This window comes from Ammospiza caudacuta, chromosome 15 (assembly GCF_027887145.1).
Source record: "Ammospiza caudacuta isolate bAmmCau1 chromosome 15, bAmmCau1.pri, whole genome shotgun sequence".
In the NCBI taxonomy this organism is placed as follows: Eukaryota; Metazoa; Chordata; class Aves; order Passeriformes; family Passerellidae; genus Ammospiza; species Ammospiza caudacuta.
In genome coordinates this window covers 14,142,667-14,214,755 of record NC_080607.1, presented here as the reverse complement: position 1 = coordinate 14,214,755, position 72,089 = coordinate 14,142,667, and positions in this window count along the sequence as shown.

The following is a 72,089-nucleotide window of genomic DNA, read 5'->3' as shown; positions in this document are numbered from 1 at the left end:
GAGGCCTCAGATGGGATTAATGGAAATTTTAATTAAGATATGGAAATAAGCTGCTTTCTCCCTGTCTCTCTGAGACTGCAGGGAGTTCACATTATTCTCAACAGCATGTCTCAACCTGCTGGGGGAACCATTTGCAAGATGACTTTGTTTTTAAGTTCACCTTAGACAGGATGTTTAGCTGGGAGTTTGATGTGAATCCCAAGTCCAGGGGCTGCACAGGGCTGCTCTGCCCCCAAGTACACATCCCCCTGCTCTCTTCCACAGTCAGAATCATGAACCCTTTTCCCACTGCAGGGAAAAGCTTTCCTGAAGGAGGGAGAGGGATTCAAATCCTTTTAGATGTTTTCTGACAGGCATCCTGGCCATCAGGCTGATTAGCTGGGCTCCATTCATAAGGGGAAGATAAACAGAAAGGAGAATTGAGGGGGCAGCAGCTGAGCAGATCAGCCCAGGCTGCCATGGGGCTGTGAGAAAGAGCATCCCAGAGGAGCAGGGCTCTGCTCCAGCTCTCTCCAGGCCTGTGCTGCTGCACACAGGACACTGATGGGGCTGATGCAGAAGCAGATTTGAAGCACCAATGATTTTAGGTCTGATTTTAGTCTCTGACTCCATTCACCAGTCACAGTGCAAATGCCCAGCACCACCAGGGTGAGCATCCCCCTCTCAAACACTGCTGCTACTCTTGGGAAAACATTTATTTTATGGATGCTCGCTCTCCTTACACTGCAGCATTGCTAAGAGTGTGGATTGAGCTTTTTTTTTTTTTTTTCCTTGAAGGCAAAGGATTTTAATTTGAGCCTTGGAGCAATTTTGGCCTCTGGTGTTTGAAGATTTCCCTGGAAATCAGGAAGCCATGTAGGCTGAACAGTTAGATTTTTGCCCAGAACAGAAATTTTGTCTTGCATGGAGAGGTTGTCTCAAAATATTGAGGAAAGCTCTCTGCAGGAACTGTCTGGAAGCTTTTCTGCTTCTCTTCCTCCTTTAGTCTCTATAGGTAAACCTCACTTTTCCCAGTCTAAAGATGAGGGAAACTGAAGCACATAGGCACCTATATTTCCCTTAGAGAACTATATTTTTGGATGCTTTGGCTTCCAATGCACTAAATATTTGTATTTCTAGCTGAGCCCAGCATGAGAAGAAGATTTAAGAGAAGGACATTTTAAATCTGTTTCAAAAGGTAATGAAAAATATCTGATAAAAGTATTTCAAGTCATTCATATAATTTTGCACCCCATGGAATCACACTTAGATACCTATTGATATGGATAAAGGTATCTTGTTTATGGGAAACAAATCTCATTCTCAAAGCTGTTAAAGCAATAGAAGCACACCTGAATGTGCTGTGAATAACTTATTTCATGTGAGCATCACAAAACAACTCTTGAGCATTAATTAATCAAATACTGAGACCTAAGTGTGAGTTATCTGAGCATTTCTATACCAAATCCATCTTGCTGACAAGGGGGAACCAAAAGGCATGGAATGACTTGTCCAGTGTCTCCTATGAGTCCACAGCAAGACTAAAACTGAAATCTGGCCATCTTTTTCTCTTTCTTCCAAAGCAAGGACTGTCTTCCTGCTGTGGGAACAAAGGAAAAAGGAAAAAAGGAAAAGAAATAGATGCATTAAGGATGCCCAGATGTTCTGGACACGGAGGGCATAGGTCAAATCTGAGATCCTATTTCAAAATCTAGAGAAAATTACCTTTCCAATGACATGTGGCATGACCTTCAACTCCTAATAGTGTAGGAGCAGTCCATTTCTGAACGTTTGCATCATGCATTTTACATTCCGGATCTCTAAATCATCTCTATCATTTACTTACTTCTCCCTGATAATGAACACTATTTTTCTGCTGTATCTCTTTCTCTCTCTTTTTTTTTTTTTTTTTTCCTATGTGGGCTGCATCCTGCTACACCCTGCTTTTCAAAAGCACATGAAAAATCTCAAAGCACAAAACTGACATTTAATGCAAGGCTGGGGTATAGTTGCTGATTACTGCTTGCGTGTGTGTTTTGTACAAAACAGGCAGACAGACTGCAGAAGGCTGGGAGGCATTAAGCAGAGATGATTTTGAGGGGATCTCAACCAAATTAAACTTTTTTTTTTTCAAGTAAAGCCCAGCAGGGGATAACAAAAATTAGGGTTGGATTTACTAAAAATGAAGTGCTCCGGTGATTAAAAAATGGTTGGCTGCAAAATCCCAAACTGCATTTGATTGTGAAACAGCACCAAGCCAAGATAGGGCAGCTTTAATAAATTGTGTTGCTAATTACAAATATTTCATAGTATCTCCATTTAGACAATAAGGAAGGAACTGTTTAATGACAATTTATTAGCGCATGTGCACAGATATACTGTATTTTAATCTTCTTTTTATTTCTTCTTTTTTTCCAATTGGTTCTTCCAAATAGGAAAAAAAATGATAATCGTTATCTAAGCTCTTGACTTCCCTTGACTTAATTGCAATCTAAGCCCACTTCTAATCTATACAGATCACGGTTGCACAATTTGGAGTTTAATTTGAACCCCCAGTGAATACATGTGCAGAGGCTGGAGGGTTTGTGTGTGCACACATTTGTGTGCTCAGTGCTTTGAACGTGCCCATTTTTCCCCCCACCAAAAAGAAAACCAAGCAGGAAAATGTCTCTCTGTATTTTCACTATTAGCACACGCAGCATCTGCCCACCCGCCAGGACTGCAGCTTTCTGAAGGATCAGGATTTTTTCCCACAACTCTGTATTTCATGATATATATACAATTCAGAGCTTTTGATGTAGGAAACCATAATTTGCTGAGAGTGGGGAAGGCCAGAGCAGCTCTTCAGTGCGTGGTCCACAGAGTGTGTCATGCCCCTGAGCTAGGGAGAAGATGCCTTTGTGCTCCACATCTGATATTGCAAAGCTCTTAAAGAAATGTGGATGCCTAATTCTTATTAGAATACTAAATTGAGGTTTTTCTTACACGTCTTCACCTCGTGTTTGCCTCAGGAGGATTCCTCCATCCATTTAGAGATGCTGGGAAGGGGATCTCAGTCTCTGCATTAATGTGGCTCAGCTGGGGAGAGCAGGCAACACGGATGAAGAAAGAAACAACGCACCTAAAATTTAAACCAATTCGTATTTAAAGCTCAAGAGAGATGAGTTATCTGTTTCTCTATCTTTTTCATTATTACATTTAAAGTATCTGCTCATCCTACATCAGGCTGAAACCCCTGAGCACTGGAATATCTCTGTGTTTGGTAACTGTCTCTAAATAAACACAGAAGGGCTGTGTTTGTCCCTGCAGGAACCACATCCCCTGCATGGTCAAGGAATCGGCTCAAAACAGCTCCTGCCATGGAGGAAAACACACTGCCTCCTCCCCTGCTCACTTACCAACAAAAAAGCAAAGCCACATACACTGAAAAAAAATATTTGCTGTGCTTGTAGCTAAGATTTAGGTTGATTACAGCTGAAATAAGACTTCCACAGTTTTAATTAGCTACAGGGTGGGGGCCAAGCTCATTACTCTGAAAACGTAATGATGTTTCCGCTTCCATTTCCACAATCAGGTTCTTCTCCTTATGAAAGAGATGGGCTGTGAGCTTGTCACGCCACATCCACTGGGTTTGGAGCGGTTTGGATGGGGGAGTGTGGCTGGACTCCATCCTTTGCCCCGAGTTCAGAGCCAGAGGCTGCTTCATCCCTCCCCATCACTTCCCTGAGCTGAACTCTCCTGCCAAAAGCAGATCCACAAACCCTCCTCTCCTGCACTGTGTTTTTCTCTGCAGCAGAGCCAAGGTCACGATGAGCTGAGGATTATCCCCACCTGAGATGATGCATTGTCCAAGCTCCCTCCAAGCACGCTCCCGCATGCCTGCGAGTCCCAGCGCCCGATGATTTACAGCCAGCCCAAGTGGGGACTCAGAGACAGGCAATGACAAATGTCCCTGCAAGACAGGGAGGCTGAAAAGGGAAGAAACAAATCCCTTTGAGGTGCCCTGAGAGTTACTTTTAGGCCCATGATAGCTCCATTAGTTGTATCTAGGGTGCCACTTCACATTTCATGCTACAACGAAGTTTTCGTTTGACCAGCAGTGATTTGTACAACTTGTGGAAGTTTCTTTCTCAGTGCTGGCACATTAAAGCAAAAGGCTCCACGGCGCTGCAGGCGAGATCCAATATTTTGTTGTCATCTACGATTGCCTATTGACTGTGAAAAAGCAAATAACACACTCTGAACCAGGCAGGCTTTCGGGTACCTGAATCTGAGCTGGTCTTGCTGCTTACAAAGAGACCCTTTGGCAAATGTTTGGGGTTTGTGTGTGTCTATGTGTGTGCCCCTTTTTCCATAATCCCAGAAAATGTGTCAGACTCCCCCAGCTAAGAAAAAGGATATCTTTTCTTTTAACTCAATTAGCAAACACTGCCAGCTCTGACAGTCCCTAGCTCAGTCCCCAGGCTGTCAGCTGCTGGTCCAATTTTAGTTTTGTGTACTGTCTAGATAGCAAATTTATTGATGAAATATGGTCGTAGGTGTAAGAAAAACTTGGAGGATCCAACAGAACTTCTTGAACCTGTACTTATGAAGGCTAATGTATATCTTTACAAGCTGGCAAATACATCTTTCAGTCTCTGAAGGTTTGTGTATGTGGAAAAATAAATCTGCAAAAAAAGATGCTGATACTTTAAATGTTGGCTTGTGTTTTTGTTTTTATTTTTCAGACCTACAGTCAGGGGGAAAAAAAATCTGGAAGAAACAACATATAAATAATTGTTATTATGACAGTGCTGAGAAGACTCAGCCCCAGTGCAGCACTCTGTTCCACAAGGTTTTTCTCAGCTTAAAACCTCAAAAAACTCTTTATGGAAGACTTTTGTCCTAAACATTATTGGGCACTAGCAGGTGCAATTCCTTTCTTGCTGCACACACAGGTGATGTTGTGTCAAGAGACTGGAGGTGGGAGAGTGGCAGGAGGGACCTGTGGGTTGGCAGCTGGGTACAAAGGTGATACTATCCACAAAAATATTTGAATAAATTTTGTGTTTCTCATTTAAATAAATGCCAAACATATTTTGCATTGTAGCAAGGTGGTGTGGCATGCTTTCTACAAATGGAGGTCTCTGAAAACACAGGATCAGCTCAGAAGAGATCCTTGGGGACAGATTTAGCATGTTTTAGTCCCCCAAAATCTGTGTTTCGTAAGATCTCTACCCATGCAACTCTGAAGCCAATGGGATTTGTTGGAGAAAGCATAATGTCAGATAACCAGGACCACAACCAATGGTAATGGAGAAGATTGTGGCCTCCTACATCATTGCAGGGAGATCTTGGCATGTGTGGGGATTGCCCTTTACAATGGGGAGTGAAAATCAAATAGGTCGAGGAAAGGGGGATATAGCTCCATGGTACACTGAGAAAGAAAAAAGAAATCCCTCCAGTTCCATAGAGATCCCTGAAAATAACAATGAAAGCTCTCCCTAAGGATTGTGAGCATTGGCCAGGGGGGATTCACATCAGGAGCAGACAAGATGGTGCAAACTCCTTGGAGTCAATGCTCATGGCTTTCCTTCCCAGAGCCTCTGGAGAGGATGCAGTGATTGAATCCAACAAATCACAACCCATTCACACACAGAGAGGGGAACAGGCAGGATGTGGAGCCAGGTAGCAAGGGAGGCAGAAAACCCTCAGAAGTGTGAGAAAAAATGTCCCCAGTGTGTGGGAGGAGAGGGAGAAGTCAGACAGATAATGCTGCTGGTTTCTGTGTTGTGCCTCATGATCTCACTGTGTATGACATGGACATGCCCTCCTCATTATAACTCTTTAAGTTGCAAACAGTGTGTTGTTAATGCCCGGTGCCTCGTTTGGTAGAAGCAAAAGGTTCTGGGCCCGTAAGGGGTGAAAAAATATCAATACATTACAATAAAAGTGAAAGAAAAACATTTCTCTGGCAACCAGCAATGCAGCACCAGCAGGAGAAGCAGCAGCAACAAGGGGGGAGCAAAGACGGAGGGAAAATAAACAAGATATCTCATGTAAGGAAAAAAAAATTAAAGCAAGGCACATGCTTTGCAGGAAAGGAACAGTGGTGCAAAGAGGACATTTACATTGAATAATTCCCCTTGGAACCTTGAGTAAATTGGAAGGAATATATCCCAAGCAAAAGCTGGGTTTTGCTGGGCATGAAGGACAAGTGAGAACAGGGAAGAGAAAGCACTCCCAAATTAAAGCAGGAGGCAGCAAACTGTCTTCCTGCATGGCTGAACCCCAACAGCCCCCACCCAGCAGCCCCCAAAGAACGGAATTGCATGGGAAGGGGAAAGACAGTAGGACTGGGGGGAGGACAGATGTGCTGGGTGGCACTGGTGGCTCTACCAGAATAATTTTCTCCAGGAACATTCAGGGACAGGCCCAGCTCAGTCCTGTGCTCTCCCTGCCCTCAGTCATGGCTGAATTTCCAGTGGAGGGTTTTTATGGCTTTAAAATCCCCTGATCTGAGGTTCTGCATCAGTAGGGAAACAAAATGCTAAGGGTCACAACCTGCTCCAGGCTGGAGAGACAGGCTGGAGTGGGGAATGGGGCAGGATCTGATCCTCAGGCTGCACCCACATCCCTGAGCTGGCACTCCCCAGCCACTGCATCTCTGCAGGTGCTTCAGCTCCTTCCTTGTGCCCAAACTCATCAGCAATTCATTGCTAAACCACTCTTTGAGAAACTGCTTTGCAAATAAACTCTGGGCTTGGGTGCTGGAAAAAAACAATCTAATTATTGGCTGCTGCTTATTTTCTTCTTTAAGAGATCTTTAAGAGCAAGTCTGATCTATTCTCTTCACAGTTTTTTCCTCCCTGTCAATACTGAGAACTCATGTGAAGCAAAACACTGGATGCATCAAATTATCTTCTGGCTTGGCTGAGGGTCACTTTAGGTGGGTCCAATATTTTTAGGTTTAAAAAGTATTCAAAAGGTTTTAGAAGGAGTGAGATGGAAACAGGCTGGTTTGAATGCATGAAAAGTATATATTGTTGTCAAAAAGCTCCTGATAGCAAAAGGGATGGGTTAAAGGAAAAAACCAATGTTGTTCCTATGAGCTGAAAAGTGACAATGCAATTGAACAAGTGTTCTGCAAATAGGGATTTAGAGGCAGAATTCAGCCTGAAATAGCTGAAGGGAGATGCAGGAAGCCTTGTGCTCCTGCAGTGAAACCCTGCAAGGCTATTTGCTCCCATGAGAGATTGACTGTGCCTTCCCATTGCACACATCCCTGCATGGCCTGTCCCTGCAGAGGTCTCATTCCCTCCCTTTCACAAAAGGAGAGTTTTTACAGGGAGAAATAGATGCACTAATAAAGTCCTCAGTGTCCATTTTCACTAATTTAATCTATGGAATCAAAGCGATTACCCAGCAGAATAAGGTCTCTCAACATTTTTGAGTTCTTGACAGTGACCAGAGGAACTGATACACCCAGGAAAGGTTGGAGGCAGTGGGAAAGATGGAACATCCCCTATTGCAGGGTGTAAATTAATCTCACTGGATGTAAACTTTGTTCACTGCCTCTCTGTAACCTGTGCTGCCAGACAGCCTCACTGACATTTCCCAATCCAAATAAAGAATCCCTAATGCTAATCCTGATTTGACTGGAAAGAAAGGGAGCAGGAGGTCTGTCAGGCTATGCTAGGTTCTCTCCAAATATAGACCAGAATGAGGATCCCCAGCAGACTGAAGTCAGTGAGAAAATCCTTTTTCCCCTCCAAACTTCTCTGGATTTCACATTTCCATGTGCTCCCCCTTATATGTGTGTGTGGGAGTCTTATTGCCAAGACCCTTCCTGCCCCCAGACCCTGCTTGCCTGCAAAAACACATGGACTTGGTCTGGAGTGAAATAAAAATATTGTAAAGCAATATGAGCAAAGCAATGGACGTGACCATTGTCTTGTCTGTGAAGAAAATGAGGTAAGAAAATGAGAGGAGAGGAGAGGAGAGGAGAGGAGAGGAGAGGAGAGGAGAGGAGAGGAGAGGAGAGGAGAGGAGAGGAGAGGAGAGGAGAGGAGAGGAGAGGAGAGGAGAGGAGAGGAGAGGAGAGGAGAGGAGAGGAGAGGAGAGGAGAGGAGAGGAGAGGAGAGGAGAGGAGAGGAGAGGAGAGGAGAGGAGAGGAGAGGAGAGGAGAGGAGAGGAGAGGAGAGGAGAGGAGAGGAGAGGAGAGGAGAGGAGAGGAGAGGAGAGGAGAGGAGAGGAGAGGAGATTTCCTGGGCATGGATAAGTTTCTTGCTGTCATTGTGGATCATGGAAATGCCCAGCTCCTCTGCACTGGGGCAGATTTCAGATTTCAGAGCAAGCATTCCCACCTTCTTTGCTTTGCTTTCTCCTCCCTTCCAGAGCACTGTAACTTGCCAGGTGGGTTTGCAGAAGGGTCACTCAGGCTGAATGCTAAATAAAATCAAATTCCCCCAGTCTGGTCAGGCAGAGTGAGGTATCTCAGTCTCTGTGCTGATTCCCTTGGATAGGGTTATGCCATTTTCTCTCCATCCCAATGCCCTGCACACATGAAGTCACCAGACAGGAGAGGCCTCACTATCCATCAGCTTCAAACTCCTCCTCCTCCAGTGTGCAGGACAGGGAAGAGCATCCCACTGCCAGGAGACAGCCCTGTATCACATAGGGAATCATCACCATTATTCTGCTGTCATCATTCAACAGCACCCACCCAAAGCCTGTGACATTTCAAGGAGAATTGGGGTATTTTTCAGCCTACTTGATCTGCTAGAGTGCTGCAGCCTGGGAAGAGTCCTAGATTGAGGTTAGACCCTAAGGACCTGATTTCCAATATTCCTGCCCATTGGCCCCGTTCAGAAAGGGACTGAAACTTGTGCCTGACTTGTCTCACTCAGCTCCCAAGCACAGGAGTCAGAGCTGTCTTACACATCACCTTAGGCTTCAGTGTCAACAATACAGATGCTGTGAGGCACTGCTGTGTCAAAGATGAAAAATGCACTTTATCTTCCTCATCATTCTGTTGAGAGAATCCCAGGGAAATGTGTACATGTCTATATTTAACTCTTCTTTTTTAAAAAAAAAAATTATTCAGCTCATACAGGCAATGAATATAGGCCACAGAATCCAACACACAGCAGCAAAAGTACTCCATTATTAAGTCTGTAATTGCCAAGAATTAATTTGCTAATTGCATGCAACTAATCTGCGTCCTTTTTGTTTTATATCAATTAACAGAGTAATTAAAAAAAGCAATCTTCTTGATAGTTCCTCACTGGCAGACTTAGCCCAGCAGAGCTAATGAAAGAGGGCCACCCTTTAACTAACCTCATTAGTATCTCTTCTTTTGTTAAACACCCTACAAAAAATAGTTAATTTTGCTGCATGAAGGTCCTTGATGTTGGACTGCTAATGAGGGGGCCAGGCTGCTCTGATTTGGTGTTTGTTTGGAGAGTGGCTCCATGCAAGGCAGATCCCTGCTCCCTGCCTCTGCCCTTCCAGGGATGGAGAGGCAGGCAGAGAGCAGCAGCCATGCACTGGGTAGGGTTCCGTGGGTATCAGCAGTTACCAAACATTCAAAGTTCCCTCCAGGAGAGAGATTTAGTTTGCTTCATTCTAAAAATACTCAAAGCAAACAAAAAGCAAAGAGAAGAGAATATCTAACTGTAAGGAGAGAGCAGTAAAAGAGTGGAATCACCAGGAAGCAAGGACAGGACAGGAGGTGCACAGCTCTGCCTGTGTCACTGTGATGCAGGAAGGAAAACCTCTGCTCTCATCACCTAAAAATATATATATTTCAAAGGCTTCCAGCCAGTAGGACATCATGAGAAGTTTCCTATGAGTAATCTGCAAATTCAGCTGGGCACTGAAGCCCAAACCTGTGGGCTTGGTGCTGCCCTCACTCAGCAGGATAAAAGCACATATGCGATTTTTTCTTTTTTTCAGTTGTAAGAGATATTCTTTAACATTCCATTGTCCAAATGAGAGAGAGATCTGTGGGGAGAGCTGCAGCAGCACAATGCAGCAGATATTCACTGCTTCCCAGGGACACGAGGTACTTAATTTTGTTTGCCTTGGGCTTTGCTGTGTTGGGAGACGCCCGTGAGTGTGACATGGAGATCCCATTCCTGCCTCCCATAACCCAAGGTGCTGTTCCTGGGGCTGGGCCTCTGGGGCAGCATCATGCCAGGCACTCCTCCCTGTCAGGCTCCTTTGAAGGTGCTTGCAGCTCATGTCCTGCTTTTTGCAAAGCTCCGGGAGCTGCAAAGTCTCGCTGCTGTAATGAGACCTTCCACCAGGAGGCAAGTGGGGCTTCCCAGCGGCACAGCACAGCACAGAATGCACAGAATGCACAGAATGCACAGCACAGAATGCACAGAATGCACAGCCCAGCACAGCACGGCACGGCACAGCACAGAATGCACAGAATGCACAGCACAGAATGCACAGAATGCACAGAATGCACAGCCCAGCGCAGGAGCTGCTGCAGCGAGAGCTCCTTCACCACACAGGGCTCTCAGATCCTGCTCAAGTACCAAAGTCACCAGGAATTTATTTCTGAACACGTCAGATGAGATTTATTAATTTTCCCCCTCCTTGGATTTCTAGATTTGCTCGGTAGATTTATTGAAAAAGTTGTTAGAATAGCAGGCGACAGCATCAGCAGGGTTTGCCTGCTCCAGGGGCTGGGCTTGGCCAGAGCAGATGGAAATGGGTCCAGATCACTCTGAAAGGACAAATAAAAACCCAGGCAGGCACAAAATCCTCCTCCCTAGCAAGCTGGGATACCATGGACAGAGACAGAGTGCTCTGTGTTCCTCTTAAGGAGCTTTTTGGAATCCACCTCTCCCTTTGGACAGTTTCTCCTGTTTTGGGTTGATGTTCCTCACCACATTTAAGGGACACTTGCCAGAGAAATGCTGGCTCCAATCCTCAAGCTGCTTAGACATGAAGCAGAGCTCATTTTACCACTCTCCTACCTATTATCTCTGTCTTCAAGACAGGTTCTCACAAGTAGCCAGAAATCTGGTTATTTATAAGTGAAGAAAAGGGATAAAAGAAAAACTAACCCACAACGGCTATTGCTATTGCACTGGTGACTTTGAGGCAAGGGCTGGGTGACAAACTCTACGTCACCATGTCCTGGGACATCACTCTGTGACAATGTGTGTGCTTGGCTTTGTTTTGACCAAATATCCCACCCAGATATCAATTAAGGATTGAGCTGGCTCTCTCTCTGTGTCTCTGAAACAGTGAACAATGTTCACTATTGTTTAAAACCACCAAGATTTTCTTTTCTTCCCCCCAGGTGGGGATGCTTTGGAACCTGGGGCATGGCAGGGCTTGCATCCATCTGCCTTGGCTTCTCTGCATGGGGAAAAATGGAAGTGAAGCAGAGAGGAGAGCAAGGTGATACCACCAAGGGGGATAAAAAAGGGAGGGAAAACAAACAAACAAACAAATAAACAAACAAAAAACAAGAAAGAAAGGAAGCCAGATTTATGCTTCAGCCATTTCCCTCCATATCAGCTTATGTTGTAGAGTTAAACGAAGTGACAGGGAGCTCACGCAGGAGGATGGGGCTCCTCAGCTGGGAACCTGGAAATCAGCTGCTGGTGTGGGAGGGGTGTGCAAAGGTGGTCAGTGGCACAAGGGTGGTCAGCAGTGCAAGACTGGTCAGTGGTGCAAGGATGGTCAGGGGTGCAAGGATGGGTGTGCAAGGGCGGTCAGTGGTGCAAAGGTGGTCAGTGGTGTCAGGATGCCCAGTGGTGCCAGGGTGGTCTGTGATACGAGGATGGTCAGTGATAACAGAGTGGTCAGTGGTGCCAGGGTGATGAGTGATTCCAGGGTGGTCAGTGATGCCAGAGTGGTCAGTGGTGCCAGGATGGTCAGTGGTACAAAGGATGGTCAGCAGTCTTAGGATGGCCAGCAGTCCCAGGATGGCCAGCAGTCCCAGGGTGATCAGGGGTCCCAGGACGGTCAGCAATCCCAGGATGGTCAGTGATACGATGGTGGTCAGTGGTCCCAGGATGGTCAGTGATTCAATGGTGGTCAGTGGTTCTGGCAGGATGGTCAGTGGTCCCAGGATGGTCAGTGATTCAATGGCGGTCAGTGATTCAATGGTGGTCAGCAATCCCAGGATGGTCAGTGATTCAATGGTGGTCAGTGATTCAATGGTGGTCAGTGGTCCCAGGATGGTCAGTGGTCCCAGGATGGTCAGTGATTCAATGGTGGTCAGTGGTCCCAGGATGGTCAGCAATCCCAGGATGGTCAGTGATTCAATGGTGGTCAGTGGTTCTGGCAGGAGGAGGCTGGCAGGGGCCGGTGCCCCTCCCTCCTCGCCCCGGGTGTGAAGGAGCAGCTGAGAGGAATTGCAATGCCTCCCACTCCTCTGCCCGTTAGTTCCTCATGAATGCATAATGAATGCTAATGAATTCCCCACTTGGGGCATATGGTTAAGACATATAGAGCCTAACCTTGCTACAAAGAAGAAAGACCTTGATGTTACAGGATGGGGGAGGATCCCAGGGGGAGCCCAGGGATTCCTGAGCAGGGCCTGGGTCGGCAGGACTCATCCTGCTCCAGCCCCAGGCCTTCCTCAAACACCAGGGCTGCAGGGTCAGGAAGGGGACAGAGAAACTCTGTATTCTCTACTGAAGGAAAGGCAAACTTATGCCCACAGATGTGTTTTAGAGGCTGAGAGCTGCCATGAAGTTAAAGGATTTCTCCTTTCTCTGGAGAAATTGCAGGTATCTGAAGGGAAATGTATCACAGCAGAAAGGAAAGGGACACACAAAGATTCAAAAGCAATGTTGGAAAAGACCAAAACCAAAGAAAAGACTACACCAAAGCAAAATTAACAGCATGCTCCAGCCCCAAGAGACTTCTCAGTCCTCATCCCTGCTGTCCCATGGTTATCCATGCTCCTTCACGAGAATTCAGCTTTCCAGTCATGAAGGTTCAGAGCTATTTCAGACTCTGTAGTGTAACCAAGTCATCCTTGAGGGACTGACAAATGATCCCTGAGCCCAGTCCTGAGCCCTGAAGTTGGAGACAGTGATGTTCAGGCAACTGAACCCCACCCAGTGTGTCACAGGCTGGTTTAGTGGCACTGTGTAAATTTGGTGACACCAGTGAAGGTTGGGGCCCTGCAGCAGCAGGATTCATGGTTCTGCTTTGGGCTGATGGGTGAGCGAGACATTTGTGAGCTGATTTCTGCTATCTTTTCTAGAGATCTCTGGTGCTAGTGCCTCATGGATTAATGCTGCACACCCTGGACTGTGCCCCAGCTTTTCACAACCCCATGTGTTTGAAGACTACTGAGAGACTTATTTTTCATTTAGAATAGCTAAAGCCTTGATTCTCCAGACAACTTTGGATCTGGTCACAAAATGCTGCCAGTACCTCAAAGAAGCAAAAACCTACAGATCAATATTTAAATGAGCTAGCTGAGGTACCTGTAAAAGCACAGAGCTCTTTGCTGGGTTATATGCCAAATTCCTTCTGGCTGAGTTCTGGGTCTCCATACAGCTCTCAGCTCTGCCCTCAGTCCCAACAGGGTTACCTAGATCCAGTATTCCTCCATGGGCTCCTGACATGAGTGAGATATCACCAAACATGCACCCTGAAGGCCTCTCCCCACAGGGTTAGGAGATATCAAGAAAATACCTCAAGGACTTGCAAAGTATTAAAAAAAATTCTGAAGGAATTTTCACCCACACCAAAAATTCTTTCAATACCAAAAGCTGCTGCAGAACCCTTCTGGAATCTTGCAGCAGGCAGATTTCTGAGTGAAAACACCTCTTTTGAACAGCTGGGGTCTAGGCTGACATGTGAACTGCCAGCATTAGGACTTTGACTAGGGTGGGTGAAGGTTTCTCTGTGCCATTTTCCATCTAACTCCATCCACATCCTTTCCCCTAAGCTGTAGCAGGAGCATTTAGATGGACAATTCAGTAGCACTTTGAGGCATTGCTGTCCTTTGCTGCCCATCTCAAACCTTAGAACAGGAGCTGAGATTGGTCAGAATGCAAAAAAAGCAGCATTTGCCACAGCTCAAGACTGCTAATTCACAAATGCATTTCCGAGAACAAAGCAGCCCAGGTACCTCCCTGTGCGAGCAGTGAAAAACAGCACAGAGAGAGAGAGAGAGAGAGAGAGCTGGAAAAATTTCAAAGTCCTTCTAAAAATTAAAATCTGAAAGCCAGCCAAGTCCCAGCAGCCGAGTGGAGGTGCGAGGCATTTGAGTCTCCGGGGTGGGCAAAAGCAGCCGACTGCCGTATGCATCAACACCTCTTGACACTTATGAATATGGGGCTGGTGCTGATGCCCACTTGGATGAAAGAACAGAGGGAGATTGCCAGCACCAAAGTGGGTGGAAGGGAGGCATGATCTGCAGCAAGATGTTGGGTTTTCTTTAACCCTCGCTCACATAAAAGAACACTGTTGGTGTGGGGGCTCAAAGCCGTGGGGGTTTAAAGGTTGGAGGTGTTTGGGTGCAGGTTAAGTGAGGGGTGAGCCCACCAGGGGAGATCTGTGTGGTTGTGTGTGCAGATGAACCATGTGTGGACACTGATAGTCAGGGCTGGGGAGAAAGGTCTGATGGAGTTCTTGCAGCACTGAATGATTTGTGGAAAAGCTTCAGCTTGGTTGTTGAGACACTCTTGAAACTCTGGGCCTCTGCTGCTGCTGCAGTACTTTGCACAAAACTCAGCAGAAATCCCTGAGTCCTGAAGGGCAGGGAATCCCACTGCCATTAATTTCCAAACCTTGATGACTTCTACAAGTCCAAAGAAGATACTGAGATCAGCTAAAATAGTTCTTTGCAGTAAAAGATCATGGGAATCAGAAGTTTTCAGTGAAAGCTACTGATAAATGAGGGCTCAGCATGGGCCATGTTTTAGATCCCTACACCATAAATACAAATTCATGTGGGTGGGGACAACCAGGTGAGGGTTTGAGTTGCAGCAACCTCACCAATAGAAAGTGAACCTCTTTAATTTGAAATGCCAACCCCCTTCACTTTCAGAATTCTCAGTTGTCATTTCTGGGTTTTGCCAAATGATGTACAAAACAACAAAGCCATCCCAACTTGCTCTGCTCCCCTTGCAGGTGGCTATCCCTCTATAGAGCCTTCCCCACTCTCCCAGAGCCACCAGGATCTCTCAGGAACACTCCTCTTGCCTCTCCATTTGCATGGCAGACGGCTCCTTTGCATTCCCCACTCTTCCCACAGAAGCCCCACAGAAGCCCCATCCATCCGTCCATCCATCCATCCATCCATCCATCCATCCATCCATCCATCCATCCATCCCTCAGGCATCCCATGGGGATATCTGCTGCTGCAGGCTGCTTCCCACCCCCTCACTGCCCACCCTTGCCCTCACTCCTACGTGCTTCCAGCAAAGCACTGCTCTGATAAGTTGGCCCTGTGTTAACTTCTCCCCCTCCAATTTGTCTGGAATTTCAGGCCTCGGGGATGCAAAGAGTGAGGAATCTTTTGATGCCTGGGATGCCCACCCTGCCTGGCTCCAAGCCCCCAGGCCACCCCAGAGAGGGGCTTTGGTGGTCAGGAGGAAGACAGGAGCATCTCTCTGGGAAAGACTCAGTCCTTACCCCAGCTGCAGCATGCACCGTGCCTGATACGTTGTAATGACATGAAAATGAATAGAATAAACGGACTGAGTGGCATTGTTATTAACCTTTGTTACCTCAATAAATCACACCAAAGAGCAGCAATTACTCCCATTTCTGACAAATACTGGTTTATGCTGTGGATTCCCCCCTTTGCTCTCAGTCCCATATCCTCTCTCTCACTCTCTTTCTGAACTGGAACTGGATGGTGCAGTGCATAGCACAGTATTGAGAGAAGCAGAATATTAAAAGAATGTCAAAAGAAATTTAATATCATCATAAAGACGCGTAACAGACAGCAGGGGCCTCCCATGGCACCCATCTACTTGACTCCTAAAGCATCTACTGCTCTCTTACATGCAGTGGGGTTTTCCAGGGGCTCTGCATCCCTGGGCAGATGCTGGAACCCAAACTCACAGCAGCACTCATTCCCCTCCCCATGCACAGACAGGGCTAAGTGCATTTCTGTCACTGGATCTCAGGAATCACTGAATGAAAAGGCTGGGCAGCAAAACTCACCCTCCTCCAAACTCTGGTCCAAGGCATGAGTCAAGGTTTTGGCCCCAGACCAGGAGCAGCAATTGGGCTTTTTGCTTGGCTTGGCTTGGGTTTTGTCACGCACTCGTGTCAGCACCGATCCGAGTTTAGGAGTTTGATGCTGCTCCCAAGCCAGCTAATTTCTGAGGTCAGTGCCACGCTTGGAGATCGATAAGTTCCGAATTTAGTCAGCACAAACAGGCTCGCAGCAGAGTGCTATGCTTGCATATTTAAAGCAGTCTGGGGAAAGGACCTTTCAACAAAGGTATTCAATGAGACTTAAAAATCAATCCTCATTTGGAGAAACTGGCAAAATATTGTAGTAGCCATTGTTAAAATGCCTGGATTCATAATAAATCAGAGCTGACAAATATTTCTGGCTTCTTTTTTTTACTTTGTAGATTTGTTTTCACAGAGGACCTGGTTGTGAATACAATCTTTCTTCACATAAATATTCAGAACTGTATCTCCATAAACTTTGAAGGACTTTTTATAAACCTGCCAGAACGGGTGTTTTTTGCTATCTTTTCTTCAGAAATCAGGAGTAATTTTAGAGATTTTAAAAATTCCCTGGGGATTTCCAAATTCACATATATGGTGAAAATAGTGGCACTATAATATTTACATATCATGCCCAGTCTTTAAATAGTTTGAGACAAGAACTGAACAAATAGTCTGTGGCCATAAATAGATGAAGTTTGAGTTCTTCTTGCATCTGTGACTCTCCCTCATCTGTCCCAGGAGCCTGTGCGTTTTGCATTGTCTGTGCTTACATCCCACTTTATGGGTCAGAAAATACAAAAGCAGTGCAGGGCTGGTTATCTTGCTAGGTGTAACTTTCCTTTTGGGATTTGCTGGGTTGTATTTGCTTTCTCATTCTTAGATTTTCATTAATCCAGCATGAAAAATCCATGTCTGATATCAACACCCTCTGGTACAGGATCATACCTGTCTGTATGTGCTACACAAATTCACGAGACATGCGTGGCCTAAAATCATTGTAGACCCTCATCTCTGTCTGAGAGAAAACAATACATAGGGTTGTGTTAATAGTCTGAATAAATTCTTTATTTCCTCAGGAGTGTGACAAAGTGTGGTTTTCAGCCAGGGAGCTACAACTGTTAGGACCAAAGGGAAATATCCAGCTCTTCTGAAGCAACTGCTCGTCTCAGTAGCTTTGTTGTTGTTGGATCTGCAGTGAGACCCAACCTTTGTTTTAGGTCAGCTCGAATCTAATTTAGGGAGGAATCTTTGTTGTATGGATGTCTGTGTGACTTATGTGCTCGGAGTTGATTTTTCTGGCCCAATCTTATTAAGGGCTGATTATAGAGTGAAGACTGCAGCAGAGTCCATGAGGGGCTGGGAGAGGTGCCCTTTATTGCTAGTGAGGGGTAAGTGTGCGAGCTAGGAAGAGTGAAAGGGATTCAAACTGGACATAAATCATCCAGAACGCCAGCCAGCAGAGCCTAAAGCCCATGGAAAAACAAGATTATTTCTCTTTTCCAAAGAGCAGAGGATGTGACCCAAACTCTGCCAGCAAGCAGTGACTTCAGCAGGCACCAGGCGTGCAAGAAGCAAGACAAGACCTCTTGCTTTAATTTCTGCACATTACCCTAAAACAATCCTTCCTCTCCTGCCTCCCCCACTGTTCAGAAGAAAGAAGGTGGGATTTTGTCATTTCCATCAGTGTGGGAGAAGTGGGGCTCGTTTGGGGACGGGGTGGCTGGAGCCCAGATTTCCTCCCCTTTCTTTTCCGCTGGAGCATGCGACAGTTTGCAATGTGAGGAGCGGGAGGCTGCAGGAGCAAAGTAGTAAAAAAAAAAAAAACAAAACCCACCCAGTCCCACATCACAATGACTTTTCTCAGATGATAAACATAATAATAAAACCCCTCCTAGTAGCCAATATGATGCTAATGCTTCTTAGCTCTGTCAAAAGTGAAAACAGCTCCTTGCTGTCAATTACTGGAGGGACAGCTGGAGTCTCTCCTCTCACTGTCAGGATGCAGACATATTGCATGTCATCGAGAAGGTAACAAATTCACCAGGACAGCATCACCATCTGTCACCAACAGAGACACCGCCGAAACAAAGGGTCAGGCTTCGGCACAGAGCTCGGGCCTGATCCCTCCCCACATCAGAGGAGGGGCACAGGCGGAGGTACCCCCCAAAAGCCAACCTTCATCCAGGCTATACAGAGGGGATTTGGGCTTTATGAACCAAGGGGATGAGGTTTCAGCTTTGAAATTATTGTTTCCACCAGAAAACCTCGTGCTGAAGCCTTCAGACACTGCTGATGAGTGAAACCTTGTTCAGCACTGTTCATCACCCAGCTTGCATGGGTCTGCCTGTGTGACCCCCTTCCATGCCCTACGTGCATGAGGAGAGGTGTTTGGGCTGCTCACAGGACTAAATTACACCCAGGGAGGGCTGGGGATCAGGCTGTAAGTCGTTTTGTTTGGGCACAGATGGTTGAGTCCCCACATTATTGAAGTCTGACTGCCCTGGATCTGCTCTCGTGAGGAGAAGCTCACCACCCCAGGAAGGCACTTGCAGTGGGCCAAACTCTGCACATGATCTGAAACCCAGTCAAACGACAAATAATTCAGTGATCTGTTTTGAGGCCATTCTCAGTATTTAACCATCCTTCCAAAAACTTCAAAAATCCTCTTCAAAAAAAAACCACCTCAATTGATAATGCCATTTTAAAAAAACACGTTTTTGAAGATGCTGTTAAGAAGAATAGTGTAAATAATGTAAATAATTTAAGCAGTTTTTTTTTTTTTCTGGCATATATTGTTGTGCTATTTAAAAATAACCCACATAACTCCATTCTTTCACTCCAGACGAGGCTTACTTCCAACGGATGATGTGCTAATTATTTTGAGAGCAAAGTTTATTTCTGACAGAAAAATCGTTGTACTTAAAATCACATAGAGTGCTGAGGCTTTGGGTGAGTCTGAAAGAAAGATGTTTCTGCAAAACTAGCCCAATGTGACAATTTAACACGTTCACATAGCTCCTGTGTTTGTGTCACAGCATTAATTTGGGATACCCTGCGGCTGCTGGCAAATGCGGCTCTGTGGGGTCCAGCTGACATCTGGGGATACCCTTTGGGTTTCCAGAGTCAGATGGCAGCTTTCCTGTTTGCTGTCAGTTGCAAAATCCAGGACTTATAATTTATATTAATAAATATCACAGGTGCTATTTAGAAGTTAGCTCATGAGTCATCCTGGTGAAGGAGATGAAGATAACTGGAATTAACTGGCTCAATTCAGACTTCCATGGTCATTTGGAAGCTGGTCCTGCAGGATTTCCCTGCAAATTCTGTCTCTCTCCTGCTCTATTGAACAGTAATAATCCAAAATAATTCCAAAAAAGCAGCACAGGATGGACTTGCTGCTGCTTTTTCCCAGCTTGCAATGCTTCCACCGAGATTTACCACCAGCACACAGAGAAAAAGCTGCAACTGCAGACAGAAGGAGAAATATCCCATCCTCTAGTCACAGGCCTGCCTGCCAAATTCACTTTGTACTTTGGGCTACAATAAATGACAAGCGACCACCCTGAATCACAGGAAACTACTTTTAAAGAAATTACAATCACTGCTTTCCTGCATTTACAGCACCATTTCATTTCTCAAACCCAGGATGAACAGCTCCAGCAGAGGAGCTGGGAGGCTGCATCCTCCATCCTGCTCTCCCCAGTGCCCATGAGCTGCCTTGGGGTTTCTCACTTGATTCTCCTCCAAGGTTGTGTCAAGACTGCTGAGAAGTGGAAGTCATGGGATATTGCCAGCAAGAGGCTGGAAATTGTGTTTGAATTGTGCCTGGCTGTCCTCCCGCCATCCCTCCCATCCTGAAACACCTGTGTCCTTTCCTGCAGAAATCAGGAGATGTTTGGGGGAGCTGGGAAACTTCCATGCTCAGAGTTGTGTAAGGCTGTGGGAGTGAAAGGGGGAGGTTTGAAAATTGATCTAGAAGAACCATTTTGTGTTTGGGAAGGGAAAGAGGTGGCTGTCCTCCTTGGAACAGAATGGCCCCTTTCTGTCCCCATGAGCTGAGGGCATTTGAGCTGAGGCTGAGACTCACCAGACCCACACTGGTGTCTTCTCCTGAAGACAAGGCCATGATTCACTCCTTACACAATTTCCACAAAACCCACTTCCCTGAATTCCCACCATTTAGGAGGTGGCTTTTTGGCAGAGATTTAGGTGGACTCTGGTCTGCTACCCTCACTATTTTAATTTTGTTGTGAGAAGCAGACAGCCTAAAAGTTCACTTGTGGTTCCTCTCCCAAAGCCTTTCAGGATGGCGTTTTCCAGTACACCAAGGGAGAGCTGTGGTCTGGATCTCCACGGGGAAGCTGAGGCCATTGGGGAGGCTGTGGCAGAGCAGGGAGGTGAGCTCTGAGGTATTTTTCTGCCCTTCAGGAAATCCTTCACCCTAATCCCCAACATCCTCCACTGAGCAAATCGCTGACTCTCTCCAGAGAATCAAACCTGGACACTTTGGTGAAAGTCAGAATTTCTCCTTGAAATTTGAACACAATCCTGCCAAAAACAACACCAACATACTCATTTAGGAAATAATATTAAGTACTTCTCCTCCAAGAGTGTCCTGGTCTGCTTTGAAGAGATTGAAGGTTGGGGCCCACACTGGGGGTGTGAACAGTATTTTAATTCTCTTGTTTGCCAAAGTTTTGTAAAAACGAAGCAAACCCTTACTGTGGTTACCCAGCTTGGTTTGCCCTGTAACAATCTTAGAGTGGAATGAGAGCATTTTATCTTTATGGCTAAATAAGAAAAAGGCCAAATGAACAAATGCCCCCTGTGCCCCTCCCTGGCTCAGTCCATGCTGGGCACTGACTTCACAGCCAGTGCTTTCTGGCTTTCACAAAGCCCTGTGCAGCTATTCTGGAACTGGAGTTGATCTTTATGCATTAACATGGACCCAGATTTCAGAAGAAAACTCACATCTCCTTTGAGCTGCTGCTCAGAACATTTTGCTCCCTTGCTTGCTCTGCCTGCACAGCCCTGTAGCCATCACCAGCAAAAGGGACATGAGAAACCCAAGGCTGCTCCTTTATTAAACAAAGCAGAAAACTTGGAGAGAGAAAAAAACCAGAGCTTGAAAGTAATATCTGCACTGGATGTTATTTGGAGTGTTACTGCAATATAGAGATGTTACAATACAGCCCGAGCTGTTGTCCTGAGATCACATTTCAGTGGTGCCCCCCCATCAGATGCTACAGCAGGGCTTTGTCTGTGGCACTGCACATAAAAGCTGCTTCTGTCTCTGGTGAAATATGTTTGTCTCTGAGGTGGAAAGAGTAGTTGATAAAAATGAAGCTGTTTCATTAGTTTGGACAGGGAGTGGAAAAAATTGGAGAGCTACAAGGGAAAGTCAGGTGGGAGGAGCCTTATCCGAGGAGCTTTTCTAAGGAAGGACTTTTTGTTTGAACACAAGTGGCTTTTCAATGTGGATTTTTGGTATTGGCCATATTTTTCTCTCTGAAACAATTGACATTTCCATTAAAACTTTTCATTTTGACTCATGATTTGATTCAGTCCATAAAAATCAGCAAATGTGATTTATCTCTTGAAGTCGTGCACATATTTGAAGAAATGAATGAAAATATGTCTAAAACCATCGAGAGGTTTGGAAATTCTGTGTTTTCTCAGTAACTTCACCACATGTAGTAAGCAATAGGCAAATAGAAAAGGACACACAAAGGGAGAGGAGTTTAGATCAGGGGGGTCATGAGGGACTGCACACAGCTGAGCCAAGGCACACAGGTTTGTCCTGGACTGCTTCAGAGGCATTTTATAAACTGGGAACATTTTCACCACAGTTTCTACACACTGTGCCAAAGATGTGTATGGGTATATGTGGTGCTAGAAACAGGGTTACCCATTAAACAACAAATCTGGTCTCAAATTATCAAAGACACCTCCACCAAAGATATTTAATGAATAAACACCCAAAATTACTCATGACTAGACACAGGACGGCACAGACTTTGTGTAGGTCATAAATTCTGTGAGTCTGGGGCATGGCCCACACTTTGTGTTTCCTGTATCCCTTTTATCAGTGCTTACTGATAAAAACATATTTTCTAGGAATGCAATTTTTCAGTCCTCCTGTGTGACTATAATGCATGAGCAGGTGAGGGCAATGATATTTTAAGAAGTATTTTAGTGTGCTTTGAATATCCACAATGATAAAAAGTGATGTACATAATGAAGTGCATTTGATACTGATTAACTTTTTTCTTTGGTCAAACAACAAATTAGTTTTCTAGAGCATCTGAAGTATTATAGATGCGTATTTCTGGGATTTTTGTTTGGTTTTTTCTGAGTAATTTCCCCAGTCAAGTCTAAGGGACTTGGCTCTGCTGACATCCAGTAGAGAGACATTCATTCTCAAGACTTGAGGCAAGATTTGTCAAAGGCAAAATGAGGAGATTTTTTTTGACATTTCTCCTTGGTGCACTGGATGAGCACTTTCACCACAGTCACTGCAAATGCTCTGGAGCTGAAATCCCCCCGTTTGCTCCAGCTGAGATGGTTCACAGTGAGATGTAATAAAGAAGCAGCACATATTTGCACACAAATACTGGACAAAACATCAAGCACACAGCTAGTGATGTCTTGGTTTAAATTACTGTTTTCCATAAAGGTAGATCCATATCTGAAATTCACTGTTATATTTTGCATCCAACATGATACTTTTTTTAAAGTCTCACGAATCTAGATGCAATTTACTCTAAAACAACTCAAAAGAATGAAATACCTGATGCACTTAGGCAAGTTCAAGCCAATTCAAGAAATCCTTATTACAATTTTAAAAGTTTTACTTGCAGCTGAAGTAAAGCTTTTCTATCTGACAGACAGGGACTAACCACTTGTACACACTCAAAAATGGATATTTACTGCCATTTAAAAAATATCTGGGAACCTGAGGATGGATATGCACATACTGGGACATTTGAAATTTCTTGAACATCTTTAACAGCATCTCCATGACACAAGTTTTGAACATTGCGGTAGACATCTCTATGAATTTTCAGGCAGAGAATTGTTTCTATAAACACAGGTTACTATTTGTAGGGATACAGAAGAATGTAGACAAACACATTTCTGAAGATGGTTGCTTTTGAGAATATTTTTTTGAATCCTCCAAAATTTTAACATTTAGACTGCTATGGTGGAATGTAAAAGAGAAAATGGGTGCCTGGACCTTCCTCAGGTTTTCCTACCAAGTAGCTCCACCAAATGAGGAATTTAAACTGAGTCTGAAACAGCACTTAGTCTGCATTTACAAACGTATTGCCCCAGGATAAGAGATGTAATTCTCTGAAATGAAGAAAATTAAATCATTACCCTCTTCACCCAAGCCTTTTTGCTGTTGGAAAGTTAGTTTTGCATTTAATGAATATGGGCTCATGTCTTTCTAATGAGTATGAGATAGCTGATGTAATTGAAAACTTAAGCAGGGAAAAATCATTACAAGGTTTGGTTGTTTTTTTTTTTTTTTTTAATTAATTTATTTTGTATATTTGTGTTATGAGTGATAGCTACCAGTAGAGTAATGTGAATGGGAAAACCACAATTTACTCAACAGGCAATTCAAAACCATGTGTTGTAATAGGAGATTCCCCATATTTTACCTGCCTGAAGGGAAGTAGCTGGAGGAGAGTTTTCTCCTGTACTTGCCTGTGTTTCTGGGGGATCCTTGGCACCTCCTTATTATCACCTTCCTCTTACTCTTTGCCATCATGAACTTGTTCCCATATTTTCTGTTCTCCCTTTTTTCTGACAGGAAACACCTCCTCTGCCCCTTATTCTTCAGGACTGTCACCCACCCTGACATTTGGGAAAGGTACCCTCAAATGGAGAGGTGGGCAGGGGATAAGAGCTCCTGGGCTGGCTTCCCTCCATACCCCACAAAATCCATGCCTCCTGTCCAAAATAATTAATCCTCATGCCCATTTCAGAGACCGTCCTTGAAATATCCAGGAATTTTCCTGGAAAGCCCCATTTGGCCCCATTCATGCAAGGACCATGGTTAGAACCAGGCTCTACATTGTCCTCAAGGAAGGACAATGCCCATTTCAGAGACCATCCCTGAAATATTGTCTCAAATCTCAAGAGCAAAATCAAAAGAGAGAGAAGGTAAAATGATTCAGAGGAGCTCCTGCTGCCAGGATTTTCCTGGAAAACCCCATTTGCCCCATTCTTTGGCTCCTGCAAGGACCATGGTTAGCATCAGGCTCTACATTGTCCTCAAGGAAGATTTCCAAAGTAGCTGAGAGTGCAAGTTAAGAAAAGGTAATTCTCTACACAGTGAAAAACTGATTGAAGTCTTTCCCAGCCTCCAGCCTTTCCTTCCTTCCTGCCACCAGCCAGGAGTGTGTGAGTGCTCCCTAATCAGTTCCACGTGCTCATCCATCTCCTACCTGCAGTCCCTGCTGTCTAAACTAACCTGGCTGACTCTGCCCGAAGTGGATTAGGGAGTGCAGTGCCATCGCTCCAGCCCCGGGGCTGGCAATAGACAGCTGGGGAAACTTAATGTCTTCAAGGAGCATCACTTGATCTGGGAGAGGATAAATGTCTGGAACAGTAGCCAAGGGTGATGTCCTGATCCCAGCGCATAATTTATCCACAAATTGGCTTCCTGAAAAGAAGCAGGAGTAGAAAAACACCTCTGATTTCCAGGCAGAATGAGAAGGTTGCAACTCTGCTCCAGAGCTAGGTCTGGGCAGTGATTTTTCTACTCTTCCTTTCCACAAACACCCAATTTAAAACCAAATGTCAGTCCCTAGTGAGTGTTCAGATTAGAACAGGCGCATCTGGAAACCACGCAGTGCCCAGAAAGCCACCCAAGCTGGCTCTGGAGCTGCAGACGAGGGTGGAATGTTCCTCTCCCCGAGCCAAGGCTGTCGCTGTGTGAGCACAAAAGGCAGTTGGTAGGACATCAGCTTGTGGGAGTCTCCTTAGTTACCATAAGGAAAAGTTAAATGTCACAGGCTCCACTGGATCAAAACTACAAGAACAGAGATTATTTGTTTGAGCTCAGATCCGGGCATAGCTGCTGATCTGCACGTGAGGATGGAATATGGAGCTTGCAAGGAAAGCGAGTTTTGGGTTCTAAGGTAAAGCTGGAGAAGTCAAGGCAGCAAGTTTAAATGAGGTTGGGAGATTGAGGCCTCCCTGATCTATGGTTTAATTTATCTTCATCAATATTTTAAAGTGTAGTTTGCTCATATGAGCTAAATTTAACTTACAAATTCTGTATCTGAGGAGAAAAGGAGCACAAGACCTGCAAAGCAGTGATTCTGATCTCACTCTCATGTCAGCCTGCTGGCGACCTCGGTGTGACATGGGCAATATCTGCTGCAGGGGAGTGAGGTGACATCTCCCTGAGATGGGATTTGCAGGTACAGGGACCCACATGTCCCACACCTCCACCACCTAACAGGCAGCCCCTGAACCTTGCAGCTCACACTCAGGTCTCTGCTGACCAGAAACAAATCAAAAGAAAAGCCTGGTTGAAATGTTATTGGCAATTTAACAAGATGCTAATGCCGCTGCCAGCGCTGAGAGCTTCAACAACATCTTTTTTTTTTTATTTTTTCAGCCCAAAACCTACCCTTTCAAAAGTCAGCAGCACTTTAAAGAGGCAGAGCAAAGGAAAAGGTGCTCATTAATCATTCTTCCACGACAACACTACGGGGTGATTTCTGCTCTACACCTTTTTGCACAATAGTATGCAATTTAATTGCTTTTAAAAATGCTTTAATGATACAGACCAAAAGCTGATCTTAGCAACATCTTTTGTAATTCAGTGGAATTAAGGACACAGTTGGTAGTTGACAGAAATGAGCAACTGAACCACTTCAAAAAAGACAAATATATCTCAAACCTCAGTCAGGCTAAATACAACACTTTTTGCAAAGGGCCAGGTAGATCTGTCCTCAATCTAAAATGCCTTTTAACTTTCTGTCTGGCCAACACATATCAGTTCAGACTGTTTTCACCCAGGACCTTCTTGTCTGTAAGAACTGCTCTCTGAGGAGAATGTTTCACAGATGGAAAGAGGATGGAGACACAGATGCCTGGTTAGTAAACTGAAAAGACAAAACAGGTGAGGATACTGATGGAATGCCAGAAAGTCTTTATAAAAATTAGGAGTCATAGACCACCAGGTGTTCAAATAAACGTGGTGTATCAGCAGATCCAGCTTTCCAGCAGCACTCAGCAGGCTGGGTGCTGGATACACAGTGGGCACTTTGCTAGGTCTGTGTTAGATGCCAGGAACTCCTCTGAAAAAGTCAGATTATTATGTGAATGCATCAGCTCTGAAGCTGGACTTTTCTACAGGTCTGACCTAAAAAAGAGCTTGAAACTGAAAACCTGTATGGATATTGCAGAGAGTTAATGACATGTTAAACAGGGGATGCAGACTTATTTTATGATAAAACATGTCCAGAAGTCAATGAATGAGCTTTGTATTTGTGCCACCAGCTATAAGGTTTTCAGAGTGATTCAGGTCACTTCTGCTGTCACTCTGTGAGTGTGGGCACACACATGCAATGTGGCCTTTCCCTGCAGTTTTTTCCTTTCCATTGCAATGTGGCACACAAAGCAGTGAGGCCTTTCCCTGCTAAAGGGACAAGCCTATGACATGTGCCCTTCTGGAGATGCCTGGTGAACACACCACTCAAACATTACTAAATCCTGAGGCTTTCATCTGCTATCAGATGGAAACAGAGCCAAGGCCAATCCAGAAGAGATTACCTTCCTAAGGTGGAAGACTTTGCTTTCTCTAAGAGCTATTCATGAAAACCACATTTGACACAGGAACAGACACAGCAAACCCACTGGAAAATATTCATCTCAATGGAAAACTCATGGACAGACTGCTACACCACACAGCACCTTAAAAATTCCTCCAGGATCATTATTCTTCATTTCAGTGCTGATGGGTGGGTCTTCCTGGAAGGATATTTTCAGATTAATCTATAGATATGAGTGATTCCTTAGATTTAAAAATAAAATAAATAATGCTTTGGGGGTTGTAGGCCATGGACAGGTTTCCTTTTTGAACCAGAACTGCCAGTGAGGGAGCTGGCACCATTGGGCTGCTGTTTTCCAATCCTTGCTTGTCTATGACTGAGGAGACGACAACATCGTCAATTTGCCCCATGCAAAAGCCCCAGACCTGATGAGGCCAGGAAATTTCATTATTGCCCAGGGAAGTCTGGAACTTGAGGGTTTTGAGAGCAAACAGCCCAGCCATGCTCCAAAAGAACAAGAAGCAAAAGCTGCTTTTTAGGTGAGCTGATATTTTTAGCTGTCGAGAAAAAACAAAGAGGAGAGATAAGGTCATAGAGCAGGTCGATGGCAGGAACAGAAACAGAACAGATCTCTCTCCTTCCCAGCTGGTGCCCTACTCACAACAAGGTCTCTCTCCAGCTGGAGCAAAGCCTATCCTAGAAACTTTGGCCCCATACATGCAATTTTCTTCCTCTGGCTTTCATTTAATAAATGGGATACAAGGCTCACTCTTGCGCCATTGTATTAGTTTAATGTACATTTATTTTGTATACATTATCTTTCCTTTCAAGCACTTCAATATGTCTGAAAATAAGAGATAAAGGGGGATAGCACATTAGACATGGCAACTCCCAGAGAGGCAGGCAGGGTGTGAAGAACACTGAATTCCCTCATGATATTATTATATTCCCTTCTTTGCTGCACAGTGTTACAGTAAGTAAGGGGATTAGCTGCTTGTCTCCCAATATATAGATGAAGAGAAGGAAAAAAAGGCTTTTGTTTCAGTAGTTGTTTTTGCCTCCAGGAAGAAAAAAAATCCTGCCTGTTGGAAATACTTTTCTTCTGCTGCTTCACCCTCTTTTCTCAAGAAAGCATCTCTGTCTGACCAGAGGGAGAAAGGAGAAGATGGAGAAGCTAGAAGATGGGTCAGATATTCATCATCATAACTCCACATGCACTTCCTCTGTAGGGTAATAGGCCTTAGGTGGACATTTGTAGGTGGCACACCTTTCAGGGCATCTTCCTATCCTGGGGTTGGAACCCTCCCTTATTCCTTCAGGGAAAGCCGAAGAGGAGAACATCCCAGAACATGGAGAGAGTGTTTAGGTCCTGTAGTAGGAATAGAGTTAGATTCTGGTCCAGGTGTGCGTCTGTCACCCTGAGAAAGGCACAGGCAAACTCTTGAGTGTTTCAAACACTCCCCTGGGCACTGAGGGAAAAGCAAAGGGCAAGGTGGTGCCAGCTCTCTTGCTTCAGGAAAGGACTTGCAGAGGAACAGGAGGAACCTCCCCATGTGTGAAAGCCACACTCATCCAGCTGCAAGGAGGTGCAGCACATCTGGAGAGGTCAGGGCAGCACCAGAACAGCTCCTGGAGAGCTGGGGCAGCACAAACCCCAACACAAAAAGCACAAAAAGCCCCCTTGTGCTGAAGGCAAACCACAGCAGCAGAAACTGCAAGGGAAGGAGGAGAGATCATTCCCACACGTGCCCAGCTCCCTCCAGGATCAGGTCCTCTCACCTGACGTGCCACTCAGCCTGGTGTCTGACCTAGCAATTAACGTGTCCTTCGTTGTCGATGAAGTGTGGAAAGCCTCTGTCTCTTTACCCCAAACATTAATTTAGAAAGCAAAATGCCAGAGTGACTGCCTCTCACGGGTAATTCTTCCCCCTTCAGATTCCCTTGCTTCCTTTATTTAGTGCCAGCAGAAAACAATATGGTTTCTTTCATTGTCTTCTGAGAAGACTTCCAAGCGAGGGGGGAGATTATTACTGTTCCAGCGTGTGACGACATAATAGGCTCCTGTCCCAGAAAACAAAAGTCTTTGCAAGATGATAAAGAGACAAGTCCTACTTATGATGTCACCAAGAAGACAGTAATAAAAATAAAGAAAGGAAGGGGGGGGGGGGGGAAGATAAGAATAAACATCTGTATATTGGGAATAACAATAACATTTGTTCTGCTGTTTATTTCTGAAAGATGCCTTAAATTGTGCCTTGTAGAGAGCAGAAAAGACTTTGTGTGTGTGTGTGTGTGTGTGTGTGTGTGTGTGTGTGTGCACAGATGGATTTATAATAATAAAAAAATCCATTGAAATGCAAAGTTTAGGATTTCCTCCCTCCCCCTCAAAAATAAAAAGATCAAATAATTCTTGACAAAGAAAACTGTTCTGGTTCTATTTTTTTTTCCCAATCTCCTCAAATTCTGTCCCTTTTTTAACCATGAAGAGTGAAATGTAGGATTCTTTTCAAAAATGTGTATATTTCTGGAAATATTCTTTAGGTTGTATAATTAATAAGGCATGTGAACAGCAGGAATCAGTAATCAGTAACTGATTTTCCTGCAGTGCCAGTACCACTGGGAAGCTGGAGGAGTCACCCCTCACCCAGGGGTTTTTTCCCTGAGGACGAGGAAGGGAAGATGCTGGGTTTGGAGAAAGTCACAGGCACTTTGGGCAGCACAGTGTGGGGATGTGCAGCAGCACAGGTTGTGTTTGTTCCCACTGTGGGATGCTCCAGCCACGAGGCTGCTTGGGCACGTTGGGAACACTCCTGAGCTCAGAAACAGCTCAGACACAGCCACCCCAGGGCTCTGTGCATGGTCCCAGCAATGAATCAGGCTACCAGTGGCTTCCACAGGGACATTGTGGATGTGCACCAGCCTGCCTGCAAGCAGAGTTTGTCTCTCTGCTTGGAAAAAAAGGGGGGAATATCTCGCCAGCTTTCAAAGGAGTGTGAGTTGTACATTAATTAGCACGTGGCTTGTGGGCCTCTGATCTTCAAGGTGAGGCCATGGAGTGCTCTCTGATGTGGAAAGAGGGGAACTGAGGCACTGCAAGGCTCCAGCAGTGCTGCCAGTTTGCTCACTGGCTCTGTGAAGGTCCTAAAGGAGTAAGGTAGATCAGAGGACACAAATCACAACCTTGGGCAGGGAGGGACAGCATCACTTCCCACAGCTGTGATGTGGGGAACACCAGGAGTTGTTTCTCACAGATTGCCCAAAACCCAACAAAATCAGCCTCATTGGCTCTAATGATTATTTCTTGTTCCTGAAGGCAGCATTGTAACAAAGGTGGGCATTACTGGATAAATAGTATCAAACTAGACATTTACATCTGATTTACCTCTCCTAGCATGGTTATTCCTAAGACTTGCATAGCTTTATTAGATCTATATTCATGTGTATTAATAATAACAATTGTACTTGCAATTAATTTTAAAGCCCACCATCAATCTTTCTTAGAATTCAATCTGATGCACAGCCAGAGGGAAGGGACGCGTGCACTGAATTCCATTTTAACCCCTTCCTTTTTTTGTTTCCCATCACTGGATTTATGGTGGATAATAAACCACATTTGCAGGCCAGACCTGAAGAGTCAAATTTGCCATCTCAGGGAGGTGGGACATCATCAAACCCTAAAATATCAATAGGTGGACAGAGGAGAACAATGCGCTCCTCCCTCACGTGACTGATGTTACTGGTGGAATTAGGAATTAACGACAAGATTAAAGGCACCATTTTAATTTCCCACACAAAGCTGGTTATCTGGACAGCCATCATAAGCAGGTGGCCAGCTCACAGCTCCCATGGACACAAGGGCCAGTATAATGCAAAGTGGACTGGGAGGTAATAATTCAGCAGATAACCCCTGACACGCTCATTCAGTTGCTAATTCACCCCGCGTGCAGGAGCTGTAACCAGCGTTTAAAGATGCGTTATGATATTTAAAGCCTAATTTATTCTCTTTATTAAAAATGATATCAAACAATATTTCACTCTCCCTTTTGGTGAAGATTAACTGTTTATGATCCTTGTGTATTATGTGGGGCCATAACCATTACTCACATCAGCGGCTTGGCCGGGGCATCTGAGGCCCTTTTAGATTAATTGTCTGGTGGTTATTTGTTAAAACATAGGAGGTGTCATGGAAGGAAACAGCCCCAGCTCTGAATCAACTTGAGCCAAGTATTAAAAACATCTACTTGAGCTGGGTTGTTTATAATGACCTTCATATTTTGATGCTTTTTAGCATAGGTAGAGATGTATTTTTGAATCAGAGTACAGAAGATTTGTTTGATTTATTTAACACCCACTTTTGTTCACCTGGATTCCTTCTAAACACATATATTGATCACTAGCTAAGCACTACACTTCCCAGGTATCCCCGTGTTCAGGAACTTCTAAGATGCATCACTGGTGTGAGCAGGTTACAAATACTGTGTCCAAGCTGCACCATCTGAATCCCTCCACCAAGCCCTGGATGAGCCACTGGGCATTAATGTTTCCAGCTTTCTTGGAGGATGGATTTATTTTTTCTGCTCTGGACTGTCTGCCACATTTTCTCAAGCATCTTTTTGCCTTGAACAGAAGTGAAATATCATTGCTCAGCTATTTTATCCTACAAAGACCGGTGCTGATCCTCCAGGTTCTCCACAGGTGCCCCAAACTAGCTCAGTTGAAAGGAATCATAAGAGCCATATAAATATGCTTGAAGTACCATTGCAATGGCCAGGGAATTTCTGAAGAAATAAGACTATTTATTTTAGCTGCTTGTCGCTAATGAAATACCATTAAGCAGGTCACTCCTGTTAAGGAGGTGAAGTTTGAAACAACAAAATGGGATTAATGTAGAAATAGTAAGCAACTGTCCTTCTGAAAAGCAATGAAGAGACATGAAGGGACTTCATAAAGCAAGGTAGCACTACCTGCAAGGGTTAAAAAAGCACAACCTCCCCCAAACTTTCTATGAAACAGAAGTAGAGCATTAATGGAACAACACTGCAATACAATACAATAATGTGGAGTTGTGAGTGGGAAGAGACATTCAGACTCCAATTTAGACACAGGCACAGAAGCAGTAAGAGCCCTCTTTGGGCTCTCTTTGGCTTGATGCTGGTCTCCAGGATTCCAGAGATCACTTCCAGCCGCACTCGTGATTTGACAGCACTACAACAGTTAAGACTGCATCACACATCCCACGCCTCCTTTTCATTCATTTTGTACCTCCAGATTTTCTAAATTTTAACCCACTGAGAGTGCTTTGATTTTTGTGCCTGCCATAAAAACCCAGTGGCTCTGGAGGGATTCTGCTGGCTCGTCATAAAAGGCGCAGATGTGAGGAGCTTCCCGCGAGCGGCAGAGCCGGCCCTGCAGGAGCTCCCATCCCCATCCTGTGCTGCTGCAGGCCTGGAACAACTCCACCAACTCCAGAAGGCTGCACCGGTGCTGCAGGGAGCAGAACTTGGGCCACTGACTGGAAACAGCAGGATGGTTTTTTGCTGTAAAGCTGAGGTGGAAGGAAACGGCTCTTACAGCTCCACACCTCTGCGGAGTTGCATGGATTTATAGCTGCAGAGCACCTCTGGTGTCCCTTGGCCTAAAGGGGATCCTAATTCAGAGTGAGGGAAAGCAGGCGAGCAAATGATGTGGCAAACAAAGCCCTCTCCATCTTTCATCAGTCTCATTGTGCCACAGAGCTTCATGTTCTTCTCAGTAAGAGCAATGCCAGTCAGAAACAGTTCATAGAGTCACAGAATGGTTTGGTTTGAAAGGGACGTTAAAGATCATTTTGTTCCAACTCCTGGCCATAGGCAGGGTCACCTTCCACTAGACCAGGTTGCTCCAACCTGGCCATGAACACTTCCAGGGGCATCCTCAACTTCCCTGGGCTACGTGTGCTAGTGACTCACTACACTCACAGGGAAGAATTTGTTCTTAACTTCTAATCTAAATCCCTCTTATTTTTAGTTTAAAAACATTCCCCCTTGTCTTATCATTATCTGCCAGTGTTAAAGTTCAGTAAAGAATTGTAGCTTTATATAACAAACCTTATGCTAGAAGTAGTAAATTTGAATATGTATTATACCCCTTTAGTCCTATTCTTTTAAGCCCCCTTCCAATTTTGTCCTCCCAACTGTGTGCATGCAGCTACCTGGGCACACAAAGCCACCTGCACCCCATTTTACCTGCCCCTTTGCTCTGTTAAATCACCCAGAAGAGCAGCTCCCTCCCTCCTGCTGCTGCAGAAGGGACTAAACAAAAATGCTCACTTCATGCAAGTAGAAATTTGATGGCAGGAACGCCAGGAGATTGCCTGACATGAGGAGAATAAAGTAGAGGAGGAAAAATAGAGAAAATAAAATCCGTCCTGATCCCCACCTCTAAAGAAAGGAGGGATTGAGCTGGAGCTCCTGGGACCAAGGGGCAAAGTGCTGGAGTTGGGGATTTGGTCCTGGGACTCTGTGCTTCCGTTCCACATCAGTGACATAGGGACAACTGCACTTTCATGGGAGTATGACAGCTTATCTTGGAAGAGGACTGAGATAAATAGATTAAAACTGTGCTGGTGGAGAGCCACAGAGAAGAGGGTCGTGCAACAGCCTATTCAGACAGTTCCTATTATTAATATGTAAAGCTGTCATACTTCATAAGATCACATCCAATGTAATCAAGAGGATTTAGTTCACTAATATAGCAGCAGTCACACTAGATAAGATTGCTTATAGGGATAAGAGTGTACATTTGTTGCTCCATTTTAATTAAAAACAACCTTAATAAAAGGTTGTAATGATAAACTGATAAGCAATTGCATCTCCCCTTCTCCCCATAGGTTACCCTGCAAAACTCATATTGCAATTAGAAGCCTCCCCTAAGACACCATAGGACATATATCAACGTTGTCTCAGCAGCAGAGAGTTACTGGTCACCCCACTTTGTATGTTCAATTGCTGCTAACTAGATTTTTCTCCCCCCACCTCGATTCACAAATTATATTGCCAGACAAGGAACAACCCAGAGTGAATTTATTTAACACATCCTGGTGTTATGACTAAGTGGGAAGAAAATCCTCTCTCCGAAGAAAACTAATTGAAAATGGAAGTAATTCCAGACAGACAGCCCTGCTGCATGCTCTCCCTCAAAAAGGAGAGGCTCTCCCAGTGGTAGCACTGCTCCACATTCCCCCTTGTCAGCTGAGGTGTTAAATCCCCTTTTTGGGAGATGAATGATAAAATGGTGTGATCCAGAGCTCCAGCCTGGTTGGATGAGAGGTGCATGTCGATTTATACAACACAGTATATACATTCTTGTAGCAGCATGAAGAGCATGCTGCTATTGAAATTTCAGATCATTTTGCAGCTGCAAACTATAATAGCAGTAATAATAAACCAGAAGCTGTGCTATCCATTAAAAAGAACCCCAGACACTCGAGCATGTTTGTTTTGCTTCTGATTTTAAACATTCAGCACCAGCTGAACTTCTTGTTCACGACTCATTAAAAATGTCCTGCATCTTTTCCTACACAGGCTACTGGGTCTGCCCAGAGATGGGTGCACAGGGTGGGAGGAGGGACAAGACCTGAGCCCTCCCCAGGTGACGTGACATCCAGGGTGAGGTTAGATGCCAATCTCCACCTTGCTGGGCATCAGGTGCTCAGAGCGGGATGGAGGCAGTGGTGCCTTACATGGCAGATGATTTCTTGCTGATAAATCCTGTAAAAAGTTTAGAGAGGAGCTGGGCTGGGGACAAGCAGGCACAGAAACTGGCTGGTGGTGTGCTCGTGTCCTGCTGAAGGCAGCTGTGCATCACTGTGTGGGTGCAGAGCCAGTCCTGCAGCACAGGGATGGGCTCAACCTCCTGTGTAGGCAGCATTCAACAGCCCTGAAACCCTTTCTGCTGTGTCAGACAGAGAAATTATTTGTTTCAGGTCACAAGTGTTGCTGTGCTGGATGAAAGATGGAACTTTTGCCTTAGAGAGTCTCCCAGTGGGATGGGGGTTTACGTGTTTGTCTACAAAGCCAAGCCCAAGGAACCTGGGCCGCCCCTGCCTTCAGCACAGCACAGACCTGCAGCTGGGATGGAAGGGTTTCTCTGCCTCACGAGGTCTCACAATCATTTAACTTCATTACTCAGGCTGTGAGGAGGAGCAAGACTCATCCCCAGTCCTGTCCTTTGCAATGCTGGACAATTTACTGAGTATGGTCAACCAAAAGCTACACTGGGTTTTATGACCCTGAAAACACCACTAAATTCCACAAAGAAGATAGAATTTATTTATCAATAATATTCTTTTGCTTAGCTTTTTTCTTTTTTTTTAGTTGTGCCAAATTAACACAATAATGGCAATGTTGATTTTTTTTATCTCTACTTTTCAGTGAATATGAATGCCCAACTCTGGCAGGGCTTAACTTTGTGTATGAAGAGGGAAAAAAACCCGCTGGTAAATATGTTGTTACTGATTTAAAAATCTATTTGTTCAGTAATTTCTGCTGGAGCCATCATTATCTTGCCAAAGCAGCTGTTGGAATATTAACTAGACACAGCAGTAACAAGTGGAATATAATTAGCACTCCTTGTTCCAGTGAATTTTCAGTTTTAACTAGGAACAATTTGCAATGAATCTCTGTGCTGTTGTAATTAACTTAACTAATGCACCACACATACCAACGACTGTACTGAGTACTGTAGGAAATCACCGAGGGTGCTGCGGGTGGGGCAGAGCTGTTGCCTAATTCTGGCCAGCTATTACATTCCAAGGATATCCCTCCTTGCTTTGCAGTGCCTTGCCTGCAATTAAAGACTCACAGCCTGTATTTGTGAAACCATAAAAATGAAATTACAAGGGGATACTGATGCCTCCCGCTTGGGTTTTTTTTTTTTTTTTGGGTGTATTTTTACAGCATTTGCTTTTAATACACTAATAATTTCCCAAGCAGTGAGACTAAAATGGTGAGGGCACAAACACATGCATCAAAGTGATGCTTTTCCCAAGAAAAGCTGCTTCAGCAGTCCCATCCTGCATGGTTAATGTGCCATTTCACTTTTACTGCCCCAAGGAGCTCCTTGTAGCCACTGGCATAAGCCAGAGCAGCCTCAGAGGCTGCTGGTGATTGAATGAATCACTGCCACTGCTCTGGTGTCCAGCAACAATCCAGCTCAGCCTTCTCTGGGCCCCAGCCTCCCCTCTTTACCAACTTACTTTTTCCAGCTGCACCCCTCTCTCACTTGATTTTACCCAATCCTGCAGCATTTTTGTGATGGGCAAATTCTTCCTGGGGTTTTGTCTGACCTCACTGCTCCAAGCTCTTGCCTACCTCAGTTGAACCCCACGTCCTGCATCCAAGCACTTCTCCAGAGACTACCCCTCCATCACCTTCAGCTACAGGAGATGTTGTGCTGTCCTTGTCAAAGCAAAACTCTTGTGAAATTGGCAGCAAACACAGAAGTTGTTGCTGTTCTATCTTTGTCTTGTTACCTTTGGAAGCTTCACCATTGTTTAAGGTGTAATTGAGATATTGTTAAGCGCTTGGTGGGCTCTGGGGGCACAGAAAAAGCTGAAGGCTTGCTATTTCATGTTGCCCTTGCCTGCTAGAAAGTCCAGCCTTGCTGATGGGGGAAATTTTTCCCTACACAATTTCACCCATGGAGGAGGCTCCAGCACAAGGTGGCTCCTCTGAGTGGACCTAAATCCTAGAGGGAGAGAAACAGAACCAGTGTCAATTCCACCTGAAAACACTTTTATTTGCCTCCTCCATGGTCAATTTTTCAATCAGCTGTAATATAACCTCCTGCACCTGTGTATATGTGACAAGAAGTACAGTGAAGGATAAAGCATTCTGCAGAAGATCAAGATGTTCCTCACAGAATGTCACCTCACGGTGCTCTCCAGACTTCAGCTCCTGGAAAGGTGCTGGGGGAGACTCTCAGATTTCCAGCCTTATTAATAAAGGGTAAGTTGTTCCTAGACTTTACAAACTATTCCAAAAACTGCCCCAAAGTAAACTGGCTGAAAGCGAATAAAAGGAACTCAAAATGCCTGGAATTTTTCAAGTTGGAGTCATAAGATATTTTCTGGAGAATGGCATGAGTTGCATCTTCACTCACAGGGGTGTCTCTGCTTCTTCACCCTTGTAAGAAGCAGTGAGAAATATTAATCAGTGAGAAATATTAAAAAGTCATGTATTTGAAATTTTTGCAGAATAAACCCCTGAAGACTTGATCACATCAGTGAAAGAAACAGCACTTCAGAAATGCCACCTCTGGCACTGCTGCCCAGGGCTGGACCAGCCCCACATCAGCCCCTGTGGAAGATAGCATGTAAATTATAGGGGTTAAAACCTCTCCTTTATGGTCTTTTATAAAGGAAATAGTCTTTTCCAAGAGTCAACTTTGAATGAAAAATGTTCACAATATATCAGTTTCTAAATTTTTCATGCCTAAGTTTCATTTTTCTCCGAACCCCCGAGGAGCAAAGGTGGGGGGAAGCAAAGCTGAAATATTTTTGCATAAATTTTTAAAGTTTCTTTCCACTAAAATTTCATGCACAAATAACTCATTTTCTGTTAATCCTAGTCCACCCTTTTCCCCTGAATAGCTGTCCTTTCTTCTTTATATCATTATTATCATCATCATCATCCTAAATTTGTCCTATCTCTTAATGTGGTATCAGCAATCAAAACCTTAACTGCATTTAGTTTCTATGACTGATCTCATAAGAATTCTCCTGCAATAAGGACCAGTGTGTGGTTGTAGGATTTTTGAATCAGGGCAGCAAACAGATCACATTGGTCTAGCAGTTTTTCTTTAAATACTTGGTGTGCTAGGAAGAGGAAAAAAAAATTAAAACCGTGACTGCATAAAAATAAAACAGGAAATGGAAAAAATAAAATAATAAATAAGAAATCGGCTATTTTTACAAGCAATTGGAGTGCTACAAATAGCAAGTCAAGCTGATACTTAGTCACCAATATGGAGAATAAAGATTAGAAGGAAGCGAGAAATGGGGTGGGGACTGTAAAGAGCCGCTTCCCTGTCTATAAATACTCTCTCTTGCCTGTGTTTGTGCAACAGAAGGGAGTTTGGAGATGGTCCATGTTTTGGACACCTTCCTCACAGCCTTGCAGACAGGAAGGTGTGTGATGATGGGCTCTATCAAACCTCCATCACCAGGAAAGGCGAGCCAGGGGAGCAGACACCATCACTGCCCTCTGAACCAGGTGTGAGCCCCCAGACCCCACAAAACCCCACAGCCCAAAACCACACTGAGAAAACGCCCTTGGCTGGCTCAGGAGACATCATCAGAGGAGGCAGTAAAGGGAAAATTTATTAAGTCATGCTGTTGCAAAACACAGTTCTTGACATCTAACTCCTGGAAGGCGAGCGAGGTGGGCTCCTCGTGCGCGCTCTGCAAAGCATCACTTCATGCTCCCTTGTCTTTTCCCATTAAGATCCCACACGCGGGGCTATTCATCCCCTCAGCACACAGCAGCCAGATTGTTTGCCCAAGTGATAGATGAAAAATTCATTCTGTTTTTTGAGGGTGTTTAAACATTCAATGCAGGAGTGTCACTGGCTGCTGGCCAGCCAGCTTAGCAGTGGCTCCGCAGCTCGGAGTCCCTAAGGTTCAGGCTGAAAATTCCAGCTCTTACTCGTGGTAAAATAAAATCATCAAAAATTTGGCTCAGATTATTTTTTCTTTGTTTTCAGTAAAAGGGTTTCAGTTTATGGATCCATCCACGCTGCAGAATTTTACAATTTTTTTTCTTCTGGGCTTGACCAGAGCTGTTCTCATGAAAATCTTTGGGTCCAAAGGGAAACATTTCTCTGTGTTTGCATGTGTGTGTGTACACGTACACATATTATTTTGAAAACTGAATTGACAAACACCCCTATGAGATCACATTTGCAGGCTGAATTTCTGGCCCTATATTTTGCCTACAAGACTAAATCAAGACATTTATGCTACAGAGGCAAAAGATTTGAATATCCAACACATCCCCACCCATACATGCTTGTACACACACAAAGCCAAGGCAGAAAATCACATTGCTTTCTCAGCAGATCCATATTCCACCCCTGCAAAAAGAGTGTAATCTATTTTCTCTGTAGCCAGAATTCAGGATTATCAGGGATGCTGATGGCAGTGTCACGAAATCAGCTGAGCCTCTCTTAATGACATTTTCTCATATGACTTTTTTAATTCTTCTTGCCTTATGATTTAAACTGCACATTTTAATCTGTACTCACCATCTCACATGAGGACTTTAAAACACCCACATACCCCGACTCAGAAACAGCCAATGCTCCTCTCTATTGTCAGCCATGGCTGTCCGAGGCCAAAAGAAAGGGCCACCCATAATAATGTCAACCATCACCATGGTACCTGAGCACCATTTGATTTAAAGAATGCTCTAAGAGCCTATGGAAAACGTACAGGCAGCAAAGGCAAAGCACTCAGAGTAACTTCAGAAATAATTGCAATGCAATTAAGACATGCCACCAAAATGAATATTTCAGAGCAGAGTTCATCTGCGGAGAGGTTGCCTGCATTAGAAAAGTTAGAGACATTCAGGCTTGATTACATGGAACTCAACAGCCAAACACAGAAATCAATGGATTTGTATCTGTAAAAATCCTCTGTGACAGAAAAACCTGATGCAGAAGGTTGTTACTCTGCCCACCCCAAAGCCTCAAATTACTGGTGCCCAGCACTGCTCAGGGTCAGGCTGTGAAACTGAAATATTGCTGGGGAAGGGAAGGGAAGGGAAGGGAAGGGAAGGGAAGGGAAGGGAAGGGAAGGGAAGGGAAGGGAAGGGAAGGGAAGGGAAGGGAAGGGAAGGGAAGGGAAGGGAAGGGAAGGGAAGGGAAGGGAAGGGAAGGGAAGGGAAGGGAAGGGAAGGGAAGGGAAGGGAAGGGAAGGGAAGGGAAGGGAAGGGAAGGGAAGGGAAGGGAAGGGAAGGGAAGGGAAGGGAAGGGAAGGGAAGGGAAGGGAAGGGAAGGGAAGGGAAGGGAAGGGAAGGGAAGGGAAGGGAAGGGAAGGGAAGGGAAGGGAAGGGAAGGGAAGGGAAGGGAAGGGAAGGGAAGGGAAGGGAAGGGAAGGGAAGGGAAGGGAAGGGAAGGGAAGGGAAGGGAAGGGAAGGGAAGGGAAGGGAAGGGAAGGGAAGGGAAGGGAAGGGAAGGGAAGGGAAGGGAAGGGAAGGGAAGGGAAGGGAAGGGAAGGGAAGGGAAGGGAAGGGAAGGGAAGGGAAGGGAAGGGAAGGGAAGGGAAGGGAAGGGAAGGGAAGGGAAGGGAAGGGAAGGGAAGGGAAGGGAAGGAAAGGAAAGGAAAGGAAAGGAAAGGAAAGGAAAGGAAAGGAAAGGAAAGGAAAGGAAAGGAAAGGAAAGGAAAGGAAAGGAAAGGAAAGGAAAGGAAAGGAAAGGAAAGGAAAGGAAAGGAAAGGAGGGACAATGGAGCTGCCACATTTTTGGAACAGGGTTTTAACGTGTGCCTTTCCACCTGCAACATGCAACACCTTCATGCTGGCCCCTTCAAGTGTCACCATTTAAATGCACATGGGAAATGGTACTGAGAATGATCTCTGTGATTCCACTTCTTTCCCATGTCTCAGTAAAAAGGAGCTCTGTTTTCAGTCTACCAGAGCAAGTGCAGAAGGGCTGGGATCCCACAGCAGGGACCCGGACCAGAGGAAGAGGCAGGGATCTTTCCAGCAGGCAAATCACAGGTTAAGCTGCCTAACTCCACCAGGGAGAGATTGCTGGTTCACCTGGAAAATGATGTTATTGCTGCTGAAAAATAAAGAAAAAAGGGATCTCCAACCCTGATAATTTTCTCCCCACCCAGCACTGGGCAGGGTGGGCTCTGCTTTCACCAAATGAGCAGCCCCATGCGAAGCCAGCTGCCTTCAGTAAGGACAGGTTTAAAATTGAAATTAAACATGTTTTGCTGAAATGCTTTATGTTTGAATGTTTTGGTGAAGGGAATCAGTTCTGGCAGCCCAGAGGGTTCAATCCCAAAACACACAAAAGGATTATGAGCACAAGTTAAAAACCCACAGAAATCTCTTTGGAGAAACACAGGTGAGCAGCTTTTGGAGGCTGCTTTTCCCAGAACCACGCCAGAACTCCCAGCAGCAGAACAGTTGTGAGCAAAGATGGAGCTGTTTACCTACTGGAGGTGAGGATTTATTTTCTAGAGGGCAGGTACAACTCTAGGGAAGACTATTTTGGTCATTAATGCAGGCTTAGCAGGCACCATTATATATTGAGCTTTGCTGGTTAGAAGTTGTAAATATATTTAAAATTCTCCCCCAGCCAGGCACTGCTCCAAGCTGAAGGTGAATCCGTGCATGGGGAAGTTCTGTTGCCTTTTTATGATCCCCACTGTACAGTAGGCTTTGATGTTTATTATGAAATATTATGATTTAAGTGGCTAGAGTAGTTCATGAAAAATGACCCCTGTAAATGCTGCCTGGGAAACTGGATTCAGCAAATTAGCACATTCCTTAACATGATCCTCCTCGTTGTGCATTGTGTGTTAACTTAAATGTGCCTAAATGGACAGTTCAGGAGCCTATACATAAAGTCTGTACATGATTATCCTATTAAGGACTATTATTGGAGTGGTTTAGTCTTGTGCTGTATCACTTATGCAAATGAGAGAAAATCTGAAGTTACTGTTACTTTTAGACAAAGTGCAAATAAGCTTTTCACTGCATATTAATGAATTGCTAATACCCAGCTCTTCCGCACCCATCTTTATGCAGATTAGAGTAATGCTGTTTGCACAGTTGGAGCATTTCAACTTTTTCATTTGGAAGCACCTAGACTAAGATTTAAAAACAAACTCAAACTCCATACCCTGCAAGTTAAAGCAATCAAAAACCCAAATAAAACTCCTGCAGAAATTTAAAACTGAAGCTGCAGATTTGGTGAACATATTTGATTGTGATTTGCGTTGAATAGTTCAAAAATAAGTTTTACGAGTTCATTATAAAACTTAGCAGATCCACACTGCAGATCAAGAAAGCATTGAAGAACAGGCTGAAATCCATCCATATTTGAGTTGGTTCTTAATTTTAAGCAGATTTAAGTCCCACTAATTGCAGAGATGTTTCGATATATGTTTCAGTGCATCCCTGAAGAAAATATTTTCTTGATTCAGAACTTGAAAGAACACATCCCACCTCTGGACCCAATCATGCAACCTTAATTCATAGAAGCAACTGCTGTGATAAGACACCCCTTATTTCTGGGCAAATTCTTGAGATATCAAAGTCAAAACTTCAAAGAAAACTATAAATGCTCACTAGCTCCAATAGAAGAGCATGAGGTCCACAGAGAAAAAGAGTGTTGATAAATGTGATCAATAATGACTGTAAATTAAGTTTTCTCTCTGCTGAAAACAAGGAACTACTTCCAATGGTAAGAAAAGTGGGAAGAAATATGTACACACTATTTCAGACAAGTGAGAATGTTTTATGTGGCTTAGCTACATAGTCATTAGTAAAAGTTATCCTCATAAAACCATCTGGTCCATATCTGCAACATTACATTTGAATAAATATTAGAAAAAAATGAAAATCAGTCATTCAGGAAGAAAGCAGTTGTTCTGGAAATGACATTTAGTGCAAAACAAAGAGATTAAATTCTGGCCAAAAGACACCTTTCCTCCAGGTCCCTTCCCACCCAACCCTATGGTTCCCAGCAGCTGATCCCCTGGACTTGCAGAGGGGTGGTTTCTCTGCAAGAGTCTCTGAATCCAGATTTGTGACAGCAGCAACACAGCTGGTGGCACCAGACTGGTGCTTAGGTTCAGTTTCTGGTATTTTCAACACTGGCTGCTTTTCCTTCCTCTCTTGAAGGAGACAGCAATATTTGATAATATTCCTCTGTGAAATCCTGATCTTCTTACAGAGGGGAAGCACTGTGCTCAGACAGGAGCACTATATAAGTTTTGGGTGGATTTTGCAATTAAGAAGGCAGTTTGCATTCATGGTTATAGGGTAGAAAAACTGAATTTACAAGAGCTCTCATCTTCCAGGGACTCACACACAAACAAGCATTCCTTTCCTGTGCAGCCACCCAACTAAATATAGATTATCATATTTGGAAGGGAAGATTCTGGCTACAAAACAATCTGAGGATTTAAACAGCAATAGTCTGTGGTTTTCCATTACCACCATTCATGTATACATCATCCCAAGGCTGGCAAAGAGCAGCAGCCACAACTCAGCCAGGCAAGCAAGGTGAAATGCTGAATGTTCCATCCCCATTTTCTGTGTCCTGAAATCCTCAGACATTCCTATTTACCCTGGATCATCACAACCCTTCACAGCCATTACCAGCTCTTCAGTAAATAACACGTATTCTGTCTAAATGCATAACATACAAATGCTCAAATACATAATTAATGCAGGTTTACCCTTGAGAGCTGTTGTTGGTCTCTGAGGTAAGTAATAGGTCTTTTATTGTTTAGACTTAAAGATCTCTTGAGCCTCTTTTAAGGACGTGCTTTGAGCAGCTAAGGGAAGGGAAAAAAAGAATTCTGCACAGGAAATCTATAGGTGAGTCCACTGGCAAGGAGCCAAAGCTATTTTTCTGTTCTGCTTTGCTCTGGCAGGTCTCCATAGAAGATTGAACAACAAAACTCTCTGCAAGACAGACTGAACAACAAAACCTCTTGCAGGAGACAAGGATTTGAGTGAAGGATGGAGGTGCAGGTTTGACTGTACCTTAACAAGGACCTGGTCCAGCTGCTGCCCTCCCATGAGCTGGCTGCAGTCTGCAGAAGGGCTCACAAACATCCCCACAAACAGGGAGGGAACTCAGAAACCAGCATGAGAGGAAAGTGGATTTCAGCCAACAGCTTACAGGTAGAAGGGCATTTCTATTTGTTTGTCAATTATTTAGGAGCATTCAAGACCCTCACTGTTGCGATTTGGAGGGGTTACAACATGAAATTCCTCTGTGGTATCTGGCTGTGTAGAAACCATTTCTGGTTTCTAGCTGTGTAGAAACCATTTCTACAGAGCTCTGTGAAGCCATGGTGACCTTGTCCAGCTGGGCTGGGCAACCACGTTCAGCAGGAGAACATGAGGTGAATCCAAGCAATGCTGCAGTATGCTCAGGAATGGCTCCTGAGCACAGTCCTAAAAACCCCACACCAGTGACTGTGGTATTCCATAAAAACCCCTCGTGCTGTCCTATCAGTCTGTACATGTCCAACATTTTCATTTCTTAGGTGCATAAAAAGTTAACATCCCCTATTTTTGGTGCGGAACAGAGCCTGTCCAGTGCACAGGCAACATCCCATCTGGCTGTGCCTGTTCACACTTCACTCACAGCTGGTGAGCTTTTCCTTTACAGTGTTTAGTGACTCTAAAAAACCCTCTTCCAGCCTGAATAGGTTTTATCTCAGCCTGCCTTAACCAGGGCAGTGCAGGCTCAAGTGTGTGTGCCCCACACCACCCCTGGGCTCTCAGAGATCCAGGCACACAACCCAGAACCATTTCAGTCTCTGCAGAAGGCTGCAGCCTGGTCTGGGAATGGTGTTTGCAAACACGGGCATGCAGGGGCAGATTCCAGCTCTCGCCATAGAATTGTGCAGTAATTACCACTGGTATTAATGAATTTATGAGAGAACATCAATGGGGAATGTACCCCAAAGTACTTAATTTAGAAACATAATATGAACAGCAATGCTGCTGCAGGACACAATTGGAATTCAGGCCTTTCCAACAGTGTAACAATTTTGAGGATGTCTATTTTCATACGCAGACAGCCTTTGCTTTTGCATTTTCTTTTATAAATGATCAAATTAAATTTGCACTGTTACTTCATTTGGGCTCCCCTCCTTTTATGTTTAAAACACAACATTATTACAGACTTACTTTATGGGTAGAGTAACTAAGAACAATACAAGCATCATAATGAAAAAGATGTGTAGCATTTTACACTGCATAATAAATGTGTGTCCGTATCAATGTAAAACATACAAATGGCAATAATTTAACACTGAATATTTTTCTGCCTTTAATTAAAATAAACTAATAAAGATTTCAGAGATGCATTTGCTTTAATAGAATGCAGAGTTATAATTGGTGACCTATTTTAAGCAATTTAATTTCCCATGACCTGTTTTCCAAATTAACATAGTAATAGAAGAATGTTTATTGTGTTTGGGAATATAAGTTTCTCCTTCAAAGATGTCATATGCCTTTGTGATTTGATTTAAAGGTGTGTTCTTTTATTAAAATGTTCATATAAAGAGCTTGTAAATTATGTAAATGTTTCTTTTTATGGCATTTAATAAGTCTAGAATTTTAAATCAAAGCACAATCAAAGAAAATAAACAAGGACATACTGAAGATTCAGAAGATCACTTTAAAAAAAGCATATCAGCTGGGTCGTACCAAATTCATTTGAATCTCCTTTTTCTTACAGTATTCATAAGAATACATTTCCCAACTATTTTATTGCATTCTTGTGTTTGTATATACACATAAACACACCCAGGCACAAAATTATGTATTTTACACACATGAGCTCAATCTGCAGCTGTTTGGAGATGGCTCTTTTTGGAATCTCATTAAACTCTCGTGGCATTGTGTGCCAAGGGCTGATTAGGCGTTATTTAAAAAAAAAAAAAAAAGTAATTCCCTTGTGTGATTTTGAGGCACCTGAATTATTCACAAGTTGCACAGGGGGCCCATTTATTTCCTGGGCCTGATGCTTCTGCACCAGCTGAATGCAGCAAAGAGTGAGTTCAATCCATTCTTACAACAGAGCCCAAGCCCAGCAGTTGGGGCTGAGTTTTAAACATTAAATCCTCACCTTTAAAGAATAATGCCCAGATGACTTGCAGATGGATTTGTTGAGAATAACTTTTTTTTTTATTAACTGATTTTAGAGAGTATTTTTATTTTTTCATGATCCTTCTTCAGTCTGAGGAACAAACAGCCTGATAAAATGGTAAACTGGAATGCTTCAGGACAGGGGAAGTCACAAGAGGTGAAGGTGCTGCAGAGACCTGGGAAAGCCTCTGTGCCGCTCTGTTCAGGGCTGAAACCCTGCCCAGGTAACCAGCACCACCATCATCCAAAAATGAGTCCTGCATGTGTCACACTGCAGGTAATCCGGCTTTTCATTATGGGATTATGGAGCAATAATTTTAAGGCTTCAGAAGAACTCCAGTTTGTTTGGTGCAGGAGAAACGACACAAGATTAAGGCAAACGTACTAAAAAAACAGGAAAAAACCATTTCTTGTCTTCTCAAACACACTGTAGATGGGAGTGCATTCCTAGATCATAGAGAGCAGGGGAATTGTGTCAAGGTGTTATGCAGGGTTAATGAAACATCTCACCTCTGTATAAAACCAGTTCTAATGTTTGCTATTTTATTTATTTTGTCATGTTTAAAACTTGCAAATCAACATTTTTTTTTTCTTATATTTAAATAGGGTTGCTCATTATTCTAATACACAAAAGCACCTACAATATCCCTATGTGCACATTTTGGTACTCATATGTGTATATATATTTATATATACACCCCCATAACTGTGCACACACCACAGGTCCCCATGTGCCAAACCCAACTCAGCCACTGCCCAGATAAAGTCTCATTCAGTGCCACCCTAAAAAGGTGAGAGAGGAAAAAGCCCTGCACAGAACCGACCCTTTAATGTGCCAGAGGTGTGTGTGGCCTGCCCCAAACCCTCTCCTGCTCTCTGAACCATCTCCAAATCACCTGTGAAGCGTTCAGGACAGCAAAGGCACATGTTCAACAAGATGGAACTCTCCTCAAGGTGTTCTTAAATATGCAGAGTGAGTTTATCAGGGGGTCACCTGCGTGGCTGGCTGTCCAGGTGAGGAGCAGGACATGGACACCAGACAGATGACATCCTCCTCCTCCTCCAGCTCATCTCAGTAGCTGAGGGCTCAGACAGCCACGTGGCATCACTTCAGCAGCACAACCCCACCGCAGAGGAGATGCTCTGTAACAGCTTGTTACAGCCCCATCTGTTAGGAATTTACAGCTAATGTGTCTTACAGCATGGGATTTTATAGGTAAGAGGGAAGTATTTGGCCTGGTTAGGAGATCTCTGCATGGCTCTGTTCGTGATTTCGCTGCCTGACATGCTGGGTTTAGTATTTTGGGGAATTTGGTATTAAAAATATCAATGATTCATCCATCATTGATAAACACGATGGGATCTTCAATAAACCTGCTTCAGCAGCAGTATCTTCATATATGTATATATAGATAGATGAATATGTCTCCTGCATGTGTTTCAAGCACGATTCCCTCAGAGCAGTCCAAGCTGTGAGGTACTTTATGCTCAAATCCAAGCCTTGTATCCTGACAGTTTAAACCATGAGCTCCAGGGAAGTGCAGGGCCTGAGGGCTGATGGAATTGGGGTGCCCAGCAGGGCCCCTCAGACTGCTGATGCTGTGCAGGCTTCTGGAAGCATTGAGAAGGAAAGGTCAAGTCCCTCAATCTAATAAGTTTTCAAGCTGTTTCTGTTACATTATTTGCTCTTTACAGCCTTGTGAAAGCACCCAAGAGCTGAAGGCTCTGCCAGGAAGACTCAGAGAGAATGAGTGAAATGGTTTGGGGTGGAGAAAGCAGGACCAAATCAGTCCTTTACTCCAAAGAGTAAGCTAACAGAGTTCTGCTTTACATCTGCCCATGGAGTTGAAGCCCTCTCTGCAGCCAGATCCCTAAAGCACCCACAATCCCAGGGTTAGATACGCCCCATAACCCCAGGAGGTGCACATAGACCACCCAACAAGCACACAGGGATTGGAGCCATCATGGTTTACCCCTCACTGATGAAGTGCAGCGTGTCCTCCCTGCTCCAGTCACCCCAGCAACCCTCGTCAGAGAGCAGGAGAAATGGGGAGAGAAAGCACTAAAATAGACAATAAAGAGAACACTTCAGAAACCTATCCAAAGGGGATCTTTGAAAAGCATTGATTTCTGGGCTTCAAGAGAGGAAAAGGAAGAGAAAAATAATTCAAGGGAAAAAATAGCAGCCCTCAAAACACAGGCTTCTAGCTGCCTACATTTCCTATTGCCTTCAGGAGCAGCAGCCCAGGTTCACTGGGGTTTAATGCTTGTGCTGCTGGATCTGACTCCCAGTGTGTGCTTCACCAGGACGCTGCTCTAACACAAAATCAGCCCAAACTCCCATCACGTTTTTGGCTGCTCTAACATCACTTCTCACCCTGGGGCAAATCTGACTCCAGACAAGCATCCACTGACAAAAACAGCAAAAAACCCAGGCCCTCCATTTCCTTTTACTTGATTTTAAAGGCTCAGAAGCGAAAGCAGGAGGAGGGGAGCATCTGAAGATCTCTGCGTGTCTCCTTTATTCGGGGGGTAACGAGGAGAAGCGTTTTGCTGCTCGGGGGGTGCCCAGTCAGTGATCTGAGCAGCGAGTTACATAACTCAGCCCAGGGGCTGACAGACAGCCGGGCTCTGCAGGGCACATCACAGTGCCCGGGTGACGACACCGAGCACGCGAACACAGCTTGAGCGCGCTCGCTGTCGCTCCAAACGCGTCCCCGTGCCAGCCTGCCTCCCTTCAATCCCTGCAACGAGCTCATCTCGCCCTCCTCACCGAATGCTGATGCTTTTCTGGGATGTCTGCTTGCCTGTATGGCCTGATGGTGCAACGCCCCACAGTGTCACCGACCGCTCAGGTTGCCTGTTCTTCCCCCAGTCTCACCCTCTTTCTATTCTTCTATTCCTCCTCCAGTCCAGCAGCAAAAATACTGCCGAAATAAATAATTTTGGGTTCTATATAGCGCAAAAAATATTACTTCTATGGTTACCAGCCTGGAATATCCACATAGCTCTGCCTTGACCTTACGTGCCCTTGGTTAAAGGGATGTTCCATTATTAATCCAGCTTAGAGCTGGATTAACTTTTAAAAATACAAAAATGCCACAAGCCAAGGAAGGTGATATATTTTTGGCTGGTTGGAACTGGCAGACTGCCGGGCAGGGTTAGCAAGCATCTAGAGCTTAGGAGAGGTGCTTTTAGATACAAATCCTGATAAAAAAACCCCAGCCAAACCACCCTAAAATAAATTATGTAATCAAGTGACAGCCAGCAGGTCATGCAGGACAGTTATCATCCCCCAGATATATTTGTACTCGATGAGAAATTCCCATTACGGACCAAGTCTGGAAAGCAGAGTCACGTTCCCACCTGACAACAGGGATTTTGAAAGGGGAGGAATGAGGAAAAAAGAAATTCCAAAGAAGAAGAGAAAAATGTGCTGAAGAAAAAAACATTTAAAGTCTGCTTGAAAGCCTACAAAAATGATGTCAAGGGGAGGTTTTTGTTTTCCTCCTTTCGATGGACATTGGGCTGTGTCCCTCCCTGGGGGACAGTTTCCAAATGTGGCCTTTCTAATGAAGCATTGAGAATCTGCATTTGGAGGCTGAAAATTCACAGTGATTGCAACCCCCCAGGTAGGGACTCTGCCTCATTTGCTGTTTGGCTGAACCGAGCACAGGGTGGCCATTCCTGGAAATGAGACCTGACTAGCAGGAGCATGACTAGAAAGAGAGCAGAGAGATGGCTGTGGTTAGTGAAATGTGGATTTTCACATGCACCTGCACAAAGAGAGCTGAAATACCAACCTAAAATACCCCCTCAGATTTTAAATCACGTATTTGAGCTTGTAAACACCCTTAGAATATTAACTTATGTATCAACAGAAAGATGGATTTTAACATATCCTTGAAGACAAACTCTGAAATAATTTTAATGAGTGCTTCTCACAGAACTCTGCACATCCTCACCCACGGACCTGTGCTGGCTGCAAGTACACATCCATTGTGTTTGCTCCCCTCACTGCTTGGAGAAGGAATTTATGAGCAGGATACCTGCTTTTGATGAGCATTCCAGTGAGGAGCTGAACAGAAAGGGAGAGGGATGGTGCTACAGCACATCTCTTCAGATGCCAAATAAACCAGGAACTGTTGAGCTGCTACTGTTTTGCTCATTGCAATAAAGTTTCTTGTTCAGCATTAAAAGGAGGCAATTCTGGCAGGTTTATCTCTATTACCATGTATCAAACATGTATAAGCAAAAATAGTCAGATAATGAGAAAAATTACCTTTGAATAAGCATCACGTAAAAGGAAATGGTTAAGATCTGCCATGAATTATTCAAGCAGCTCCAAATATAAATTGCCACAAATAGCAAGACAAGATTTTTTGCCTTTCTCTGTGTTGCACATGTCCTGCAACAACCCAAACAGCACATTCCACTTTGGAAGCTGCATACGGAGAATTGCATCGCCTCGAGGAAATCCAATGGGAGGCAACGATGCACAGGACAGATTATGCTCTTCCTCGCCTTACAGCTTGCATATATATATGCTTTAAAGCCATTTTGTGCAACTAGGAGCTCTCAGCACATTATGTCCCTGTTGAAAGCCCACTACTACACCCAGAGGGTTTCACAGAAAATACTGCGGCTGAGGGGAAGCCTGGGTTCCTCAGCAGGAAATCAGGGCCGTGGAGCTGCAAGGGAATCCAGGCTCTGGTATAATTAAGAGGGATTCTTCACTAAAAAGGCCATTTTGTTACTGCAATACTGACAGTTATTTAGATGCACGTGGAAATAAAAATTACTGTCTGGTGGCTGACTAAACCTGTGTAAATCTGTTTGTACCAGCAGGGCTGCAGCACGCAGGTCAAACGGCAGATTTGGCACGGGGATGGTGGCACTTGGGCTGGCCTGCCTTTTCTAGGACACAGCAGGCAAAGGACAGTGGTAATCTGCACTTGTGCTTGTCTGAGGCTGCAGGGAACAGAGCTGCTCTCCTCTGACTTTGGTCACTGTGTAACACCTCTGACACCTGATCAAATTAAACAGATCAAAGGCAGAGGCGCATCCTCATGTGACCTGTGAGAGCCTGGATCAGCCCTTCTCTGCATCCACAGGATTCTGCATCCTCCCTCCCACTCAGCTTCCTCCTTCACCCTTCCCCTCAGCCTCTCCTTCTCTTTAAAAATTTGGGTCACCTTGCTTACACTGGCACAGATTTGCCCAATGAAATCTGCTTTTGTGCAGTCCCCCAGGGTAGGAATAAAGTGGGGATTGATGCTACAGGGAGACAGACGTCTCTCCGTGCACAGGAATTCAGTTCTCTCTGTCTGGGGGGAATATATAGATAAGCATTTATATTGGGTATTTTTTTCAGAGTATTCCAGACAAAGTTCAGAATATTCCAAACATGCTATCTGCAGAAATGCATTGCTATTCTTAAATGCTCAGAGGAAAACAGAAGTCTTTGCTTTATGAGTATTTTTTTTTACCCTTTCTTTATTAAAAACAAAACAAAACAAGAAAACAACAATTTCTCTGCTGCTGCTTTGAAAGCAGCACACATTTGTGTGTGCCCACTGCTTGAGAATCTCTCTGCCTTGCCCAAGGAGCATGTGCCTAGCTCGAGTCCCCACGGTGAGTGGCAGAATCTGCCATATGGAGGTCACCTTGTCCAGGTCCATAAATAGCTCTTTTTCCTAAGCAGGGAAGGGAAGGAGCTAGTGAGAGTAATGAAAGAGGAGGCTAGCTCGCATCCGTGGCACTGATTGGTGCCAGGGTTACAGCACGCAGAGACTTGTCATGCCAGCAGCAGCGATACCGTCAATCTGCAGGCGCAGAAGTCACCTCCTTCCACCGTGGAAACATGTGCCAGCCAGTTTTTCATTTCAGCTCTCACACAGGGGTTTGGATGCCTTTCAGGAGTGGAGAACAGATACTTCAGGAAAGGTGTCCTTGGGGAGACAGCAGCAGGCCCCGGGCAAAGGGATTTGCTGCTTAAGGACGCAGGTAGGGGGCTGCCAGGTGGGTCCCATGCTGGGGGTCAGGGCATGGAGGGGGTTTGATGAGCAGCACCATCCAGCCCCCCCACTGATGCTGAGAGCTCTGTAAAGGCACAGGCATGAAATGGTTCAGTGACAAAACCACTGTCATTCAGCCCCCTATTTTGTGGCAAGGACTCCTCTTCCACGCACTGACAACCAGAGACGGAAAGATTAAGAACTGCACCTTGTGCAATGAACCTTTTTGTTTTATTCAGCTTTCAAGATACCAACAACTATGGAAATGCTACAGCAAAACCACCTGATAGCCAACAAGGTGCTCAGCTAGCACCAAGTAATTGATACCTTCATTTAAAACCAGACTGGATCGTGTCAGCCAGAATGTCGTGTCAGAATGACTTTCACAGACCAGAAAGCACACTGAGGTGTTTGCACTGCAACGTCCTGGGGAACAATGGGGAATTAAGGAAAACATTGCAAAAATAATATATTCCCAGGTAAATCACAGGAAATTTAATGGAGGGTGGAACGCAAGGAGGAAATAAAATTGTTTTTTCTTTTATTCTAATTAAAAATTGTTTTAGCATGCGAACACCCGAAGTCTGAGCTAGCACCTCCCTCCTTTTGCCTCAAAACATTAAGCTAGTAAGTCACATCAGGATATATGGTTAAAGAGAAGGCAGGAGCATCGATCTTGATGCACTCAGATTGCAACTTTTTTAGCGATTTACACCTGGCAGTAGGGAGGTGGTAACCCAGCTGTTACCACCCCTTTGTGAGGGTGATGCCAGTGCCCTGCTCTCCATCCTGCTCAAAATTATCCCCTCCCATTTGTCAATAGAGGAAGGGAAGAGCACTTATCCCTCCACGACATCTTTTTGCATCCCACAGGCTGCAAATCCCTGGTTTGATCTTGTTCAGTGTGGAACATCTGACATGCCTGTGATGGGGAAGCTTTAGCTGCTCTTATTCCTTCTTATGATACCCCTGCCTATAGGATTGGATGAAAGGGATGAACAGATGGATGGATCACGTATACACACTGCAGAGCCTTTATCCTTCTCTAGGTGTTGGTTTAAGCGATGCACAGTATTTTTAAATAGCCTCTTCTCTTTTTCCTTTCCCCTTCACAAGTTTTCCTCTAATGTTCCTCCCCTCAGCAGTCTCTTCCCCCCTCTCCCATATAAACACTTTGAGCTCAAGTTTTGATATATATAAAAAAACACCCAACCATGAAGCAGCCCTAAGCCAATGTTTCCTTTGTCCTTGCGCTTTAAAAGCTGTGGTTGCTGCTCAGATGAGGTAACGGGCCTCATAACACAAGAAGTATGTTTTTCAGAACTTAATGTCCTCTGCCACAGATGTCGTCTCTGCCAGAGGCTTATTAACACCTCAGAAGAGCAAAGCCCTGCCCACAAAGGGAAGGGAATCTAAAGAAGATACACAAACAAAGGAGGTGAATGTTAAAAGCAGCTAATGAGGGGGAAAAAAACCCTCCACCTTCCCATCACGGCACTTCAGAACAAGTAGCATTGCCAAGCACTGAAAACCTGGGGATTAAAGAGACAATTTAGGAAGACTTGATGTGGGGAATGGAAATCTCCTGGAAGACGTTAAAAGAACACAGAAGATCAGCACAGATACTTGGGGAAAAGAAGAACCACCTAGAAAGAATATATATATGTATGTATATGGACAGCTTTGCCAGGACTAACAGAAAAGCTATTAAGAAATAATCAGGCATATTTATTTCCTATAAAGAAAATTCAAATTTGAAGGGAAATTGAAACAGGGGGACATGCATAGAGGTTTCATTATCAAAAAAGATGTACATTTGTACATAAACAAAGCTGTTTGTTTACCAACCTTACTCCTTAAACCAATTGTCTTAGAAACAACAAGAAGCACTCAAAATATCCACCTCACTGACTTGTCTTTCCTGCTCTGGAAATGCTATCTGTAGTTCTTCAAGTGATTTTTATTCCCTCCACTGATGTACTTGATCCTTGTTTTTGGTTTCCAGTACTCCAAGGCCACCCCAGGGTCACTCAAGCACCTCTGCCAAGGTCCCATAGGCATCCCATGGGGCTCCCATCACCTCATGCCCTGGGATGGGGTTTCCCTTCTCTTTCTCTCTGGGGCAAAGTGGGGCAGGTGTCCCTTGGCAGGTGTCCCTTTATACCTTTGTAGTAGCTGAGACAGGTCATAAAGACCAGGATTTTCTTGCCAGAGCAAGATCCTTGCCCAGAGACTCTTGTGACTGGCAGGAGGGTGGCAGAGTTCTGGGGCTAGACTGGAGGGCAAGACTCCTTGTATGGAAAATGGATGGGCAAGAAATAATTACAGGGCCTCAAAAATCAGTAGAAATAAACAATAAGTCAGGATGTTCAAAAGGGCACTATGAGTGATCTGAGCCACAGCAAGGACAATAAAATCAGCCCCTGAGAGTGTTGCTATTTAAAGAAATGTTTCATATGGAAATGAACAGCCCATGGAGGGATGAGCTGGGTTCGTAACACACATAATGCTAAAACTGCCTGGCATTTATCCCCAGTGCAGCACACAGAGGCTGCAGGGATCATGAAATATATCACAGAGGTTAAGAAAACTCAAGGGGCTAAAAGGATTCAAAAAGCTCTTAAGCCAGGTTAGATACTCCTGCAAGAACTGGATGATAATTAAAGCTTTTCCAGTTAGTTAAGTTGCATTCACTCATTCAAGGAGAGGTAAACTTTTAGCAGAGGTCTCACAATTCCTGCCTTTAGCATGAAAAACAAGTCAATATGAAAATCATCCTGAGCTGCTCCTCACTGAACTGAGGCTGCAGCAGACACTGAACAACCCATTCCTTGGAAAGAGCTGAATCACTGAGATGTCCTGGTCACACAATGGGGCTGGAAGTCCCCATATTGGTAAGGATTTTTGGAGGAGACATTATTGTCCCTGTGGTACCTTTATCTGTCACATGGAGGGATCATAATTCCTCATTCCTTGAGGCTGTCCAATACCAGCTCATGTGCATAGAGAGGAGACCCATGGAGCCCCAGCTCCACCCCAGGGTCAAGCATCATGTCTTGGCCACTGGGTGCACAGCAAGGAGTATTATAATTTTTCAAATTGGTCACCCCTTTCAGAGGATTCCTCCCCAGTCTTGTCAGCTGTCCTTTCCTCTGCAGGGCTGAGCCAGACCAAAGAAAAATCAGGATCATTCAAAGGGCAGAAGGATGCAGCTTGCCTCAGATGGTGCAGGCTTGGATTGCTGTCAAAGAACTGAATCTTCTGCAGAGATTAACAAGCTCCACAGGTGCAGGGGAAGAACAGGCTCTTTGAACACAGGAGAAGAAAAACACACAGTATGGAAAAATGCCCACTGCCTGACTCGCTACTGAAACTGTTAAACAACTGCCGGTGGGTTTTCTGGAGGGAGGCTGGGAGATGCAAAGGTGTGGAAATAGAGAAAGCAGCGGCCGCCGGTGTCCCACAGGAAGGAGACGGCGGCCAGCGCTAGGAGATACAATCTGATCCTTTGTGTGTTCTGCAATTTGCCTTGTTGGAATCAAAGACCGTAGAAAACCAGTTTGTGAAATAATGGTGGTGACAGAGCAGCACCTCCCCGTGTCAGGGCTGTTTCACAGAGTGGGGCTAATTCACCTTTTGTCTGCCTAATAGTACTGCAAAACCAGAATCCCTCCGAGCAGAGAGACTGAGCTATTTCATGCTGTAAACTCTTTGCAGGCAGCCTGACAACAGAACGGGCTCTGTAAAGCATTACTGAGTAGCAATGAGCCTCAAATGGCACTTCCCAAAGCCTTTCTATCCCATGGAGAGCAAAAAATGCGGCAGGGAAATACCAGCTTATCGTGGAAGGGGCGTAAATAGTTCTAAGTGGGTATGGCAGCAAAAGCAATGTGATAATATGAAGGAAGAGCTGCTGAGATTATCAGTTCCTGGCATTATATTCCCAAAACACTCCTGAAGCCTCACAGCTTCCATATGGCTCATCAGACACATACAATAACATGATCGCTCAGAACATTCAGTCCTATAGAAAGGAAACAAGAAACACAGACATGTCCCTGTGCTCCTGCACACACGCAGCAGTGACACCAGGGCCTGGAACAAAAGGAACAGGAGCAAATTCTGTGATGCAGTCAGATTCCTCCAGGCCTCCTGGTCACAAGTTCACAGTGTGAACATCAAACCTTTGCACAGAGTGTTTGTGTGCTGCTTCCACATAGGGCGCAGATCCCACAGAACCAGCAGGCCCATCTACTCAGGTAACGCAATTTGGGCTCAATGGAGGCATGATTCAAACCCAAACTCCCTGGTGGCAACCTGCAGGCCTCTGCTGGAGACCAGGGGATATCATCAAGAACTTCCACAGCTCCATGATAGCCTGACAAAAATCCTGCCTATGAGCAAACTGGAGAGCTATTCTGCTGGAGAAAGTAAAAGTGTACTAAAGTGGGTGGTGGCGGCTCTGTGCAAACATAGCTGTTGTCACATCTTAGTGACATAAAAGCTGTGGATGTCCCACCCCTGGAAGTGTCCAAGGTCAGGTTGGACAGGGCTTGAGCAACCTGGTCTGATGGGAGGTGTCCCTGCCCATGGCAAGGGTGGAACAGGATGAGCTTTAAGATCCATTCCCACCCAAAGTTTTCTGTAATTCTGTGATTCCATGACAGCAGAATGAGGCCTCAAAGTCCTCATCCCTCTGCACTATCAACAGAGCGAGGTTTTAAGAGAGCAGAAGTTGTGATTAGTCGTGCTAGAAAAACTTGGCTGTTCCCCAAACCTTTCCTAGATGATGTCCTTGTGTGGCAAATCTGGCCCATCCCAGAGCTGCTGCAATCACGGTCTTCGCTGTCTGTAGCATTTCATTTTCAGTATGAGGAAAGATCAGGCCTGTAGTGAGCTCCAGAAAAACTTCTCAGTCATGGCTGGTAACCATGAAAACTCCATCCCCAGCCTACTGAGGCTTAAAAAGATGCAATTTCAGTTTCTGTGATTCTCTTCCAAGACTGATAAGCCAGCAACAGTATTTCTTGTTTCTCAGTCATCTGTTCTTCAGTTTTCAGAAACTATTTCAGTTCTACAAACTGGCCTGCCATCTTTTTGCTTCTATGAGACTTTAGAAAAAGGATGAATCACCCTTTATAAAATTACTTTTCCGAGTGGAGGGTCTCCTTCACAAAGTTGCTTACTCCTAATATCCATTGCACTGTTCCTTCTGTGGTACCTCCCATTTCTTTGATGCTTCCTCTTTCCTCACCAAGGGGTTTGTTTATTTTTTTTATAAGCAAAGCCTAATTTTTGGTTTTCTTCTTCAAACTCCTCAACCAAGCTCCTTGAGGAGTAAAGTAGGCATACAGAAAGTTAATGAGAAATTCTCCCTCTATCCCTGAGGATTGAAGAGGGGATAATTTAGGTAGTGTTTGGAACCAGCTCCAACCCTTTTAAGACTATCCAGCATTGCTGCAGGAGGAGGAGGATCCAACTGTCCTACATTTTACTTGTGGATGCTACCACTGCTAACAGAGCATGGCTTTTCTTCCATGGGCTTTTTTTCCCCATGGCTTTTCTTCCATGGCTTTTCTTCCATGGCTCTGCCAGGTCTGAGCAGAGCGGGCAGAGCAGGAGCTGCGGTGCTGAGCACACAGCCCCGTGCCAGCACCCAGGCAGCTCCTGACAATAAGTGTTAATTTCCATCACTTCCCTCCACTGGACACCCAGGCTGATGACTGGTTATGGCACCTTCCTCTGGATGTGATCACCTCATCATCTCCTAATTAGCCAGATCAGCTTTCCTCCTCATCAGGAGCAGTCACAGAAAGCCCTCTCCCTCTTCCCAGGATGGGCTCTCCCCCCGCTCTGCTCTGCCGCGCTTCACCCTGGGAAATGTTTTGTGATACTTTGGATCCCTTGTAAACCGTATTCTTCCATTTGGGCAGTCTTTCAACTCCATGAAAGTTACACGTTGTTTTCATTTTTTCTCAAGTACCTCAGGTCAAAGAAAGACCTGTGTCACAGTGGCTCTAAAAGCCTAATAAAGTCTTTCATCCAGAGACCTGCTTGCTGGCGCAAAGTCAGGGAAAACAAACTAAGTCATCGAGTGTTGTTCAAACTGTCAGATCCTTTTCAGCATGCTCTTCCTGCCAGCCTGTTCGTGTGTGTTTGGGGGCTGGGATGGGGAGGAAGGGAAGGGGGGAAAAAAAATCCTGATGGCAGAAAGCCCATGGAACAACTGGCACCTTTCCAAAGCAGCCTCCCCCCGGCCCCCAGCCCGCCTTCATGGGCACAGGCGTCTGCCAATCTGTTCTGCACACACACACACACACACACACTGCACAACACAAGCAACAAAATGACTTCCCAACAACTTTGCTCACAAGTGCCACTCTACCCCAAGTTTGGCACCTTGAGCTTTCTCCTCACCCCCGCCTCTCTGGCTCTGCCTCCCAACGAGCTGGACAGGTTCCAGTGTTTAAAAGCCCATTTAACCACTCCCTTTTGTTTAGAAATACTAAGCCTTGATCTGATTTTATCGACCCTGCCGTGCCAAGAGGAGGAGGATGCTGAGGGTTTCTGAGGATCCTGCAATGAGCTGAAAAGCTCCACAAGCCCTTCAAGAAGGGCTTTGCCCACTTTGCAGCAGCCCTTGTGCTATTGTGGAGCCCCAGAAGGAGAGAGTGTACCATTTATGGGACCACACAGGACGGCTACCACTCTTGCTGTTGTGCACATTTCTCCCTTTGAAAAGTCCATTATTGGCACTGAGGAGCCGAAATTCAGCTCTGTGCTTGGCTGGCACTGTCTTTTGATGGTTAAATAGCTTTCTTTACACTCTTCACCTTGTTCAGTGCTGCTATGCCCAGAAAAAATCAGAGCAGCAGGGGAGTGAGGCGAAGATGCACGAACAGGACCTCTGCTCTGATTGACAATTGTAATCTTCCTGGGTATTGTTAGGAGACATCTTTCTGCACTTGATAAACCCAGCATGATTACATGAAACATATCCTTTTAAAATATATTTCTCTTTTTCATAAAGCAGGTAAAGCCAACTGCATTTAGAGCTAATTTCAATCCCTTTGTACAGTGTAGCATTTGGATGCCCTCTTAAGGATGCTGGGTTTGAAAGTTTGTCTTTTCTCATAACCCCAGAGAAGCTCTTAGAAGGGTTGTCAGATTACAAGTCAGACACAACCAGAGAGCTCTGGAGTAACAGGATACCCTTCCCAAAAATACATCTCCATTTTCCACATGATTATTTCTTTGAGAAAGAACACACATTCTGTGGAAAGGTGCAACCACACACTGACCACTGACATCACCAGCCACGTTTTGGTTCAATTCTTCATCTCCATCATCCCACCAGTTCTGTGCTGTGGCTCATCAGGACACTGCTAAACAGGGGGAGGAATTTAAACATCCACAGAGCTGCTATAAATTTGAATGAATACGAATATTTTCTCATCTATGGCAATTTGCACCAATCAAGGCTGTACCTTCATGTATCCGGCAATCTGGAGGAAAGAGTCTGCCTCCTGCCAGGCAGTTACTGACACATTTTTAGCTTCCCTACGCTGGCTCTGCCCTCCTCTACTTTTCATTTCCCACCAAAGAGAAAACATAAAGGAAGTGATGATGAACAGGCAGCTGTGGTCAACAGAAGAAGTAGCATGATCGAAAGAGATCCTATCTAAAAAGTTCACACAGGAACAGCCTCGCTGGCATTGAGAACAGCAGAGCCTGGAACAATATCACTGAAAAACAAATTACACACAGCCACTATCCAAGTCCAAACCAGTCAGATATTTTTGATATCCTGCAGCTTCAAAGGGGATAACAGGCAGTTGAGTGCTAGTGCTGAAGATCACGTTAGCCCCACCGGATTATTCAGGTCATGCTAAACAGCAAATTCAGTGGATTAAAAGAGTTCTCATTCCTGCTGTGCACTTTTAACAGTCTGCGAGTTACACAGAGGGCTGAGGATGCTGTGTACGTCGCACGTCTTGTGTAGCACTTTATAGTCAGACAAGCTCAGCAAGGGGCATCTGCCTTCCTAAAAATTGCCATTGACCCACTCCTGTTCAGGAACACTGAGAAACCAATGGACTCACCCAGCAGCTATGTGAAAATCTCTTTGCCAAGCCATGCAGAACTCACTTTTGTGTCTGCAGTGCATCGGCGCTGTATTACCATGACAAAACCAAATTGCCAGCATTGAGGACAGTCTTTGCTAACACAACAGCCCTTCTCTGGTAATAAACTCGTGCGCACAAATGACGGCACAATGAGGGGATGTGGAACCGCTAGAGGATCTCTGGGGTAGCAGCCAACAGCTTTTCAGCCTTTTTCTTGTCTGACCCCAGTCATTCTCCACGCAGGCGTTAGTGTAAAGTTCAGCAGCACAAAGCTTGGCCAACATCAGGGCGGTGTCATTGTCTCACATTAATGTACAATTCCTGCAATTGCTGCAGAGCAAAAGGCAGCACGGCCCCAGTTGTCACTGCCAAAACATTTTGGGGGTTCTGCTGTGTCTAGCACTATCCTTGCTCTCATTATGAGTCAGTGAAGTCATGGGTGTTTCTACAGAATGTCCAAAATCTGTGTGATACCAACTCCACTAATGCTGAAACCACCCACAGTAATTAAGGCTGTATTTCAGATGTCAGTTACAAGTCTTTTGTAATCATTATAAATGGGGATGTACTCAGACAGGCAGGAAGAGAAGCATCCAGGTCTCACCCAACTCCTATCACCTTCTTGGCACCCCCAGCCCAGCACAATAGAGACAGAGCTCCCCAGGACCATTCTGTGGTGACCATTGCTCACTTGAAAAGGAAATCCTTCAATGATTGAGTGAGCAAATGGCAATAAATGAAAAGGGATACTTCTGCCTGATTTTTCAAAATGCCTTCTGCTGAGGTGGAATCTCTTATATCTATCAGAGTTATGAACTGTGAAGATCTCTTCCCATCAGGGGGAGCAGCAATGGGGTTTGCCCTCTCCTCCACTCTCCATGCTGGAAAACTACTAGGAATGAAACATCATTGAGACTTCTACCTCTGTCAAAACTGGGAGAGATTAGCTGACAGGCTTAAAAAAATATTATGGAAACTGGTAGACAGAGACACCTACACACTGCTTCATATGACACAGAACTGCTTTTCCAAAAAAAAAAAATGGTCTAAAGATGAAAATGGTCAGTCCCTGAGCAGGTCAAGACATGGGTACAAGCTTGTTGGTAGGGGCTGATGGATTCCTTGTGGAGGCAGAGAGCTCTCCTGAGATTCAATGAACAATATAAGAGAAGGATTTGGTTTAGAGTATAATGCTAAGTTGCGCACAAGGGTTTGGGAAGAGAATTATTCCCAAGACTAAACTCAATCTACAGTTTCACAGAACAACTTTGACCTCACAATCAGCATATTATGGACTTGCACCCAAATCTATAAGATGAAGTAGCCTTTTTTCCACTCATAATGACCATCTTACTGGTGTTTTAAGAGAGAAGAGAACAAAATTTTAACAGACACTGAGCTCCCACAGAGGGCATCTCAAGGGTAGGAGAAGGCAAAGCCAAACATTCATCACCAGCAGATCAGGGAGCAGATGGAAAAACCACAGAAAGAGGTTGCACTGAGTTTGCTGTTTCTTTAAGTCGTTGATGGATTCACACATGATGCAACTAGACACAACACAGCACTTGCATCTTCCTGCATCAGTGATTCTGCAGACATAGATCTTCCCACCCTCCTTTTCCCCCTTCCAAGGCCCAGATGTAATTTTTGTCTGCAACTGGATACAATCACTTTCTTCACACAAGCCCAGCAAAACAAAACATCCCATTTTCAGTTCACGGAGCTGCCATGGCAGAAATAAATATGATTTTATTTGTTGGGGTTTTCTTTCTGGTCACTGTTGTTTTGTTTTCCAAAAATCATTGTTCTACAGAACTATTTAACACAACACATTCCTCCTGATTTGAGACTTCGCAGTTAGTTGAATATTAGTTGGGTTCTCAGTGAAGAAGCCAGTCCTTCCAAGCCAACCCCAAATTTCTCTGAAATCTCAACCTTTAGACAACTTCTTTAATCATAAACCTGAGACAAGCACTCTTCCCATTTCTGCAGGAAACGACACAACACAAATCTCTGCAGCACTGCCATGATTTGCAAGCAGAAGATGGGTGGCACCTTTGGGTTGGCCCCTCTGCTTGGAGCATGCCATGGCTGCGGGAAGGCTACTGGGCACATTCCTTACTCCCTGAACTCTGTTTGCAATTGGCATCTGAATTTCTTGAGAGACATAGAAGCACCTGGCTGCCTGATACCCCAGGAGTTTAGGATAAAACTGAGAGCAGAACAGCAGCCTCACACCCACCAGCACTGGGGCTATATTTTCAGAAGAACATTGCTTATGTTGCTGCTTTCAGGAAGGAGATGAGTCCTTCTTGGAAGAGGAACCTCTTAAGTTAGGGCTTTATGGTCCTGGCGCAAGTACGTGTAAAGGAGCCTGAACTCTGTTTGCAGGGGGCAGCTTCAGGAATTAGCCCCTGTTTTCTCCTTCTCTCTCCCTTCCCACTTCAATTGCCTGATCTGGTGGTAATTTTCCTCTCTCTGGTGCCTCCCTACCCATCCTTTCCTTCTCTCTTCCCACCCTGTCAGCCAATGACAAAAATAGAGATGAGAAGAGACACAATTGCATAAAAGAGGGGATTTTTCCATCTTTAATCGCAGAGGGGGATTGGTTTGCGCTCTGCCTCGCCGCAAAGGCTTTGCAGGTTGGGCAGGTAAGATTTGAAGGGAGGCTGTGTGATGCATCGAGCCGAGCTGGCCCTTGACCCCCAGCACCCTGCCTGCTCTGCCTCCAGCTTTAGTGAAGGCACCAGGCGTGAAATGGCACCAGCAGCACTGCTTGGTGCTTTTCTGAGCAGCCTTTGAGAGGAGGGAGCAGCCATCTCAAATGTGCTCTGTCCGTGCTGTGCGCATCCTCCTCGGGCACACCTGGGGAGGAACATTGCTCTGGGTCTGCAGCACTAACACAATAAGCACTGTTCTGTGCACACATTGGCTCTGTGGCTCAGCAGATATAATGCTGTTGTGCCCCAAGATCAGTTTCTATTTAAAAAACCTCAGTTACTGATAACTTAAGAATGAAGGAAAAAGAAAAACGAATCATGCTTACCTTGCTTTTTGCTGGGTTAAGCTTGGGGGGTTTCTTGTTCCTTAAGAGCACTGGACTTTTTGTAGCTAAGGAAAAAAAAGGAAAATACTGTAAGAACAAATCAAAAGAAAGAATTTATATCAGTATACCATTTTTAAAAGCTCTATAGGCTTTATTTTTATCTTTGCATAGTATTAGAGCTGTTCAGATTAAATTTTGCAAAAAAATATTCTCCATAGGTGTATTCTCATTTTTTGTTGGACAACATCAGTTCTTTGATCTTTATTCACTTGGAGAACTGTTCTTTTCCTTCCAGCTCTTTGCTTTCTTGCCTTTTGCCACATTTGAAACTGAGGCTAGCCCAAGCCTGCTCCAAGACATCTTATAATTTTCACCAGGGCAGTTTGTCACCAAATTCAGGATATTTTTCTGCTCCCCAAGAGAACAATTAAAACAATACCAAGTTAAAAAAGGATGAATTTCAGGTACCATCATCACAATCTACAAGATGATCCCTCATCCAACCAGGGCAATTTCATGCATTTCCACCAGCACCATGGCAAACTGCTCAACCATTTCTGAATGCAGAGCTGGGTCCTCTGACCAACATTGCCTTGCCCTTGCAAGCAGGTTCTCATTGCCTTTTTTTTAACCTCCATTTTCAAGATTTCCAAGAGGAACAATCTTGTCCTTCACCTCCATAATCATTTGTACCAGCACAAACCACAGGAAAGCCCCAAAAGGAGATGCCAAGCCCATGGCACTACTGGCCTAAGGGACAGCTCACCATGCTCAGTGTTTGACTGTATATTCCCCATACAAAAATAATTGATCATGTCTTTTCCATAGACCATAAACAGCTCTCAAAATTAACCACGAGGAAGTAGACGCCATTCAGAGATTTGGATCAACAAAATATGAGCACAAAAATAAAATCATTCCCATTATGGTATTCTTTTAATAAATGCTCCTCAGTACAGCTACAGGAAGGATTTTCTCTAGTGTACTTTGGTCTGGACTTCTTAAACACATTTGAGAAATTTCCCAAAACAATTTTTGTAGAGAAATGGATCTATCAAGATTAAAAATTTCCCCTGGAAATTCACTGTCAATATTTTTTTAACCTACTTTTCTTCCTCACTCCCTCCCCAGGAGCACTTTGTCTCACATCAGTGCTCTGCCACTCTTGGATCCTATGAGTCCTTCTGCCTCGATGCTTCTTGGGATAAAATGATCTTTCCCAAGAGCTCTGATAGGCTGCTTTAAATCAGCTCTTTCTTGATTCATGCATTTCACAATTCTCTCTCCTCTCCATTCTTGCAGCTATAATTACTGGTGAATTCAAATTTTATTTTAAAAAAGCAACCAAACCAAACCGAATACAAAACAACAAAAACCAAGCCACAAAGAAACAAACAAAATACCCACTAAAAGGCATCCTAAACCTCTCTTCCTCCCAAAATATCCATCTTTTCATGCCGGAAATGACCCCCACTGAGCTGTGCTCAGGATGGCAGCAGGGCTGCCCGAGCCAGATGGAAGCTGCTGAAGACCTTGGAGATCAAGCCACCAGCCTTCAATCTTGACATTTGGTCGTGGGTGGCAGATTTTTTTCCTTTCACACTTAAAAATGTTGCAAACCACAGTAGTTCTCTTTGATGGGGAGCTGGAGGCGGATTAACCTTATCTTCTTCTGTGCAGATACAGATGTTGAGACCCAATTTCCCTCCCACACTGGCCAGAACTGGTGCCTGGACCATTGCCCAAATCAAAATCTGACATCCTGAGTCCTACACCATCTAGAGATGTCTAATGGGGTTTTGGTGCCATTCAGGACATGGGAATCAGGGGTAAATAAAGTTTGCCCCTTTCTGTGCTGCCCTGAGAACAAGCCCTGACCATCCCCACACTTTTAGCATCTTTCCTGATGGGCCAGAACATTTCCTGATGGGCCAAAGAAATGAGACCTGTTTTCCAGTTATGCTCCCCCCAGGACACGATGCTGAACCAGCAGGACCTTTCTCATCACAGGTGGCAGGAGATGGGACAATGCACGTCTTTTTTTTTCAATAAGGAGGATCCTTCTTCTTCTGCTTTCATTAAACCATGTGCCTGCACTGCGAGCTCAAAATGACACTTTTGAATAATTTAAGATAACGATAATAGAAGCATTAAAAAAAAACTCTCGTAGAGACCAAACCCAATTCCTCTTGCAGTTTCTGAATTAGTTTCTCACTTGTAGCCATTTCTGCTCTATCTTAAGAGCTATTAAAAAAAAAAGTCACGATAGATATTAGGAAATTACTAATGCTTTTTTGAAAGCGCCTATTGCTTAATCTTCTGCAGGACTATTTCTGGATTCCTGTGCAGCTTTCATCTTTACCCTGAGTGTTTTACAAGGCACCTCGCACGCGCACAGCCCGAGTCCAAAGAGGACGGGTTGTTTTTGCGCATTTTCCCTGCAGCTGTTTTCTTCCACTGGAGATGATGCCTCACTGGGTCAGGACTGTTTTTGGTTTGTTTTTTTTTTAATTTGCTTTAAGGGATGAGCTTTATTTACCAGACAACATTAACCATTTGGATTTCCCAGCTCCAAAATTCCTTGCAGGCATTCTGAATATATTAGGGTGGTTTGTTTTTTGGTGGGTTTTTTTTCTCCTTGCTTTTAAATTCTATTTTTAAAGCCCATAATGCTGGGATTGACACAGCTGGGGACTTTGCTGCTTTTTTTATTTATTTTCTTTCAGGGAGGCAGAAACACAAACTACTCCTAAAACACCAGGATCAGGACATCGTAATTTTTTCCCCAGCAACATCTGGAATATTAAGAGACTGGAGTGGGATTGGAGCAGCGTTGGCTGAACCAATCTCCAGCAGGAGCCTCCCCCTGCTCGCGCGAAGGGAGAAGCAGCCGGAACGTGAGGAGCAGCAGCCGCACTCACCGCTCCGTGACTCCAGCTCCATGCCTGCGCTTCTCCATTGATTTATGGGGCAGCTCATTTCCAGACCCACCTCCTTCAGGAGGAGGAACTTCAACTCGATGTGGATAATAGGGTCCTATAGCCCTTAAAGCACTCGCTGCTTCTTCCTGGGGTGGGGAGGGGAGAGTTACGGCAGAGAGAGAAATATTCCTCCTCCCTTTGAACGGGTCTGGAAATGAAGCGAGAGAGCTGATGCGTTTTTAATTTAAATAAAATAAAATGGAAAATGTGAAGCTCATAACCCAAAGCAGAGCTTGGGCTGTGGAGGAGGAGATCCCTCACCCCGTTCCTGCCGTGAAAGCCACACAATGGAAGACGTGCTCGCCTTCCGCCCATTCAATCTCTGCCTTACATCTCTATATCTATACACACATGCCCCACAAAGACATATTTTCTACGTTAAGCCTATGGATTACTGGCTCAGGCCCTCACAAAAAAAAAAAAAAAAAAAAAAAAAAAAAAAATTAAAAAAAATGTTTCCAAGGCAACGAGCCAGGGGTTGCTATGGCATCTCGGAGCGAGCAGCTGGGCCAATCCCGCTCCCTTCGAGCTGGGAAGGCGCAAAGCCTCTAAATTTAATGTCAGTGCGGAGAGGAAGGGAAGCTGTTGAGGCATGCATGATGCTGAGCGTGCGCTTGCTAAATGCGGACAACATGGCCCCCATGATTAGGACCAGCACACTAATGAATATTCATTGGGCTGATTAAAGCAAAGTCAATTAACTACTTGACTGCTTGATTTTTTGCTGGATTTTAGTCGTCTCTTTTAACCATTTTGCCACTGGGGATGCTCTCGTTCTCCCCTTCATCTCCCTCTTTCCTCCTCTATATTTCCTTCACTGGCAATTAAGGTTCAGATTTTTTTTCCCTTGTCTTTATTCTTTTTACTGACAATAACCCATCCTCCTCATATTTTACGGCTCACTTTATCTCACCAATAAATCACATTCTTCTAGGGTCACTGTCTTCCACTACAGTTGCAGGTAAAGTAGAAGGTCACAGTTTTCCATCAAATTTTAAAATCTTACATGAGATTTGATTCCAAATCTCCAGCTAAGCAATAATGCTGATTTTCTACTTCACAGTGGGATTTCCCCCCATCGCCACAGCCCTTTGTTTTATAACACAGGGGGTTGCTGTGATCCAGGTCAAGGACTGCAGAATATTTTTTTATTTTGATTTGTTAGGTCCGAATTCCTTCAGACAGACAACTCAGACTGAATGTTCTAGGAAACCTAAGGGGATCCTAAAATAAAACAACAATTCATTAAAGATGGTTTTCAATTTAGAGATATGTCTCTCCCAGTGCAGTAGTGATGTAATAAGACTGTGAAGAGGACTGCATATTTTATAAAGATCATTTTTCAGAATGTGCCTGAAAACTAAAACATGTGATTAAATTAAAAATAAATGAAAAATTGTTGGTAAAAAAAAAAAAAAATTGTCCACATTTGTGAATCCAGCCCTTACAACTTAGCCTGGGAAAATACATAAATTTTCACCATGTTCTTTGGCTTGTTCTGAAAACTGTCTCAGGTTCCTGTATTATGTATACAGGGAAAGATGCATTTACATGACAGTTATGACTCTCCTGGAATGGAGTTATTAATAGTTTGAAGTAAGAGATCTGATGGAAAGATTGGAAAACCTGACCATAATCACCCAGCATTTGGGTTCTCGCCTTTGTCAGCAGCTGAAGGAAAAACACACAGCAAAAGGCAGTGTACAGCGGGGTAGGGACAACACTGATTTCAACATTGTTTGTTGATTTCAGCTACATGTCAGCAAAAAAACAGAGAAAAAATACCAAAAGAGGAATAAAATGAGAGGATAACTCTGTGGGGGAAGTTTGCATTTTTTTTAAGTGCAAACGAACAAATGTTCTATTCTATTAACTCCATGGATGCACTGGTTTCTCTATTATTTTGCAGGATGATGCATATATTTACACTGGTTTTTAGATACACAGTTATAAAAACAGACAGCTGCTTCTCCACCAAAACACAGGAACCAGGGAACGACAGCGCTTCCCTACACAAATCGTATTTTGGGATCGCGACGTGGCGCTTCCCCGCAAACCCGCCGCGTGTCCACCGTCATTAACACCATTATCCCAACTTTTAATCTGCTCATCTGCAGCCCAAGATTCAGCCCTGTTTGGGCTCAGGGAGTCACCTCGGCCGGGTGGGGAGCGCTGCTGCAAGGATGAAATCACAGGCACGAGCCGGAGCGCGCGTCCCCGGATTGCCGAGATGACGCCCTTCTTTGCAGAGCTTTATGTTCCTGCCATCAAATCCAGGAATCTGCATAGCAACACTCAGCTCCACGTTGCATCCACCCAAATCTGAAGAAAAACCCCCAACAAATAATTACCCATTTACAAATTAAGAGAGCAGCAAAATAAAAGGAAGGGGAGTGTGTTGAGCTGGCACGTTCAATTTAAAGAAATATAGACTGGAGGCTCTGTTTCAAAATAACATTTTTTTCATCCCTGTGCAGTGGAAATTTCTTCACAGGGGGCAATGTGCAAGCATAGATGTACATGCACACAAAGAGAAGTGGAGTAATTCCATTCTCACAAAAAATTTAGAGAATTGGATTCAAATCCTATGTAGGTCACAAATAAAATGTAGTCAGCAACGTACAACACAGGGAAAAAATGAAAGAAAAAGGCAAAATCCCAGCCCAGTGACACACAACTCAGCAGTCTGCAATTCCTGGTCATGAGAGGCCACAGCATTAGCCAGGCAGGGTGTTGCAGGTCAGGATTAAGACGCATTAACAAATTCATGTGGAGGAAGCTGGCCCAACACCTGCCCACAATTTGCCAATTCACTTTGTCCCCCTTCCACATGAATCAAATTCTCTTTTTCTACTTGGAGGATTTTTTTTTTTTTAATAATGTTATACTGGGTAAAATGTGCATCCCTAAGCTGTGAAAAGAATTTTAACTTGAAATCTCTATATATATACACAAGAGAAAGAGCAACATAAATATTGTACTTATATTGTGAATGATGCCAACATAAAAATGCTCAAAGACATGTATGTGAATATTCACACACACATACAGGGAAATGACAGTAAACTGCAACTATTCTGGTTCTAAGATACATTGCAAATTCAGTAAACTATTAAAAAAACTCCCCACAAAAATACAAACCAAAAATCTACATCTGCACAATGGAAAATATTCTGAGTGCAAACCCATTGCGGGAGCAGTAAATTCAGGGTTAAGTCTCTGGATTCCTGTCTGATACTCTCAGCCTTTCATCATGTCTCTATGAATTTTTATTTCTGTACTCTGGGGTAAATTAAGGCTGATGGTGTCAATACGGGGTTTTGAGTCCGATTTCAACATTTCTCATGTTTCGCCTTTTTAACTCAGACCTTTTAAGTTTGGATTTTTCAACAATTTAGGAGGGAGGCCTGGGGTTTTTCTAATCCTCTTTCAAAATGCCATATTTTCCAGAAGGCTATTCCCCACCAAACACTGTATCAGGGCAGTACCATTTTCCCAGGCAGACCAAATTCCTCCGTCCTGGAGAGCTGATGCTGAATGAACCCCAAAAGCAGGAGCACCCTGAGGCTGCTGAGACCCTGAACTCCTACATCTCCCTGCTCCTGCAAAACAAAAAGAGCCCCCCCAGAACCCTCCAGGACAAGCCTGATGCGTTTGAGATTAAGAACGTGCTGTGTCTGGGATTAAAGCAGAACATGTTTGCAGCCCTCGCAGTGCTAACCAACCAGAGGAGTTATCTAATACAGGATTCATGTGATTGCTTGAATAATATTGCAGGAGACGCCACGTCCCTTCCTCCCTGCGTGCACAGCCCTCCATGCAGGCACACACATGGTATTTCTAATAGGATCTCTTCTCCCCTCTCTCTCTCTCTCTCTCTCTCCCCCCCGCTTTCACAATCTGTCGCTCTCCAATCTGCCCACTCTGCTCTATTTTCCCATCCAATATTCCCCCTCTAACACCTTCCCCTCCTCTTCAGCCCCCACCCTTGCTCCTTCTCCCCCTCCTCCAGGCTCTGGAGGAGCCACCTTAGCCCTGGTGCTGGGTTTTGGGTCTCTGGACATTCAATGCATCTAGCAGAGTGATTAAAAAGAGGCAATAAGGGAAAAAGAAATTTCTCCCCTACTACTAGCATGTAAATAACACGGTAACTAACAAACCCCTCTAAAAATTTGGTGACAAAATTTTTTTTTTTTTTTTTTGGGCTGGACAATGTTATTAATACTTTATCTCACTTGGTGCTATTTTATTAGAAACTTTACTAACAAGTTCACCATTGCTGCATCCTCTTTGTGGAGGGGAAACAGCAGCAGAGGGAAGGGGAAGGCTCAGCTAGAGCTCCCCAGCAGGTTGGTAGTGTAGCCTGAAATAAATGAGGTCTCCTGGGTTCCAGTCCAGTGGTCTAACCATTAGTCTCTGACTAAGAAACAAATGCAGAGGCCAGAAAATGTATATAAATTAAAGCAGCACTTCACTTTTCCTTTTAGTCTGTGGAATAATTACAAGGTGCAGATGTAGCTAGAAATGCCTGAGGCTCTGGTGATCCCAGAGATACATTTCTAAGATCAGGCTTTACCTCCAGACCATCCAGCTGCTCTAAGGTGCTGTAGGATCTGTTCACTCTGGCTGAAATTTGGCTCTAACCTGGGCAGCACAGGGCTAAGCAGAGCAACTGGTTTAAGGAGTTCAGGGGAAGCATCAGGCCTTATCTAGGCCTAGCAGGATTATGGAAATAAGTACTTAATTTCCCAGAAGAGAACAAACTCGTGGCCAGCTTATGTGTGCCCACACATGGGCACCAACACGGGAACACGGGAGAGCTCCGGCATCGCACGCAAGGAGGGGAGAAAAGGTTTGAGGCAGAGCGTGAGGCAATAACAGCTTTTACCATGAGGAAATATTTGCATTCACACTCTTTACTTAAAGGTTGTAGGTGCCCCTTGAGTTGTGCCATGCTGCACAGCCTGTGGGATGAGGACAGATCTGACCCCGTGGAGCAGTCAGCATGGATTGCAGTGACGCTGGGGAGGGGATGCAGAGAGGACTGATGTAGGATCTAGGGACATAGAGATTCTGGAGGATTAGGACATTCAGCTTCTCTTTCCTAAAGATAAAAGCAACTGCCAGAAGGAAAATGAACACTGTCCCCATGGAGAAAGCATTAAACCCTTTAGAAACTGAAGCCAGTCCTGCAGACCAAGCAAATGCTGCATTTAACCACAAAAGGAATCCAAAGCTCCTTAAAGGTCCAGAAAGCTGAGTTAGGTTCTCATTCTCTCAACTCACATCTACCACACACTTCTTTTTACACAGGGCAGTTATCTCATGGACTGTTGCAAAGCAACTCCTGTGTTAGAGAGCAAAAGATAGGAGAACCGCAGAGCTGCTCTGGCAGACGTTTGATCCAAAAATCTCCTGGTATGGACCATGGTTGGAATCATGATTATCACTGGAGGAACCTCAGCTATTCAAGCTGTTACTCTGCATGGAACTTCTCCAGCACCACCAGGCTCTCCAGTACAAGGGATTTGTGAATACACAGGAAGTTCAATGAAGGACCACAAGGATGGTGAAGGGCCCAGGTTTTGTCTCCTAAAAGGAAAGGCTGAGAAAGCCAGGACAGTTAAGAAAAGGCTCAGTACATCCAATCTTCTTTACCAGCAACATGGGCTTCCTGCCTTGAGCAAATACATCTTCATAGAAACAATCCAAGAAGAGATCAGACATGATAAAGATATGAAATGTCACAGCAATTTGGAAAAGCTGAACCCGAGGACTCTAAACTGGTAAATATGACTCGCATAAATAGCGGGAAATATTTGCAATTCTGTAAACATACACAAATTCCTAAGATTTGTGGCAGATTTCTGAGGTGTGACTAATTCACTCAGCACAAAGGTGACACTGTTGTGACAGAGCATTGCATCTCTGAACTCTGAAACCAAGATGAAACCATTTCCTACTCTCTGGGGTTTGGTTGTGAGGGATGTGACTTTCCTAGGCCAATAGAAACAAGTTTGAAAAGCAGGCTAGAGAGAGTCAAAGCCTCCAGGCTTTAAGTAAGGTCACATTCATCTCTTAAGGGTGCATGTA